The 70,856-nt window shown below is 46.0% G+C and overlaps 2 protein-coding genes across 10 annotated transcripts in view; both read left to right on the plus strand.

The window, feature by feature from the left end:
- Positions 1 to 472: 472 nt before the first annotated feature.
- BEND7 (BEN domain containing 7) lies at positions 473 to 47,674 on the plus strand. Of its 8 annotated transcripts, XM_086480952.1 has the most exons (9): positions 473 to 562; positions 4,399 to 4,482; positions 14,167 to 14,466; positions 20,484 to 20,606; positions 23,027 to 23,292; positions 27,474 to 27,699; positions 32,947 to 33,066; positions 40,907 to 40,957; positions 45,706 to 47,674. In XM_086480952.1, exons 1-9 carry the CDS (start codon positions 502 to 504, stop codon positions 45,765 to 45,767), a joined length of 1,293 nt encoding a protein of 430 aa, XP_086337078.1. In that variant the 5' UTR covers positions 473 to 501; the 3' UTR covers positions 45,768 to 47,674. The 8 variants fall into 8 exon arrangements, 6 of the variants coding, with proteins under 6 accessions (XP_086337078.1, XP_086337042.1, XP_086337047.1 ...); XR_015184135.1 differs by lacking the exons at positions 40,907 to 40,957; positions 45,706 to 47,674 and adding an exon at positions 32,422 to 32,633 and having other exon boundaries at positions 476 to 562; positions 32,947 to 32,986; XR_015184134.1 differs by lacking the exons at positions 40,907 to 40,957; positions 45,706 to 47,674 and adding an exon at positions 32,510 to 32,633 and having other exon boundaries at positions 476 to 562; positions 32,947 to 32,986.
- A 22,592-nt stretch (positions 47,675 to 70,266) lies between these two features.
- Positions 70,267 to 70,856, plus strand: part of SEPHS1 (selenophosphate synthetase 1) — a 22,745-nt gene continuing 22,155 nt past the window's right edge. For both annotated transcript variants that reach the window (XM_009949084.2, XM_009949085.2), the window contains exon 1: positions 70,267 to 70,459. In XM_009949084.2, the coding sequence (XP_009947386.1) occupies positions 70,267 to 70,459 (193 nt within the window). The remainder of the gene's footprint in view (positions 70,460 to 70,856) is intronic.

A 70,856-nucleotide genomic window follows, 5' to 3' on the forward strand; every position in this document is an offset into this window, starting at 1 on the left:
GCGGGGCCCGGCGGCACCGGCCGCCTTCCCCGGTGTGTCGCGTGGTGACGGGCCGGCCCCGGGGTGGCGGCTTAACGGCCGGGGCTGGCGGAACCGCCGCGGGGCGCGCCGGGCTGCGCGCCGCCTTCCCCCAGCAGGTGGCACCGGGGTCCCGGAGCCGGCGGCGAGCCATTGCGGGCCGCCCTTCGCCGCCGGGCCGCGGCCGCGCAGCCGGCGGGGCGGGGGGGGGGGGGGGGGGAAGGCGGCGGCGCTGCCCGGCATCGCCCCTGCGGGGCTCCCCCCGCCGCACCCCGCTTTCCCTCAAAGTTTGGGGCGGGAGGTACGGGGAGGGGGGGGGAAAGACCGGAGCCAACTTGTCCCGGATCCCTTTATTCACCGCCGGAGCCGCCGTCTCCCAACCCCCGCGTGTTTTGCTGATTAAAGAGACGGACCTTGGTCCTGCCACCACCGCCGCCGCCGCCGGGTGGCCGCCCGGCCGCCCCGCTCCTTCCTGCCCGCACCATGGAGTTCACCCAGAGGAAGAGAAGCAGGAAATCCCAAAGCTTTAAACTGATCAACGAAGGTAAGGCGGCGGCGGCGGGGGCGGCCCGGGCTTTGTTCCCTCGCCGGGGGCAGCCCAGACTTTTGCACCGGGGGGAAGCGGGGCGTTACGAAACGCCTGTGCCCCCCGCTCCCCCGGTCGCCTCTCCCTCCCCGTATCTCTCGTTTAACTCCGCAATCCTGCGCTTGAACTCCCCGACACCATTGCACGCCTTTTATTTTCTCTTCTTTTAAGCCCCCCTTTCCTCTCTTTTTTTTTTTTTTAATTATTTTTTCAATGTGTGTTACGTGTTGTTGCAAAAACAAAACCCTCTCAAAACCACCCCAGAAAGGTGGACGTGTTTTTTCTCTCTCCAGGCAGATCTTGCACAAAATAAAGTTGGATCGTGTTCCGTGGTAAATCCTGCTTGGGGGGGGAGAAAAGGTAAAATCGGGAAGCGAGCGAAAAAATAATGACACTTGGGCAGCAACGGACCTTCTTGGTATTCAACTCCTGTGGATTTATTGTGTTTTGGGTGGTTTTTTTCCTCCCCTCGACTGCGTACATCTGCGTATTTCAAAGAAAAGCCAAATAGAGGTTGCTTTATTAAAAATCCACGCAGATAATTAATTGTACGTGGGCAGGGGAGAGCCGCTGGCGTGTAACTTGTTCGCTCGGGGTGTGTTTGCTTTTGGAAAAGAGGGTATTTTGAAAGAGATCGCAGGGAGAAATATTTGGATTCATGTCGGGGAAGAAGCACAGCTCTGTGTTTCAGTCTTGTTGTTTTTTTTTTAAAAAAAAATAATAAATAATAAAAAGATACAGGCGCTGGTAGGCATTTTAACAGGTGGACTTCTGAGCCCTAGGGATTTATTTTGGTTGGGGCTTTATCCCTGCTCCAGCTGATGAGATCTTTTTGCCCTGGTGGATTTGACTTGAGATCTTTTTTCCTTTTGTGTTTCCAAGTATTGGATGAGAATATCTCCATGAAACGCTGTGTGTGTCCTGCATGCCAAGTTCAAGGCAGGTGGCTGCTTGGGTGTAATGTCACACTTGGGGAAAGGGGACACACACACAGGAGTGTCAAGACTTGCTGTCTGAAGAGCTGTGTCTTCGCGGGCGCTTGGCAAAATCATGTTCGATGTGAAGAAATTTAAAGATGGAAATAAACTCACTTGGTAGGAATAGTAAATAACAGCTGCTGTATCGTTGTAGGGGGGTCTGAAGCTCGCACATACTCCCCATTAAAAACCAGAGGGGCAGTGACCCGTCAGACTTGTCTGAAACGTATTGGAGGTCTGTGTGCATTAGCAAACCTATCGAGGGTTTGATTTCTATGGAGAACAGGTTTGGTTTGTGGGGTTTTGATAATGAACGTGCTCTCGACTCAGGCAGAGTTAGTGTAGGACTGGGCTGGAGGCTGGGGGGAGGGGGATGGTGAAAGTGAAAGGTGGAAAGCAAAACTGAAATTGAAGACACGGTTTTATTTCTGTCCTAATGGAGCTGTAAAAAAGAATATGTGCACTGTCGGAAATGGATGACTATTTTGCCAATTCTCAGTTGCCACTCGTTACAGGTTTAGATATGCCTCGGTGTATAAGACAATATATTTAACCTTGTTTTAATAGGTAGATTCAGTTATGATGGTACATTATTAGCAATTCTTGTTTTATCTGGGGTCTCTTTTTGGATGTGGAAGGTCAAACAGAAAGCTACACTAAAAACACATCCTAGAGAGAAAATTATGTCTTTGTACTCTGAGAACAGAGGAGATGAAAATCATATTTTGCATGTGAGTCTGCACTTGCATACTCTTTTTCTATCACAGTTGATTAGAAAGATAACTATGTATAAATAGTTGTCTCTTGTAATTGGCCTTTGCCTCTTGCAGGAGTCGTTCTGTAATGTCACAGTTTAGTGTTTACTGTTGTGAAATTGATATGGATTTCACAGCGCCTGGACTGTGACATCCGAGGCAGAAGGAAACCAAAGAGAAGAGGGTGTGCTGTGTCACTTTGTTGGTAACACACCATCTGTTAACGATGTGCGCCTGTACAGTGCTTGTGTCCTGTCCCCCCAAAAAAAAACCTTCAGAGCACCTTATCGAGATGATCAATAATGACCAGATCGAGAGGAAATCCATTGCTGCACTAAAACGCAGCTGCCTTGGGCATGAAATGTGGTGACTTTTAAGGCAGCGGCTGTAGATCAGAAGAGTATTGTGACCAGCTGGATGTATGGAGGGAAGTGCTAGAGAAGAAACCACTTGTAATCTGTATATCTGAGGACCATGAGCCTGTAAGTCATTTAATTCCTAGTTTCCACGTACTCACTCCCAGCAGATCTTGGCTGCCCTTGAGGGGATGAAAATGCAGACTGTGGTGGGTTGACCTTGGCTGACCACCAGGTGACTGCCGAGCTGCTCCATGGGTCCCCCTCCTCAACAGGACAGCTCATGATCACGGAAGGCAGGCAGCATAAATCCCATCATTTCAGCCTTATGAAAGGAGCCTTTACTTCCTCGATGTCGTATCTTCAAACTTCACCTTTACCCGTTTCACTCGCTGGCTGTGCTTGGTAGGCAGAGGAACCCTTTGTGTAGCACCTCGTCGCTGACCTCTTCAAGTCCCTGTTGTGTATTTTTTTCCCCTCATTTTCTTTCCAGGCCCTTTTCTTTCTTTTGCGTTGCTGCGTTAGGCTTGATTCTAGTTTACTTACTGGGTTGTTCCTCCTCTTGTGCCCTCGAGACAGTTGCACTGTACAAATAAACAGCACATAACAAAAAAGTTGGGCTTACAGGAGACCTTTCTGATCCAGTAGCTGTTTTGTCAGAGGTGCAGGTGTGCTGCTCGTGGGAGGAGCTGCTTATACCGCCCTCCGTTTCTGTTGTGCCTTTTAAGTGAATCTCCCAAAGTGCTCTTCCATGAGTTAATCTCTACCTTGCTTTTTGTGAGGCAGGTAAACATAAAAACCAGTTTATGGAGGGAGTCGCTGAGGGCGTTGGGAACTGGGAGGGCATTAAAGGAGTTAGGTGGGGAGGTGGCTGTTTCAAGACACTGAATTTATTGTTCAGTCTTGAGCGATTTGCCGAAAGACAAAGTGTGTGCCAGTAGCAGAGTCAGAAATAGCATCCAGGAGAGCTGCCTTTACACATTTTTTTTTCTCGGACTTACTATTCCCTCTGTACACACATGTAAACAAAGCTCTGGTCTTAGTGAACACCTGCCTGGGATTACAGCAGAGAACTTCACAGCAAAATACTCTTTTATTTGAAATAGAAATTCCGTGGTGAATTCATTTTGGTTTTAAATCCTGTAACATCTCTGAATATGAGATGCTAATGTTTATTCTTAAGGTTATCACAGACGTCAGTTTCTATAGGTGAATGTCCTGAGGTGTCCCGGATCCTCCTTTCTCCAGAGTTCAGAGGCCAGTGACACCAATATGAGTCAGTATAGCTGAACAATGCAGCCCTAAAGTACGTTGCTGATTTTCTGATTGAGGTGAAGTTTGAAAGTTTTCCCTGGTCTCTGAGAAGGTAAAGATTTCATTATAAATCTGCTTTCCATCTGTAAAGCAAGAAGCCAGATAATTGGCATCTGGTGGGATAATTTGCTGTGAAAATGAACACAGTAATTTAGGGCAGGCGTAGTTATTCCCTAAAATCTGTGAAATATTTGAGCTGAGTCTCTCCAGTGTGAGCAAAGTTTTTTTAGGAGGTGCTGATACAGAGCACATTTTCTGTGGTTAATTTGATGTACATGAAATAAACTGCAGATATATTGATAAATTATGTAGTAAAACTGTAGCAATGTGTTCAGCGTTCATTTTTTCCAGATCACTTGAGTTCTAATTTTTTTTATCGTTTTTCATTCCAGATTACCATCATGAGATATATAAGATCTCTGACTACAGCAATGATGTTAATGGGGAGACCAAAGAAACACAACCAGTTTTTTTAGGTATGTGCTTGTGTTGATTAATTTCCGAGCAACATAGCGTGGCCATTTGCAATTAGGGAGGGAAAAAATCTCTGTGCAAGCACAGGAAGCGCCTGCCATTGTTTAATCTGACGTTCTTTTCAAGACCCTTTTATCCTATGAATTGCCAATATATCCTTTATTAACACTGCTAAAAGTTGTAATTTCAGACATAAATGTTTATTAGTGTCTACACACAGTGCTAATTATCGCTCACTCAGAGAGCCAGATGCTGACTCTGCAGTTTTGCAGCTCTGTGCTCACCCCATTTACATTGCATATTCGCTGGCATGCTTCACTGGCAATAGTTTGTGTAATTGGGGTATTACATCTTTGACATCTGGATAACAGAAATTCAATTTCCAGGAAGCTGCTATTTGTTTGGTTTTGCTTCTGCCTTGGGTGGGATAGAGGATTAATGTGCTGTCTTAATGTAATGTCCTTTCACCTCTGTAGCTTGCCTGCTAATCCTGCCATGGCAAAATTAAATTAAATCAACAGTTAAAAATGTGTAAAGAAAACAGAGAAGTAATATAGAGTCTGCAGCATGATATATACTACAGCATGATAGGACTGGTTATCAGCAAACCTTTATCTTTCTTGTCTGTGTGCTTTTTGTCCTGTATAACTCCTCAGCTGCAGAGTGCTGCTTCCTTTCCTGCTTCCATCCCCCTCCTGTTGCATCTAGGATCTCACCTGGGTAAAGCACCTCTTGGCAAAAAAATTGGCAGGTCAAATCCAAAGGAGTAAGGGCTGGATTTTTGAGCTACTGTAATGATTCTTGCTGTATAAAGCAAGCTGTTGGACACCTGACTCAGGCTTTGGAGAAAGCAGGTGCCTCAGAAAGAAATTTGCCAGTGGCTGCCTCTCCTTTACTGCACCAGGAGCCTAAATATTTTTGTAGTAGGATTTAAGGTTTCTGTAGTCTGTGCGTGTTGCCCCCTGGAGTCAGCAAGAAGCATTGGTCCCAAATGTGTGAATCAGCACCTGGAGTCAGTCTACATGCAAAATGCCTTTGTCTCCTTAATTCATAGTGCCACATCCTCTTCTAGAGGTCAGCAGCAAAGGGGAGAGAACAGGAGGACATCTTGGGCAGTGTGGAGTCTTCTGATGGTTGGAATATTAATACAGGGGTGAGAGCTGTGTTAAATTGCCTTCTCAGCTTCTCGCAGTTAGGATGTCGAGCAAATATTTCTTCCCTGCACCCATTTCCAGGGAGAAGTGAAGGTGGCTGCTGCGCTTTGTGTTTGGATTTTGTGTTCCGTAAGCACTTTCAGTTAAGTCTGATAAACCTGATGGAGTGAGCTCCACCAGAGCTTTGCTTTGAATGCTTTTCTCTTCCAACCCTAAATCATGATAAAGCTTTGACAGGAGTTATAGATCTCGTTGCTTAAGCCAAGATGCTTCTAAAAATGTGCAGGAGTCTGTGCTTTGACATCTGTGCCACGAGTCAGATCGATTGATTTTGCTTTTGGTGTGGCCGTGTTGTGCTTGTTTTGGGGGTTTTTAGTGAGTACGCCCAGCTTTTCACTGTGACTGAATGTGCTCTGGCATTTAAGTGCCTAAAGTTCACCTATTGCAAGAGCCAGTCAGAATTCAACGTTCAAGAATGCGAGTCCTATCAAGGGTCTTCCTTATCAGGGACTGAAGCACAGAGTTGCAGTCCTGGGAGCCCACCTTCAGTTGCTATGGAAAGAAAAAGGCGCTATTTCCTGACCATGTCCCGAGTGTCCGACTTTCAGATTTCCTCAAAGCGTGCTGGTTTTGACAAGACTGAATGACGTATGACCACGCAAGATTTGTAGACAAGGCTTTTTTTTTCCTTTTTCCTTGGGGACTGCGTTCAGTTCAGTAAGTTACTCAGAGCTCACGTAACCTTCTCTGCTTTATTTTCAGTAGGTTACTTTGGTGTCCACTTCTATCCAGATTCCTAGTGGCAAAGGCACTGATCTGAGATGTAGGGAAAGCAGTGTCAGGGACTGAACTTCACTGAAAGCACTTGAAATCGGAGCTCCCACTGTTCCGCAGGGATCTGGGATGAGTGACATTTGGCACTCCAGCTTTCCTTTAAAAAATTTCACATTGCATTAGAGTAATTTTTCCTTGTGCTTCAGGGGTGGTGAAGTCACAACCCTTTCCCCAGCTTGGCGTCCTGTCCACTAAGAAGTGGTATACTCGCAGCTTCACTTGATTTTATGCCAAAATTCATCCCAGAAAGATGTTCACTCCAACTTGTTGGTTTAGAGTCAAGTTTGTTCTCCAATTTAACTGATCCATGAGATCAGCTGCTGAAACCTCAACATGAGGCAGCCTTTAGTATGTTAATGGATGCTGAGACACATCATTGAAACCATTATCTTTAGAAAAGGTGAAGTGTTAACGCCAGTGTATAAACGAGGGCAGCTTTATCAGGAATGGGATGTGCATATGTTTTGGTTGCACAGTCGAGAACGATGAAATCAAACTGAAGAGATGCACTGTCAAGAAAAAGGGAGCTTCTAACGTGTATGAGTAAATCAGAAGAATCCACTTTGTTTAACATGCAGATAAATTAAGGATCAAGTGTCCGGAAAGACCTGTTGAACTTAGATGGTCTTTTTGACACCAGCACAGATGGGCAAAACATGGCTTTGTGTAAATGTAGTCTGGAAAATCGGAGGAAGCTTCAGCGCAGTTAGAGGAACGTGGTACTGGACGTGACCTCTGATGGTTGCCATGGTGTAAAGTCCAACTGCTTTTTGAATGGAGCTCGGTAAGCTTGGGAAGTCTGCTCATGTGATGTGTTGGAGTGGGAGATGTGGTGGCTTGTCCTCTCCTCCGATCCTTTGTTCTGGTAAGGTGATAAACGAGAAGTCACCTCTTTCTAGATGAAGGACATACTAAACACAGCCTTTACAACATTTGAGGGGGTAGAAGGGGGAAATACCGCTACTGTATTTTGCAGACAAGGACTGGCATCTCTGTGGTTTTGAAGGGAAGGGCTTAGTTTTCTGATACCAGGAGAGACTCCTCGACCTGAAAAGAAGGAGGCAGCCCAGAGTGAAGTGCTTAAACCTCGAATACGGACACGATTTAAGACAGACCTGGCTTCAGCTTTTACCAGTTATCAGCGTAAACCTTCTGTCACAGGGCTGCTAGCCCAGACTTGGAAATACAATCCCGTGAGGGGACTGTACACCCGTGTTGTGTGGACAATGCTGGTTAAACCTAGCTTGTCTATACAAAAAAAACCCCCCACCTTTTGCATACACCACATTGGGTTTTTTTCGGTCTTAATATTTTATTATCATCACAAAAAAGCGGAAACATAATATACCTCCAGACTGGGTGCTTTTACAATGCTTTCAACTTGAAATTCAGGCTCTATGTTTGAAAGGTTAATGTAGAAAACTAATTATATTATCCTGGTAATCAAATGTGTGATGAGACATTTGTCTGTGTAATTAACAGTGAAGAACTTTTATAGTTTCATAAAATCGAACGCTACACACAGTGTGCTTGGAGCATTTGTTTTGAAGAGATGTCCAAACCAGAAATGTTTATGGCTGGTATAAAGTGGAACTGAAATGTACTGTAATGCAGGTGTCTGTGCATTTTACAGCATTTCACATTGTTGAAATGGAAGGCAGCAGATTAATAACTTTGCTATGTCGTGGTAAAAATAAATAATGTGTTCTTGGAGCAAGGGAGTAAGGCATAAGTTACTCACTAATTTCAAGAATTTATTCTGTCCCAGGAATAATATCCTTTGCAATTTATTCACAGAGAAAAAGTTAACACAAGTCTGTGAAGTTACTTGTTAGTTTTAATAGAAGTACGTCCCAAGTCTGCTTGTTGCAATAAGTAGCTTCTGTAATTAAGACTGCATAAAACTTTATTTTATGTATCTGTCTTCTCCAATGATCTAACTTTGTAAAGCATTTCCCTTTGGGGCTGAAGCGTGATCTTGACCTGGGATGTTTCCAAGAACTGGGGGAAGTTGTGGCATATCCATTATTATTTTTTTAATTGTATGACACTGTTAATATATACATTTATTGAATAGTTGCTCGCTTTCCTTTCCTGAGTGTTCTAGCTGCTGCAGCGTGGCATGAAAGTGTGTAACGTAACTTACACTTCTGTATCTGCTCCTTTTGGGTGTTTTTTACCAAGCTCTTTGAAAGAGTTATTTGGTGGTCGTGGTGGCCGGGCCGCCTAGGCTGATCCAGCTTCCAGAGAAATAACCCCCCAAATCCTGAATGGTCCCAGGGTCTGATCCTGGCTTTGATTCTGGAAATGGCTGTGCTTACATTAGTGTGTGTGGTGCCCATGAACTGTCTGTGTCTTGCTGTAGGCAGGGGCGTCAATGAAGCCAGGTATTTCCATGCTTGGTTTGGGAGCAGGGGGTCTAATCTGAGCATGGTGCAGTTTTCCTACAGATATAATCTTAGTCCTTTGTGTGGTGACATGAAGATAGTTAAGTGCTCTTAAATGATGTTATAGAGCACTGCTCAGATGCCGCTACTAAGACAGCATAAACGTCCCTATATGTTAGCTTAGGGCAGTCAAAGTCCCAGGCTCATAACTCATGTTGCTTGTGCGAGCCTGTGATGTTGTTCGTGACCACTGCTCTCCCTGCTGACTTGGGGTTTAGGTTTTTAATTTGCAAAACGTGTTGTTGCCTGTGTTACTTGTTCAATATAGGTTCTTCTATGCCAGCAAAGACTCGGGATCACTTATTTGGGAAATGCATGCTTTCACCATCAATTTAGCTACACAGATGCCCAATTCAAATTATCCACAGAGCAGTCACAACAGCTTTCCATGTGATTTAGGAACCCTTTGATCCGGTAAGGAATCATGCACATGGCTACTCTTATTTTCCCCATGCTGACTTTCACAATTTTCTATTTCAGGACCACTTGTGGTACAAGATGACAGTGGCAAAAATATCTTGAGTTTCGAAAGTTACAGTTTGATGTGGGTATAGTTTTTGCTGAGAAGGTTTGCCTTCTGGATTAACTGTCTTTGAAGGAAGTGCTTGAATATCGTGTAACATTCAAAAAAGGTGTTTTGGTGAGTTTAACCTGGCTGTGCAGTGGAGGAGACCTGTGCCCTGCATGCATCTGCCTCCCCAGTCCTTGAGCTGCTCTGAGTTAGCCCTTCCAAAATCTTCAGGCGCGGCAGCTGAGTTTTGCTGGCCCTCTTCCAGGAAGGGCAGCATTCAAGTGGTGTCTAATAAACTGGCGGTTAATATGTTTGATTATATAACCCCTTGCAATTATTCATTATTTTTTATTGAGCTTTCAAGCCATACGCGTCGACTTCCGCTTTTTCTCGCCTCTGAAGCCTTGTTTCCTTACAAACCAGGCTAATGTTGTCGGCTCACATGTGCTTGGCTGGCTGGCTGTCGCTGCTGTTCTTACCCTCCTGATAGCTTCTGAACTCATCCACCAATTCCAGCCTACTTTGACACAAAGGTGGAAATCTGTGAGATGCAAAGTATCTTCAGCAGGCAGCCTGATGGAGGAGGAAAAAGCGCTGTTTGTATAGTTGAGAAAGGAAAAGCTGCTGTAGGAGTTTCATCTGCCAAAACACAACACAACATAAAATTAGACACTAACTCATAGAAAATCAAACTGTATTAGTAAAGTCAACTACTCATGAATATTTCCCAGAACGTATGAGAAACATAAATGTAAAAATTAAATTAATTGCAAAATATTGGGCCGTGAGAACATTATGATTATTTGTGTATATATATGTGTATATATATATATATATATAAAATATATCTACTATATAAGTCAAAAGGAGAAAACATCAAATACTGATGATTGTCCAACCTTAACTCTATTCACTCATTTATATGCTTTAAAATATGCTTTAAAACACATATGTTAATTACAGATGTGGTTACCACTTCTCTAATACTGGAATAAAATTAATATTTTAATGTATGGGTATCGTTGCATATCCTTTTTATAATTCTTCGTAGCACTATGATAATATTTGTCAGATTATTTGGGAAAAGTATAGCAGCTTGTTTGTAGGCAGTGTACTATATTTATATTAAATCTGAATTAGGAGTAGTATTTTGTTAACTGGAGTTGTTTACAGGTCTGTTGCTTCAGATAGGTGCGTGTTTAGCATGTGGATGCTGCTTCATCCCTGGATAGTTCTGTTTTACATTTGTGCATTTGTAATTTTTAACATTTTTACAACTTTCAAAGCAGGAAGTTTTTATGCTGTGCACACTTTCGGTAAGGCAAGAGATTGAAATGAATTTTGGGGAAATTACTTTTTGTGGCTATTGAATGTATTATTTATGAAAGGGCTTTGGTTTGCTTTTTTTTTGTTTTATAAGATTACAGTCAGGCCATGTCGAAAAAATGGGTTGTATATAAAGGACGTCATAGAAACCACTATAATAGTGATTTTAAAAAATCATTAGTATGTTTGTTATGACTGTTATCATCTTTACATGTAAGTTGCTAAACAGGGCTGTAATTTGCCATATTTATCTATTTTGAGTAGTATTTTATAAGTATTTTAGTGTTTTGCAAGTAACATAGTTGGTTTCCGATAAACCCAGAGCATTTACGTGGGGAATCAAAATGGCAAAACCTGTAGCCTGCCCTTTGGAGGCATCCCCATCTCCTCGGGAGTGGTGAGGAGGCTGAAACATGCACCACTCCTCTCAGGCCTCAACACCTATCTCAGGAGGCTTTTCAGAGATAGGTAATGCAGAGTTTTAGGTAATAAACTGGTGTTTTTCAGTGCTTGATTATCTCATTCAGCGTTTAAAAAGGAAGGCTGGCTCTTCCGTAGGACGTAGTAGCTTGAGCTGTTTGGTTTTCTCTGTGCCACATCTTCCTCTTTTTTTTTTTTTCCTTCATTTTTAAATTACATGGTTATTATCTGTGAAAATCATCAGCAGTGGAATAGCTGATAACAAAATGATATCATTGGGCTCTAGAGCTAATAGCCAAATGAGATAACCAGGGAGCAAGAAGCTAAATCTCACTGGTCTTGCACCTGCCTGCAGGTTCAGAGGGTGTAATACCAGCTACCCTCCGCTCATGTGGGGAAGGATGCTGCTGGCGCTGGCCAGTTACAAGTTAAAAGCTGTAAAAAGCCTTCATTGGGGGTGGGGGGATGTAAACCTGCACTGAAGACTAAGTCAAGCTTATAGCCTGTATGTTTTTAATGCCCTTCCTTACAAAGCAGAAGACATATTTAAATAACAAAACAACCCTCCCAAAAACCAACCAAACAGAAAACCAACGATAACAAACCACTCAAACAGAAAAATCCCTGAAAACACCACTCCCCCCAACAAACAAGTTCACAAAGGGGGAATCTCCCTGTTTTCAGTAGGGAGCCACCTAAACACAAAGACATGCTTACATGGGGTGCAAGTGCAGGGGTTGTTGTAGCATGAACGTAGGGGTTTTCTGTTTGGAGGTAAGCATGATCGCGTCACTGTATAGGAAAGCTTCTGTATGAAGGAACAAGGGACTGGAATCAAGGCTGAATAAGCTCAATTAACATTAATATTTTATGTAATTGGGTAAGGGAAATCTAATCTTTCCAACAACATGTCACCCGACCAGCCATGTAGCACACAGTCACTACACGTGCCAAGAGGAGGTGGCTGGGGAGCTTTTTGGATATTCAGATACGTTTTGCCATTGAGTACACATCTGAATTGCCAACATAAAACTCGTGAGAGTTCGGTGTACTGCTAAATGGTACGGAGGGATTGCTTCATGCTCGGGTGTGGTGGGAGCATTTGGAGCTTGGATACAGGCAGATACAGCCACGTGCAGGAGAAAAGCAGCGTTCAGTGTATGGGTCTGAGTATCTCGATAATCGGAGTCCGGTGGTACTGTGCGGCGTCTCGAGGTTGGGAACTGCCAACAGTCAGCCCCTGGTTGCGTTGGGGCCAAAAAGTGTCATTTTAAAGGACTTGGTGCTGTGATTTGTTAATGAAACCACACTCACACACGTAGATCTTGAGACAAACCAACAAAATAAATATAATGCAGAACTTTCTTGCAAAGGGTTTTTTTTCATCGCTTTAGCTGGAGTGGAAACGGTGCTAGAGCATCGCTGTATGGGGTCATCAAATATTTTTCTAAGTTTGGACTAGAAGCTTTCTTGCAAACCGCCCACTCTCCTCGCTGGATCGGGGTGGGCTGGAGCCAGCTGGCGCTGGCCCAGGGATGCGGCGCGCCAGGTCAAGCGGGAGATGCTCTGATTCAGCAGAGGCTGGAGCGGATCGTGCGGCTTGTCTCCCCTTCTGCTTATTCGCCTCCTAAAGCAAAAATGCCCTCTTTCAGGTGTGGTGCGTGCCTGGGTGTGCCAGGCGGGCAGCGTGTCCCAGCCCAGTTGAGCGTGGCCTGTGTGGCGGAGGGGGTTGATGCTCTTTAGCTGTCTAGTTTAGCCAGCTGCCTCAGCGGGCGCCTAGGTTTAGGCAACTGAAGAGTGCTGTTGAGTTGATAAAATGGTTCACAAGCCTGGCATTAGCACAGTATCAAATACCTTGTTGAACCGGAGATGATGCACGTTGCATCTTGGGTTTTGGAGGGTTGGTTGTTTGTTTGTTTTTCTGAAGTTTCCTTTGTGCTATCGCTTTGCCAAAAACAGGTTTATTTTGAGAAGCACGAATGTAAAATGAATAGAGTATACCACGTATTGCTGTAGTAAGTTTGCTGTAAAGGAAGGTTGATTCATCGATTTCTTGATCTTTGTTATTCCACTTGCTTGGAATGTTTGATTTTTCTATTACCAGTAAAGAAAAATAGAAGCTTTGTTTCAGAAGAGCCTACGAAGACTTCCTTATTACTAGTGAAATGTAATGTATGCTTTAACGAGCAAAATAGCTGCTATCTGCCCAAAACACATATATTCATTGTGCAATCAGCAGTTTCAAATGTAAAATTAATACTTAAATGGTGCCAGGAGTATTAAAGTATGTAATTGTTATTATTTAAATGCCCTGAATTTATTTGGAACAGTCACATTTTTCTTGCATATATTTTCATTTTGTTTTCATAATCTACATTTTTAAGACATCCAGCAGTTGCTCTGTATATGGTTGTACATGTATTAGGTGCTTTTTCATTTATTCATGTATAATCTAGTATTATTAAATTCTGTGAACTAAGGAGCTGATCCTGTTCATTAAAATCAATAGATGCAGTGTTGCTCTGTGTGTATGTGGTGTGGTGCTTTTTGTGGTTTATTTTTTTCTTTGAAGGAGCTATCCTTCAGCATATATCAAACTGATATATAAAGGGTCTGATCCTTTAGGCTTTTCTTGAGGAAAATATCCACTGATGTCAATGCCTGAATAGGATCAGTCTCTTAAAAGGATAATTTATTTGAAACTGCTGTAGCTATTATTATTTCCTTCTGGAGAAAAATAATCTTACTCATCAAAGCTTTAGAAACAGCATCAAGACAGCCAAGTTCAGCAGGTCTCTCAACCATGAGAGGTGTCAGCCATCACTGTGTTAAAGCGTAGCCTGGTACATACCAACCACTGCTCAACCATCTCTTTTCTTTCTCGTCTTTATTTATTTCTGTACTCCAACTCTTATTGGCATCTAAAATCACTAATCTCTACCCATTACCGTTTTTGCTAATTTACAGTGATAACTGTGGCTCTGTTTTCATTAGGAGATGAAAGCCGGGAAATTAAAAAACAAATTACAGGGATGAGAAGATTACTGAATGACAGCACTGGAAGAATCTATCAACGAGTTGGCAAAGAAGGAGAAAAACTGAAGGAGGAACCCCAAGATTTAGACTTAGCCTGGGCCCAGCGCCTGAATCCCCCTGCAGAGTCCCAGGCGAGCCTTCATCCTTCGCAGAGTGGTGCATGGAATGAATTATCACCCCAAGCCAGCCATTTTTCAGGGCAATATGGAACTCGATCCAAAACGTTCCAAAATCAAACGCGAACCGTGGCATCCAATGGTATGATCTGCATTAGATACTGACAATAGTACTTTTTTTTTCTCTCCTTGTACTGTACTGAATTTCTGCCTTTGTTGTGATGATTTATTGTACTGCTGCACTGAAAGCAGTTATAGTTCAGAGTCTACAAAATGAGCACATAGTTATCACTTTGAAAAGGTGCGAAAGTGGGCACGGTGCATTCTGCTACCATCTGTCTTATCTTTTAAAATGGATTCCTGGTGATAGGACAGAATTACTCAATGCTGTTACAGGCTTAATTTCTATACAGTACTTATTAAAACAGCTTTTGCTATTGTTATTAAATTCATAGCTAATTAAATGTCAACCTCTGCCACTCCTCTTTGCAATGAGTAATGTAGCGCAGTTGTGACACCACTTGTGGAGCAGGATTCTGCTGACTTTCGTAAGGGGATGGCAACAGCCTTATAACTGGCTGCTGAACTTCAGGTGCAAAATCCCATCACTACCTTAGGCTTTTATTCTGATGGGATCACTGAGGAGAAGAGATGATGAAGTCTACCTATGAACAGTGTGTACTGGAGTGTGGTCCATCTTGTACTGGCAGAGAATTCTGCCGAAAAGTAGATGGCAGTGTGCCCTTAAAATGCTTTTCTGTTGTTTTAAGTCCCAGAGAAGGGAGGTTTTACTGCCAGTTTCCTGAAGGACATCTTTAGTGATCTAAATTCAATTCAGGAAGTTTTAATCCTGATACTCAATCCTAAGTTGGCTGGGGTGGGTGAGTTTAAAGGGGTACCTCAGTTCTAAATTCTGGAAAACAAAAAATTGGGAGGTTGCATCTGAAAACATTATTGTTTTCCAGTTGATTCTGAAGGTTTCATACTTCCTCATAGGAGTATCTGCTATGTATTCTTCTCTAAAGGCATACAAGTTCTCATTGCTTGTAACAGTTAAAAAGAAAAATGCTGTTATTATTTTCATTACTGTCCTTTAGGAAGCAATGTCACTACTAAAAAACATACAGCCCTAGGTTTCACCAAATTGAATGTTTCTCTGTAGAGACAATGATTCACACAGAGGTACCAGTTGACCTGGAGAAAGATACTGCAATAAGTCAAGCTAGTTTTATTTATTTTATAATACAAAAAAATAGTTGCCTTTTTTTGAAAGGTGCAGATCCAGGGGAGTGGGGAAAACACTTGATGGGATTTAGCATCCAAGTCTAAAAGTGTGCTCTCAAAATCCCACCATAACAACCTTCTAACTGTGGAAGGGCCTGAAATTCATCACACATCTCCCTCGTTGCCCTGAAAGTCCCTGGGCACCGTCAGGGACAGTTCTCTGCATGCACAGAAATGCCCAAGCCTGCACAGGTTAGGTGCCTAGTTCCCGGATCCAGAAAGTAGGTGGAGCAGCACCTCTATCCCCTCAGGGGCCTGATTCAGCATGTGAGCTAAACCGTGTTGACAGAATTTGGCCCCATACGCAAGAAAATGTCAGCGCTTCAATTTTTCATACAAGCAGGAACGATTCAGCTGATTTATGATCTCTTAGAGGTTACAACAGTCAGTGAGACGGTAAAAGAGTTGGACTGAGTGACCTCCTGGGCTGGACGGGAGGAATGCCCAGGCTCCCAGCTCTTGGGGAAGTGCGCTGGGAGACACTTGCCACCCCTCCCTCTGCAACTGTCCTGCTGCAGAAAGGAATGCAATCTTTTAGGTTATTACATAAAGATGGGTGTGGGCCCTCTCCACTGGCCACCTTTGAAAAGATGATCTGCATAGCTCCTTGGTTAGAGGTGTCGTACCTCCAGTGGGGTCTGTCGGACAGTTTTGCTGCTTTGGCTCCAAAGCTTCGTCTCTTAAGAAATTTTGATGCATTTTTGATGCAACTTGTGATGCATTTCTGGGCTGTGAGCAAGCTCAGACTGCTCCTCACCCAGCATGCAGCTCTTCTGGGTAACCATTGTAACATGCCCGATTGCCCCCATCCCTTGCGCCGGGAGCCTGAGCATCTAACTCAGTGTTTTAGATGTTATTTGGAGGATGGCAAAGGTCCTTAGAAGCTGAATGTTGAAATGCTGAACAGTACCTCAAGGGGGACACTACTCCTTGGTACTTAGCGTGGTGTTTAAACTCATCAGAGCAAAACTGTTCAGGTAGGACATGAGCTTGTTACCTAGGGCTGTCAGGCCTAGGTCATCGCTGCGGAGATGTCCAGGCATCTATAGCAGGCAGTCTGAGTCCAGAAAGTGTTTCTGTCCATTGTGGATAGATATGGTATAGGAAGCCAAGATATATGTTGTAGGCTGTCTGAATTACTCAAATTTTAATGTAATAGGCGTGCTAAGTCCATCTAACTGGTATAGGTGCCTACTTGCATGGTAAAGGTGGCTCAAGGAGAGGGGGGAATGGGTGTTTTAACAGGTGCCATTATAGAAAGCAGTCATGAAAAAGGTGTCAGCAAAAATAGACAAAAAGAGACAAGAAGGAGTGGAGGGATCCTGGGCGTTGTTACAACAAAGGGAAGAGTAGGAACATTCTTGAAAAGCAAAGTGATTTATTCCAAACCAGATTTAAGGTGGCGGTTCCACAAGTCAGGAACGTTAGGTAGACATCTGTGACCCGCTGCCTTTAGCGGAAACCTCTTGAGCCTACAGACAGTGAGTAGCCTGTCTGCGCTATTAGAGACTGCAAACTCGTGGAGTCTGTCTAAAACACTTTAGTTTCCTTGTGTTCTGTAGCAAATCCGGCTGCGACGCAGGAGCTGAGTTGCTTTTTGGTTATGTCAAGATCGTTTTCAATGGATTGCACTTGTATGCTTTTCAAATATGACCTCGTGGTAGCAATGTTACACCAGGTGGATTCGCTTTCAGCAGCCCCAGCTGCAAGAACCGCTGTCCTGGGCTGCTTGCTGCTCACATGGAGGAAGCGACTAACGTGTTTGTGTCATCTCCTTCTCTCAATCATACAAGCTGGTATCAAATTTGCCTGCTGGCTAGCTTCCAAAAGAGAGGGAGATGGCTCTTTAAAGACTCCTTCATAAAAATAAAAAGTCTGTTCTCCTTTTAAAATTAAAAATTGATTTATAACAAGTTGAAAAGGGTTGCTTTTGTCCTCTAAAAATGATAAAGATAGTGCTTGGAACAATGACTGAGAACACTCTACAAGATGTTTCTTACAACACAGTAGCTGATCAGAGGAGGGAGGATAGAAAGAAAATAAAAAACCCTCATGAATATGTATGAAGTCAGTAGAACCCTGCTTTGATTTGAAATATTGGTGGTCTCTTTTCCCATTTCCAGTACCTATGGTAGATTTACATGGGTAATTTCTATCAATGCTAATGGGAATTATAATGTAAATCCCCCATGCCTCAATGGGAAAATAGACTCTTTGGTTTTTCATCAGGAGCCTGCGTGCTTTCATTAGGAACGTGTTATATTGCAACAGGAAAGATGTACAGGTATTTACTGATACAATTTGTCCAAGTTTTCACATGCAGTTCACCACAATGTAGAGTCTTTGTTAAGAAGGAAACAAAAGCCACCAGCCCTGTCTCTCACTGTTGTCTTTCAGATATTATTTCCAGAAGCCCACTAGAATATTAGATTCTGATAAAGAGAGAGGAAAGGCTTTATCCCAAGGAGATTATTAGTCTAAAACAACTGAGAAAGCACTGGAGGAAGGATGTTCTTGCTATGTATTTGTCTTCTAGTACTAAAACTCTCCTAATTTCCTGGGACTCAATTTCTAGGGTACCTGCTTGTCTTACTGAAAGGTACAGAGTTATGCTGATAACTATTAAATTATAAGTAGTCTTGAACCTTATCTACTTAAAAGTCTACCTTTAACAGATAGGTAAAGCATATTGGTTGAGCCAAGTTGAGGGATGTTGAGTAATCTGCTGCAAAGCTAACGATAACTTTTTTTTTTTTTTTCCCTCTGTACATGTAACAATGGGCTAAAAACTTTATGGATCATTCAAAAGATAAAATCCCATCGGTGCCCCAAGGAACTTTCAGTGAATAGACAACGTACAAAGGAAGGGTGAGATCAAACTAGGCAGAGTCCTGCTGAGTCAGTAACCTCTTTCTGTTTTAAGTTGACACTCTCGGCCTGTTTCACAGATGGCTTTTTACTTCTAAAAAGTTGTTTTATTTACAGCTGAAACCTTGGAGAGAAGAAGCCAGTGGAACTATTGCATTCATATTTGCTAGATTTGCAGAGATCCTTAAACTGCTCCATTTATCCTAATGCGGTATTAACAGCTTTTGTCCATGGATGATATTTTAAAATACTGACATTTGTAATTGCAGTAGTGTGGACAATCTAAAACTATCTGAGGAAAGGAGAGCGACACCCAGAAGATGTCAACAATCTTTAAGTGACGCATCAGTTTAGCTTCACAAGTAGCTCACTTTTGGGAGAATGACCACCAGTTTGCTCAAGTCTGATAGATGTTGCTTCAGAGCTGAAGGACTGAATGGAAGGAGGTAGAGAATGAGTGCTTGGGAAGGGAGATTTGAGGATGGAGGGACACACTCGAAGAACTATGAAAGGGTGGGAGTGATTTAGCGGCGGCCAGATTTTCGGCCATTTAAAATGAGGATTGAAGTCAGGGGATCTGTGTGGGTCTGACATCAGGGAGCTCTGATGAAAGAACACAAGCCAAACGTAAAAAGTTATTAATAAACTGGTTTGGCTTCAGAGGAGAGCAAAAGTAATAACGAAACATGGGAGGATTTATGAGCGAAGATTAAATGAGTTGCTTATGTTCACTTTAGCTAGGTAATGATTAAAGGGCCCCTGATAACTGTCAGGCTGTGGAAGAAAAAGGGAAATATGCTCTCTGAAGTCCACCACCTGTGACACCAAGCAAGATGATTTTTGTTAGATCCGTTTGTACCTATCTTCATAAAATGATCATCCCTCCTCTTGCATGCTTTGATGAGCAGTAAAATAGCCATCAATTTAAATGACTGTAAGCACATTTTGAAATGAAGGCGGTTGCATCCCATCTCGCCTCAGGTTCAAGCAGATACCGCTAGGTCTTTTGTTGAATTTTGAAATTTTTATTTGCAGAGTTAAAGCTAGGGATACAGCCAATGTAAACTAAGGTGCAGGATGCAACTATTCAGGTAAAGCTTGAAATCTCCCAGCTGTTGCAGCCTGGATCTATAATGCAAAACTTCTGGAGAGCAAGGCAGCAATAAAAGCACTGCTATGGGCTAGAACTGGAAGTGTATAAATTTGGTTAAACACTAGTAAGAATTGCTAGAGAAGAAGAATCTGTTGAACTACTGTATTAATTCTCAAAGGGAAGCTACAGAAAGCCCATCTTGTAGGTCACAGCACTGGAAAACATTAAATTTTATTAAATTATTATTAAACATGCTGTAGAAAACAATCCCACCCTAGCAAACAGAAGAGCAGGTATGAAAGTTTTCCTTGCTGGTAGTTCTTTTCCATCCTGTTGGGGAATTTTTTTTGTTTGGGTTTTTTTTTGTCTCTGAATAGGGTATTTTATTTTCATTCTCAATTCTTCACATGGTATAGAGTCACATGCAACATTCAAACAGTTTAAAAATTCTTAGGCCCTCATTTAATGTACAGGATAAACCTTTGTTACACAGGCTGTCTTCGTTCTTTGTAAGACTGTTCCAGGAGATGGGCTTTTTTTGTGTGTGTGTGTGACAAAGTGAGTATGTTTATAATGAGGTTTGGTGCTATTGTTATTCAAGATGAACTAGCCTGACAATAGAGAGCCCTGCTGTGAAGAGTGTATTGTATTCCACGCTCTGAGCAGTCTTCTCCAGCCCGTGTAACGTTGCATCCCCTACCATATGTAATTGCACAGACTAGTAATTGGGTAAAAACTAGTGGCCCCCTTCTTAAAAGGGACCGTGTTGAAAATTACTTGCTTTCTTGCTTTAGATGTAATTTCATGATCAGGTATATTGATAGTAGCTTCAAATGCCTGCTGGTAATCATTGTTTGGGTGTTTTTGTGTGGGTTACATTCATCTCTCCCCTGTTTCATTCCTCTCTCTTTCAGGAGAAATCCCAATAGTGAATTCATCAGTTGGACCAAACTGCTGTACGTGTAATTGTCAGTCCACCCTACAGGCTATTCTTCAAGAGCTCAAGACCATGCGAAAATTGATGCAGATTCAAGCAGGTACAATGCATATCCGTGACAAGCATCTAGTTGAAGATGGCCCTGCTCATTGCAGGGGGTTGGACTAGATGATCTTTGGAGGTCTGTTCCAACCCAAACTATTCTATGATCTTCTTGTTAGGAGGAATGGTCTAGTAAAGACAGAAAGCTACATGGAGACTTAGAAAAACCTGCTCTCTTGACATGTTCAAAGTCAAGTTTTCACAGGCTTCTTGGACATGTAATTTTTAATTCTCAGATCCTTACTTGTAACGTGGGATATTATCTTGTGGGAATCTTTGAAGGATAAATTTAAAAAAAATCTAATGCGATTAGGTACTCTAGCAATGGGAGCTGAGTGGGTAGGTCAATATGCCGTAAACACCCCCGGTTTGTTTTCACAGTGTATTCATCCAGGGGTGCAAAATGCTACTTTACCTGTTGCCTGCTTACCAGTGCACTAATCTTAGGGGTAAAAAAAAAAAATTGAAGGCCACTTAAAGTTATTATATAACACTGCATTCAAAGTTAGAGCTCCATGGTAGCCTCAGTTGAGCTAGCTGCTGCGTGCTGTGGCCTCCACCCTTCTTCAGGCTGGTTTACCAGTTCTTTCTACTGGCTGAACCAGCAATAATCTGTACATTGGGGAAAACTATTGAGTCTAGTTTTCTAATAGGTTGGGAGCTGAAACCCAACAGTGCAGAGCCAGAAGAGCACTAGAGCCAACAAGATAAAGAGACCTTGGCAGCTAGGAGTTGGGTAGGTCATCATAGCTTGCTGTGAAGCTGCAGCCTCTGTGCTTCCAAAAAATTAGTGTCGGTACTGATGAGGAGATTTTTTGTAGATTGAGTTGCCCATCCAGCGTGAGTGATGGAGAGTGGAGCCATGGAGGTTTTTCTCTTAGAGTGGCTGGATAAGACTTCTGTAAGAAAAGGGAGTGTTGAGTAATTAACTGAAATATGGGTGGAGTGAAGGGCTGACTAAACTCCTTGTCTCCACGGCATGTAATGCTTGAGTGAGCAATGGAAAGGATCAGACAGGTTTTGTAATATCAGTTGATACACATTAAAATGCTTTTCTAAAAGTCATCGATTTACAAAGAAAACATGAAGGCCTGATTTTACAATCTTTGCTGGGGCAGGGAGTTCTTTATGCAGTTGCACCAATTTCATTGAAATTACATGCATGATTAAAAATGACTTGTGGGTGAGAGGTACAGAACTGACGTTTACACCAGAAGAGCTGGCTTCTCAATAGCAGGAACATTTCATATTTATTATGTGTCTACGGTGTAAGTACCTTGTTAATTAGTGAATCTCTTGATTCACTGGGAATAGTTTGTATTTTCTGGTAGGCACGAAATGATGGTGTTGCAGAGAAAAAAAAAATCATTCTGCATTTTTGTTGCTAAAAGAAAAAGAAAACTAAAATGCAAACATATAAGTGAAAGTGTAATAGCTTATTTTAGCATTCAAACACCCTCTGTCTAAATGATAAACTCCAAATTACGGTTTTGTAAATCCTTGCTGGAAATGAAATATCCCAGAAATCTTTTAGTAAACAGTATTAAGAGGTTTGGTTTTTTCCTCAAGCTTTGTAGATGAGGACTATTTGTAGTTCACTTATAGCTCAAATGAGTTTGATTTGCATGTGTAGCACTTTTGGCTTTTTTTGTTTGGACCTTGATCTTACTGATTCATCCAGACATAATTGTATCTGCATAGCGTTCTGCTGGAGGACTCACTCACATTGACACAGGTTCAGGACTGGTGCCTTACTTTATACAAACGATTGTGGATACTGGAAAATGCAAAATACTGATAAATATAAAATATAGTGTCTTAGGTTTCGGAGGTAACACATGAACTATCAGTTCCCTTGTAGCAGCAAAACAAACTGATGCAACTTTGGGTTACTTTTTTTCCCCGAAATTACACTATTGAATACTGTTTTCACTCATTCTTGACATAATGGTACTTGAAATGTTCTTGCTGAGCTAATTAACTTGGTGACTACATTCATAAAAATAACCATAATTGCATTACCACTTGTATTATCTTACTTTATCAGGAAAAGTTGCTCAAAGACAATGAGATTCTCAGTCATTCAAGAGGGTGTACAAATTAATCATTGCTTAAGTCCCTCATGTCGCCAGCCATCCAGTGGCCTCTAGGAAAAAGAATCATGTATTCCTAATTTCCTAAAATGCTATTCATCAGTATGTCTTGAAAAACCTCGGTAGTGGAGCTCAGTGTCAGTATCCCCGTTGTACAGATTGGAAAATTATGCAAAGGTGATAAAACATAACTGTTTCACATCCAGGGACAACCCTGAAAACCATGCCACTTACCCAGACGATCAGTTCAGTATTGCAGGTGCGTCTGTGTGGTTATACATGTGCTTTGGCCTATACATTTAATTCATTACTTTCTTTCATTCAGTTGGGACTCAAAACAGACAGCAGCCTCCTGTTCCTCTGATTTGTGCACAAAAGTCAACAATATCAAGAAAGAGAAATAAAAAGAAAAAACTGCCCCTCAAAACTGTTGAACCAATTACCGTGAATAAGAAACCCAGCTCTGCAGAAAACGAAAAGAAGCTATCAGCAAACTTGGAACGATCAAGTCTGCAAGCAGTTGAACCCCCCCTAAAACCAGAAACCCCTATTTCAGGATTTGGAATTATCCTTGAATCGGCTTCATCAGATGTAAGTTAATATTTGAATAGGTGGGATCGTAGGATTTAAAAGCACTAACTCATTCAGGAGAGTTGGTTCTCAAGTCAGGTTGATGTGTGTTTTCCACTTCTTGTTAGACTAAACGAGCAAATCTTGAGTAGGGTTGAATGGAGACGGAGGGTTAGACGTGGGGAGTGCTGGTTACAAAGTTTTGGGTGGGTTTTTATTTCAACTTTCCTGAGTGTGTAGTTCTCCCTTGAGTTCAAGGCTGCCTGTGGTTTGAGCTTGAGTGGAAACTTGTTCTTCATCCCTTCTCTTGCCAAGAGCCACCATGAGATCAGGAGCTGTGAAAAGTGCTGCCTGCATAAACCATTCACTACCCTGTCATTTGCTGAGGAGCACACGTAGTCCACACGTATGCCCTTATCTTGCCATGGTGTATTTATGTGCTGTGTTTCATGCCTGGTTGGTCTCACTGGCTTCAGGGGACTCCTCTCCTCTCTGAAGTTCATACCTCCGTCTTTGCTGAATCGGGTCATTTGGTCTTCATCGCTGTGGTTGCTGGATGAGGCCCTTGATGCTGTTGACAATGTCAGTGTGACTAAAGGGATCAAAATTTCCCACTATAAAAATACGTACTTTTCACATGTAAAATTGCAATGAGCATATTTTCTTGATTCATGTGACATGTACACAACCATAGAATTTTCATGTATCTAGTGGCTGGTTGCTTTTGTTTAATGCCCAGATAGATGTCATCTGAACCAGTTCAATGATAAGTAAACTGATCATTAATTTCTCTAATACATTTTTAATTTTAAGCAGGCAGTTTCCAATTTCCTAAGTACTGTGAGCTAGAAAAACGTAATTAAATTCAGTATCAATAAGCATAAATGAAACAATGCAGCAGATAATATTCCACCTTTCTGGAAGTGGGAACTAGTAATAAAGAGCAGTCATGATAATTCAGTTGTAGAGATGCAAGCCACACCACTAATTAGGTTGCAGTCTCATGCCACAGAGTCGGAGTAGTGATGCAGAGTAACTAGTTTGATGCTTATTCGGAGGTTTTCCTTTTGTACTATTATGCTCAGTTCTGTTTGAGGGAATGGTTTGGGGAGGGACTGGTAATTTATCTCCAGTACACAATTTGTGCTTATAATTTTTCTTTGCTTGTAGCACTGTTTTCAGCTTGAAACACGGTTTTGAAAACAGTTTTCTACTTGCAATGGAATTTAATTTGGCTTTATGAATGTGTTCCATCGCTGGACACAATTCTTTGTAGGTGCCAATTTGACCTAAGGAAAAAAAAGAATAGAAAATGTGTGGCTCATAAATCAGGTCCTCATCTGCCCTCCCATGCTTTGGCCCCTGCTTGCCACAATAGTTGTTTGACTAAATTTACGAAGCCAGAACACGGAGACAAACAAATTGATTTTGTTTTGTCTTTGGAAAGAAAACAGTTGAGTTCTGAAAATAGATATATTTAACAGTGAAAATAAAATGTGACCTTAAACATTTTGAGAAGGCAAAAGAAAGTTACTTATTTCAGAATGAATGGTGGCATTATCTTTTTCTGTTTATTCATGAACATCTCTAGTGTGCTGAGGACCAGCGTGTCCGAGTGGCTGAAAAAAGTGAAAGACATTTTACGCAGCACCATAAATAAATGTTCCCTTGAGAATATTGCACGGGTTGTCTGTAGTGTGTGCTGTGCCATACGCCAGGACTGTCGCCGCTGTTATTTTGCCAACATTTATCGAACTTTAAGAAAAATCTCCGTTTAACATGTATAAAATTGGGGCTATGGAAACCAGTGCAATTAGTTCAGATTTGCTGAGATGAAATACTGCTACTTATGGAGGTGGGGAAAGTCTTTGTGGGGACAGCTCTTAATCCGGCCTGTGAATCAGAGAACCTGCTCTTTAAATGTAGTGATCTGTTACTCTTAGTTAAACTTTCTTGTGTTTGTTTTACTGTTGCAATATTTCATTTATAACCTAATCATTTCTAATCTACATAGTACAATGTACTAAAATGTCTAGGATTAAATCTAATTCACTGCCTGTTAATTTTAGCACAGCAAAAGCCTCTGGCATTTAGGTCTTATTTATTTTATTGTACACGAATAGTTTACCCACCAGTTCCTTATGCCATGATCATTATCTACTAACGAATGCTTTTCCTTTTGAGAAATCACATTCAAAGTGATCATAAAGTTCAATTAGGTACTGATTGTCTTTGATTGAAAAATAGTTTACTACTAAAGGAAAGCAAGAATAAATCAGTGTTTTGCCTTCAGATTATTTTGCTGATAGACAAGTTGATTCTTATCACAAGAATAAAATAGTCAAAACTAAAATAATATTGACTTCTCCACGCTGGTGCACAGGTAAGGTTTGAAATGCATTTTACAGCTGTGTAAGTGAAGGTGAGTTGTCTGCTCTAGGCATCTCCTATCATCGAGGTCGTCTTAGATTGCTATCATAAGACCCAAGACCCAAGTAACAGAATAGGATAGGATGCCTTCATCACCGTGACAACTGCTTTCTGGGTTTTGATTAACATGAAGTAGAATTTTTCCCAAGTTGTAAACTTGGCCCACATTTAGTTACTCTTGAAAATATTTTCTGTCGCCAGAAAGTTTAGAAGTAACATATTAAAACCCCACCTACACCAGAAGATTGCCACATGTCAAATAGTGTAACTCTGTTTTGCTAGATCCAGCATTTTGAAAGTTCTCAAGGTAAAAAACAACTTTTCATCCAGAAAAAGCCGAGAAACTTAGGTGCTTTTTAAAATTTTTTTATTATTATTATTACTGTCTGCATATTTTAAGATTCTTCATCCTGGCTTCCCAAAGCATTGTAATCTTCACTTTTATAGCACAATACAGATGCATAGCCAATGATAGTATATGCTTTGAAAATACTCTGCTTGCTGTAACTCTCTTGATACTGATTTTTAAAAATCCATGGGAAAAGTTACACAGCCAAATCCTTCTGAGATTGGCAGCCCTTTCTTCTGTCTAGACTCAAGACGTTTGCAGGTGATTGATGGGAGATGGCATTTGCTCTTGCTCTGTAAACATCTTTGAAAACACACCATCACTGGTGGATATATTTTCAGGTAGGGGAAAAAAAGAGCAAGTTATTAGGAGCAAGGCTGTAATGTTAGCTCATGTTCTCACATCGTGACCAGTGATTTTTTTTCCCCTGTTGCCAAATTCCAGATAATATCTTAAAAATATTAGTTTATTTGTGATAGATGTTGATTCTAGATAGATAATTATTCCATACAGGTTTCTTGTGTAAGCACTGTATGGTAGTCGCAGAAGAAAATACTGCAAATATCGTTCATGTAATTTCTGATATGTACAGACAGGGGCAGCAAAAAGACTTAGCAAGGGGATTTCCTTGAAGGCCTTTGTCTGCTTTGGCCCACAATGTACTTGAGACAAGACTCTTGTGAAATGCAGGATGATTTTGTTTCCTCTTCTTCCCCTCCATCTCACTTTCTAGCAGTTACCTAAATCCCAGTGATTTACCACTGAGGTTTTTTTGCGCTGAAATAAGTTGTCTATCTGACATCATCCTCTTCTAAAGATGCATTTTGGGAATATGAAAAGGAGGGAGAAATGGATGATCAGCAAGTGCTGGCTCCAAGGGCAACCTCAAACTCATCATCAGCTTCTGCTCATATGGGCTGTATTCTATGCTGGAAGCACTTTTGGGAAACCATGTGGAACGGGCCGGTAGCCCTGCATTTGTGCCTCTTGGAAATGCCTGGCTGCCCCTCAGCACTCTTATTCACATCATTTGGTAGTGAAACAAGTCCATAAAATGGTTAGATAAATGTCCAAAAAGCATTGCGTAGGAGAATTGCTCTGGGATGATCCTCTGGTTTGTCATTATTATCTGATATTGAAAGGTATCTCTTTTCTTTTTGTTAGCCATACGCCTAGAAATAATGTCGGTAATTGTTAACTATTACAGTGGCTAGACATGAGTATGATTATTTGATTTGCCTTTTAAGGTACTTATTCACTGATGAGGTTTGATTTCAATGAAGTAGGCTGCTGTGGTACTGAATAGCTGGGAAAAGATTCGTAGTTCGGTTGAGTGATTGTAAAGTCTCACCAGATGCATGATTGAAATAGAATAATGTCTTTGAATGCTCATTTAATTAAAACATTTGTATTCTTTTGGTAGCCAGAAGTGCAACTTGCAGAAGGCTTTGACGTCTTCATGCCTAAATCTCAACTGGACTCTATATTATCAAACTATACTCGCTCAGGAAGTCTGCTCTTTAGGAAGCTGGTCTGTGCATTTTTTGATGACAAGACTTTGGCGAACTCTTTACCAAATGGCAAAAGGAAAAGAGGGCTCAATGACAACCGGAAAGGACTAGACCAAAATATTGTGGGTGCAATAAAAGGTACGTTTTTTGCTTTCTCTCATATGTGTAATTAGAACATATTCTCAGCTAAGGAGAGTGTAAGGGGATTAGAATTTCTGACGTGTGTTAGGTCTATTAAAATATGCAGTCTTATTTTTATTCCCTTTCATTCACTTGTTAAAAATAGCTTCTACGGGGACAGCTTGTGTTAATTTTAAGCCAATGATCCCAGTTTCTGAAGTCAGGCTCTAAGGTTAGAAACTCAATGTTCATATAAGATTTTTTTTCCGGATATCAGAGACGCAAAGAAATCTTGAAAACATAATGACAGTATAACTGATCCGCTTCAATCAAAATTCTGAGGCTTGTACTGCTTCTGACTGTGTCTGCTCTCTAAATAGTTTAGTAGTTGGTGGGTGGATTGGGGAGAGATGGAGGAAGATAATACTGGGGCTGAGGTGAGTTTGAGGCTCCTAAGTACGGTGGTGGTGCTTGTGGGAGCAAATTTCTTAGTTGTGTGAGGATCCTGTGCTGGGTGTTTTTTCTTAGCGATCACAGCTTTCTGTCTTCCAGAAGAACACGTGTACCTTCAAACACTGTGATCGCAACATGTAAAGAGCTGATACTAGGCCAGAGATTCTGAACCAGATTCTGTTATTTTGAAATCTGATCTAGTAGGGGAAATACCCAAGTTACTGAAAAACAGGCTGCATTGCAAAGTAGAGCTTATGTTAGAGGCTGTGATTTGTCCTGAGGTACAGATTGCTAACCTAGGAGACATAAGGCAATGAGAAGACCTTCTAGAAGTCCGTTGGCAGCAAAAGGAGGCAGAGGAACCTTTTCAGCCACCTCTTTGTCCACTTTTACCCCCTTTTCCCATGTGAGAAAGACATTGACATACTGGTGTGAGTCCAGTGGAGAGCCACCAAGACTTATGGTACTGAATCAGGTAAGCGGTGAAGTATGTATGTGGAGTGACGTATGAGGAGGGGCTGAGAGAACTGCAGAGAAGATGATCCGAGAGAAACCTTACTGCTGTCTGCAGCTACCTGATGGGATGGCGTAGGGAAGATGGAGTCAGGCTCTTCTCAGAGGCACAAGAGGCATCGGACATGGAAAATTTCGACGTGATGTAAGGAAAAGCTTTTTCAGCATAAGAGCGATTGAACAGTGGAATAGGGACTCAGAGGGGCTGCAGGATCTCCATCCCTGGAAATACTCAAAACTTGACCGGTCACAGTCCAGAGCATCATAATCTAGTTGGACATGCTTTGAGCACCAGGCTGGACATGGAGACCTCCAGAGGACCCTTTCAACCTGTGCAATTCTGTGATAAAGTATATGTTGTGGCTACGTCATACTCCTAACACATGTTACAGAGTTGCTGGCAGACTTTCTTACAGTTGTGCTTATGATTAGGTTTCAAACACAAACACTTTTTTGTATCTTCCTTTCTTGAGCTCAGTAATCTGCAGAAATCTGAAGTTGATTCACTCTTATCTCTTTCTCATTCTTCCTTAAAAGCTTTAATAAATAGCTTCCTAATAATAAGAAAAAGGAGTTCAAAATTACTTTTTTAAAAAAACCCTCTAATTTGAGCAGCTCTGTGATAAAAGTAATGTTTTTCGGTAGATGCAGCAGCACTATTAAAATAGCAGTCGTTACAGTGAACAGTGTTTCTCAGTAGCTAAGCTCGTATTGCTGGAGCAAATTCTGAGGCTTGGTTTAACTTTTACCCTCGAGTTTGCGAGAAGAAAGGGGGGAGTTGTAGTTCCGACAGATAAATTTAATCTGTGATGGTACTACTAGGTACCACTGTAATAACAGTCATCTTTATTGGCATTTACAGTATTGCCCAAATGCCTAGTGCCTGATCCCTGGTAGGGGAGCCCGTCCCTAAAAGCTGTGATGGAATAAGATGCCAAGGGCTGACGTCCGGTGGATCTTTACTCAGCCTGGCTCCAATAGCACCCTTCTTCCCTCCAGCGAGCTGGCCTATCGGACACTGTGGTTTCATTTATTCCAAGAAATAACTGAGCCAGTATGAAATCTTCGCAAGAACAACATCATGTTGTTTGCATTATTATCGTTAGGACATGCCTGTACCACGTGCCCAGATACCCTTTAGTGGCACTTTTAGTCCTTTTCCATGACAGCGATGCAGAAGTGGATAAAAGGCTACATTCATGACAAAAACGTGCAGAGAACTTAAAAGGAGGGACTGTTTGCTTGAAAATCACTCTTCGTGCCTGAAAACATTTTTAACTGCTGTCCTTACGAGTAATTTAACGCTTCTGCAACAGGATGATTAGCTGGGGACAAATCCTTTCTTTTGACTTTGAGTATTCAGTGGCACTTGTTGAATCAGTTGCTGTGTTTCTCCTGGGCAATCAGTTTCTCCTGTGAGTCGCATAAATCTTTCACTCAGAATTGAGGGAAAAAGGATGGGGGAAAAAAAAAAAAAAAAGAAAAAAAGACCAGAAGTGGTTGTTTTTCACTTATGTCATTGACTAGAAATCCAGCCAGTGAAGTCCTTCCCTGCAGAAATCGATGAGCTGCATTCAGATGTAAGTGTGATGTGTCCCTCAGGGATCCGTACTGGGATAATATCTTCATCAATGACATAGAATCACAGAATGGTTTCGGTTGGAAGGGGTCTCAAAGATCGTCTAGTTCCAACCCCCCTTCCATGGCAGGAGCACCTCCCACTAGACCAGGCTGCTCAAGGCTCCATCCGACCTGGTCATAGGCAGCAAGTTTGCAGGTGGCACCAAGCTGAGTGATGCAGTTGGTTTGCTAGAGGGAAGAGATGCCATCCAGAGGGACCTTGGCAGGCTTGAGGAGTGGGCCCATGTGAACCTCATGAGGTTCAGCAAGGCCAAGTGCAAGGTCCTGCAACTGGGTGGACAATCCCCAGTATCAGTGCAGACTGGTGAATAAGTGGATTAAGAGCAGCCCTGCCAAGAAGAACTTGGGGATACTGGTGGACAAAAAATTAGATATGAGCCGGCAATGTGCACTTGCAACCTAGAAAGCCAACCATATCCTGGGCTGCATCACAAAAAACGTGGCCAGCAGGTCGAGGGAGGTGGTTCTCCCACTCTACTCCAGTCTGGTGAGACCTCACCTGGAGTACTGCATCCAGCTCTGGGACCCCCCAACATAAGAAGGGCATGGACCTGTTGGAGCAGATCCAGGGGAGGATCACAAAATTGATCAGAGGGCTGGAACACCTCTCCTGTGAGGAAAGGCTGGGAGGGTTGGGGTTGTTCAGCCTGGAGAAGAGAAGGCTCCAGGGAGACATTATTGCAGCCTTCTGGTACTTAAAGGTGGCTTATCAGAAAGACAGAGGCACATTTTACCAGAGCCTGTAGTGACAGGACAAGGAGCAGCAGTTTTAAACTGAGAGAGTGTGGGTTCAGATTGGACATTAGGAAGACCTTTTTTTTTTTTTTTTTATGATGAGGGTGATGAGATACTGGAGCAGATTTCCCAGAGAAGTTGTGGCTGCCCCATCCTTGGAAGTGTTCAAGGTCAGCTTGGACCTTGTTCAAGGCTTTGAGCAACCTGATGTACCTGGTGTAGTGCAAGATGGTCCCTGCTCATGGCAGGGGGGTTGGACTAGATGATCTTTAAAAACCCCTTTCAACTCAAACCAGTTTATGATTCTACAATAGGGGGGTTGCTTGCACCATACAGCTCAGTTGGACTAGAAAGGGAAGATCCCACTTCTCCTGCCTCCTTCCTATTGCATTCCTATTCTTTCTTGTCTGTGTTGGTGTTTCACTAACACACGTTGAGCAATCAAAGCTATTTTGACTTTCGTCCAAGAGAAGAACAAGCAAGTTAGAGAAGCAAGTTAATATATTGGCTCTCCAAGGCTGCAGGACTCTGACTTTCTGTGCAGGCAACGGCGGGCAGTACTCGTAATTCCCACAGTAGGCACCTGCAGTGGGTGGCCTGGGTACAGCCTGGTGTCATAGATTGTCCCCAGGCCCTGGTCACAAGCGGGAGCTGCAGTTGTGTGTTTGAAGTAAGTACGAGTCTTAAGCCATGGATCAGGTTCCCTTTGTGTCAGGTACCGTATAGATTCAGAAGTGGAAGATTATTTCTGCCTTCAGAGAGACCGTAATTGTTGCAAATCGGACACTGGCAATGTGTGGGGCTGTACTGACTTCTCTGGGAAGCCCTCAGAGTTGATCTGGTGTCCCTGCTGATCAGACTACAAAGTACTGCTAATAACTTTCATGCAGTGGTTTTGTGAAGTTGTTAACATGGATAGAGTTTGGAGGGTCCCCTTATACTTACCAGCTAGTGATGTTTCAAAAGCATGTGTATAAAAATACTGAAATTGTAATTCTGTGTGGCGTGCTTCCCCGTCCCATTTGTGTGACATTTATTCTCAAGGATTACAAATTCCTTGAGCTGGGACCAGTTTTCTCTCTTTGTTTGCCAGTCATAATTGGACATTGGGCTCTGAGACCTCTGACCAAGACTACAATAGCAATACTGACAGTAATAATATTTTTTCCATTTCTGCTCTTGTTTATTTTTTGCACACCTCTCGGTTGTGTGATGAAAATCAATTGCATCAGTTTCAGTCCATTTATAATTTTGTATTTTTTGTATGACATTGCTACGTTTGCAGTAAATATGGAATTAAAGATAATGCTGACCCTCTATGTGCCAGTTGTACAAAATACAAAATTGGGCCTGTAGGATACTGCTTTTTTCTCAGTAATGGATTTTTTTTTTTTTCAGTAGCTTTATAAAAATTCTATTCCGTCTGGTTTGGCAGTAGGAGAACTGTAGAGATTTCCACAGTGACAGGACTTCTGTCTTTCATCAGTTTGGCTGCAGCCTTAGGAACCTGACCAAGATGCCACCAAATGACCAGATCTTCAGCTCTCTGCTTGTACCATATGGAAGGCAGCATTTAGAAGTGCCTGCCGCATCTGGAGGCTCAGTTCAAAGTACACTATTTTTTCTGTGATGTTTTTGTGTGAAATTCATGAATGGAAGATGTCGGATGTAGACCATTGCTCTGGAATAAGCTTTTATAAGTAATAACTATGGTATTACAGTGATATTTATACACACAAATGACTTCCAAATGATAAACTTGTGCAACGCTGAGTTGTACTCTGTTCTCACAGTCCTAGATTTGGCCATTTAAATGCTTTTTGATAAGTAGATAATTTGATATATTTAGTTTATAATCCTCTCCAGTCTCCTTTTCTCCATTCTGGTGGCACATTTCAAAAAGATGGTATCTTTTTATTTCAGTCTTTACAGAAAAATACTGCACTGCTAACCACGTGGATAAACTTCCTGGTCCTAGGGACTGGGTCCAGATTCTTCAGGATCAAATTAAACTTGCAAGAAGACGATTAAAAAGAGGCTCAGGTATGTGTAAAAATATAAGGAACAAAATGTGACTGTAAGTTTAAACACTTAAACACAGCCTTTGTATCCACAGAAGTTTTTCTTGGTGACTGTAAGGCTGTACACTCTATGAAAATTAGACCTGTAAGATTTTAACAGGTTTCTGTGTAAAGTACAGTGTTTCTTTATGTTTTCTATGGTATCAAGTTTAGGAGCTGTCTTTGCAGCCAAGTAAACTTTGAGTCTTTATCAAATGTTGTCTCTAACCCCTTTCTATTAGCACCCAAACTCTTCTTCCCAGTGTTTGATGAAATCTGAGTCCTCAAATAGCCGATCTATCCAGGGTTGCAGGTAGAAGTTTTTTAATTCTGTGTTATTTGCTCTGACAAGCCACTCACTGAACTGTTAAGACATAACCCAAGTGACCTTTCCCTCTAAACTGTATGTGTCTGGCAGGACAGATGAGTTTTCTCACATTCCTTGTGAAAGAATTGACATCACTGTAGCAAAAAAAAAAAACCAAAACCCAAAACCAACAAAAAAACCCCCACCCACCCTGGTTGGGCCAGAAAGGTTCAGCAATACGTGGGAGGGAGCTTGCCAGCAGTGGGTAGCAGGTGATGTAGGTAGGGTTTTGCACAAAGCTGCTCAACGTGGGCTGGGATAACCTTCATGCTTGGGGCTGGGACTAGCCTGCGGTGAAGGCTCAGCGTAAGCTTTCGCCCCGACAGCAGACAGCTGGTAAGCTCTGAGCTCCAGCGCCAAACAGCAACGTGCAGTCTCGGAATCCCCGGTGGAATTCATGGGAAAGCAATATCACTGATTAAGAGACGTGTAATTACTTTACAAACCTTAACTAGTCTCCTTCCCATCTTCACACCTCCTATCCTACAAGGGCTTTCTTGATACAAGGCTTCACTTACTCTTCCTCATCCTGCTGTTTTCTCAAAGCTCTCTCGTGGTTGTGTTTCTTGCCTGTCTCTCCCTCGGAGCATCTGACACCGCTGTCTGAGGCACATCACTTGTGCCAGTGTCCTTAAACACGGTCCTTCACTGTTACTGTATTTAGCTGCCTGCCTTTTCCCCTCTTCCCTTCTGCCCGTCACCACAAATAAGTGCCTGTTAGCGTCAGTGGGTTGACGGGATGGGAAACCTGATGGCTCCGCAGGGGATGCTGATGGTCCCTGTGGCTACAGGGTGGGTAAGCGAGACCACAGGAAATGTCCTTTTCAGCTCCCTGCCTCACAGAGCCAACGTTTTCTGTCCAAAGCTGTGTCTCTGAAGCACACACTTAGACTGGCATCTGAAATCATTCTCCACAATGTTGTTAATGCCAGGAGGGAAGAGCGTAAGACTGAGGAAAATGAGAAACACCCAGAGACAGAAATAACACAGGGGGAGGAGAAGAGTGCAGATTATTCAGTAGCATAAGCTTCCCTGAGTAGAGAAGCAAACCAGCACTAGCCTTGAAAAGGGTTTCTTGTGCGTGTTGGGGGAGGGAGAAGAGAGGGATACGAGATAATCTTGTTAAAGGCAGTGTCAGATTACTGGTGTTGTACAACAGGACTGCTTCCTGCCCCTTCCAGGGCTGCCTGTGCCCCCCCAGGACAGGATGGTGGAAGTGGGATGCCAGGCTTCGATGCGGTGAAGAGTGCAGTGCGGGATGTGGGGAGCAGAGGGTCCTTGGGCTGTCTGCAGAAGGTCCCTCGGGAAAGAGGATTGACCTAATTTTGTTTTGATTTTTATTTTCTTCCATCCTTTTTTATTTGCTTTTCTTCATGCCTCTGCAGGATATTAATTAAAATGACAATGACATTCAGCTTTTGCCTGTCAAACGGGGCCACCTCCATCTCTGGTTCTTTCTCAGGATGGGAGAGTCTAAGCAGAGGATATTGTCTCTGAGCTAGCAAGACTATGAAGGAAAATAAGCGAAGCTGAGTGTAGCGTGACTGAATAAGATAGGCTCCAATATCTGTCTCTGCCTGAAGAGGGAAGGCAACTCGTTAACCGGTACGTGGATGAGTTGTGAGGAGCAGTGTACCTAGCAGCCCCTCAGGTTTATTTGCTGAAAAAAAGCACATGGTACCTAGATGGGTAGAAGAGCTCTTTATTGATTGTTTAGTTTACTGGCCGTTCCCTGAAGTGCACTGGTTTGTCTCTGACGTGAGGCCACAGGCAGACATGCTTTTTTTGATCTAGCAGGAGTGATTGAGCACACCAGTGTGGCCATCTGTACCTTACTGTCCACTATCATCTCCACTGGTGGCTTAAGCTAACCCAACCTGACCTTGCACTGAAGCAAGTAAGAAGTTTCCACAGCGTTTGTGACAGCAAAGCAGTAGATAACAGCAGAGAGGCAGGAGCAGACAGCTGGTTGCAGTAACGTCTTCATCTTGTTGAAATCAGATTTGTTAGTGCTTCTGTGTTGCTACCGTGAGCTTCTGATATGAGGGATGTAGGGCTGATCAGGCAGCAGATCCATCTAGTCCCATAGTTTGTTCCCAACAATGGCTGTTAGCAGATGCCTGGGGAGGCCTGTAGGACCAAGGGAAGGATGTTGTGGTGTTTGGTAGCATAGCCTCACAGCCCTCAGCAGCTTTAGCCTGATATAAAATTGGTTGTGTGGGAACTGTGCACATTTTAACTATTCGTTGTGAAACCATACCAAAATTGTTGAAGCTGTGTGTAACTTAATGGAGACCAAAACAGGAAGGGAGGGCAGGCACGGAGGGAGGTTTGATCTGCTACGGGGAGAAGGTGTCCCAGGGCTCCCTATTGCAAAACTTAGCTTTTAAGAATCTGAAAACTATGGGAATCGCAGCCACTGAGTTGTGGGACTCATCACTCTTCCAGCTGAGCTCTTGAGCTCCTCCAGTCTGCGTGTGGCTGGTGGAGCAGAGGCTGAGGCCAAGTAAGCGAGTGTGCTCCTGTCCATACTCCCAGGTCATTCTCCTTTTAGTTTTGCCTCCACTTGCTCACTGAAACATTCTGGCTGAATTTCTGGGTATAGACTAAGGGGACCAAAGAGCAAAGCTGAGCCAGCATTAAGCTAAATTCACCCAAGACTTTCTGAGCCAGTGTGTCTCCCTGCTGCCTGATCGCACTGAATTATCAGTTTCTGGTTTGTCATAATGCACAGGCTTTATATGGAGAAAGCTTAAACGATCCGTTTGTTTTACAGAAGCCACAAGGCAACTTTTTAGTCACCACTGAGTTGGGCTAAATTTTAACAGCAGAAGTATTTAAGAGAGGAGGGGCAGGCTTTCCATCCTGCTTGCCTTCCCCTGAGCTATTTAGTACATCCTCTGATTTGTTTTTCATTTCAGACCAGGCAGTAAGATACTGAATTTGTGAGCAGCCCTCTCCGCTTTATCCTGTGAAACATTATTTCAGTCTGATAACATAAATCCTGCTCTAGCTTTCAGTGATATTAATAATTTCAGAGAATTCTAGCAAATGAGTGGGGTGGATCTGCTTTTCATACCTCTTTCTGTAGGGCATACTCTCCTCAGTGTTTCCAAATTAAATGAAATCATGATCGCTGGATCATAGGTGCTGCCCAGCTTCAACCTTATTTATCATGTTTGGCTCATCTCCTAGAATGAGGGGCAGAAAACCTCCCTGCTTAGAAGGCTAATCAAAAAAACACTTAAAAATTCCGCTTTCTAGAAAATAGTTCCCCTGTGTAGATTTTGAAAGGTTGTTATCCTAAGCCAAATAAAAATTCATTTACATTCTGAATCAGTGACAATATTTTTCATAGCTGAAAATATTCTTTTTTTAAAATCTATTTATTTTGCTTTGGCTTTTTCTTAGTTCTTTTAGATTATTGCCTGAGATCTGAGACTTGGGTAGGTTTTTTTTGTTTGTTAGATCTGAGAATAAAGCTGTCACCGCCATTAAATTTTTATTGGCCTTGTTCAGTCTTTTCAAAATTTCACAAGTTGGCTGTCACAAAGGGGAGAAGAGACTGTGAGGTTAATGTTACAAACAGATGTTAGGATTAAAATTAAGGAGTATGATAATATTCTTCAGCCTTGACTACTGGTCCTATTTCATGCCAACAGCACATGTACTGGGGCACAGCTTCATAGTGCCAGATCTGTCTTCTTCCAGCAGAGAAGCTGAACCTTTTTGGCTGCTGGAATGGGATGCAAAGTGGCCCTGGAAGGGAAGAAGTCAAAGGAAAAGGCATGTGCATAGCTTTCCTCTCTTAAAGCAACGTGAGTTACGATGCAAATTGCCTTGTAATTTACAGCGGCGGGTTTTCAGCCTGCAAAAGAGAATACGGGTAGGTGGCTGGTGGCCTTGCCAGTGGCAGCACAGGAGGAGACAGTCGACCATTAGCTTAGAGAGCTTAAAACTGGTAAAATCAGAAGGAACTGACTCGCTGTTCATGTCACCTCTGTGCCAGACATAGCATCCAAGCCTTTTGATTGCTAAACTCTCCATCCATTAATAAGCAGTAGGTCAGGGGCCACACATCTCTCGCAGTAAGTTCTTCCTCCCTTTTTATGTTTTGAAGAGCCTCTAAGCCATTATTCTGTAGCAGCTGTCCATTGCATAGATAGGAAAGCTGATACCGGATGAGTAATACTCCCGAAGTACACAGGGTAAGAGCTGTTCATGCAAAGTGATTACCTTGTGCGTAACCTGGAAGCTTTTGATTGCCCTACTCCATAAAGGAAAATGTGGCAATGTTAGAAAACACGTTGAAATTTTTCAGGCAGGATTAATTTAAATAAATTACATGACATGACTCTTCATCCTTGAATTGTTTAAAATTAACGTTACCTTGTTGCAGTGTAAAATAGTGGGAACGAAGGAAGAAAAAACGCTTACCTTTTTTCTGGAAATGCGCCTTTTCTCCCACGTCCTTGTTCAGACTGCTGCTTCCGTTGTTTCGTATGAGGGGTTTTTTGCTTTCTGTTTCTCACCATCCTTCTGATTTCCCTGGTCTGTGTTTTTGATACAGTATCTACATCTTGCCAGAGATCAGGTTGATTTTTTGCTTAGCAATACACGCAGGGCCAGAAGGGATGTAGGACGCAAGTCCAACATGTGGCGCAGTGCTTTTGTGGCCAGTAGATAAAGATGGCAATATTAAAGTGAGTCACTGCTGAATTCATCTTCCCAGCCCTGAGCATACATGTACATCTGCCCAAGGAGCAAACCAGCAGGTGTACATTTAATAGACAAACATGTACATCAGAAGCTAAAGAATTTTTTTGGGGGGAAAAAAAGAAATTCTAAGGAAATTACTACCAGCTCTTGTTTTGCAAGAGCTACTGAGGTGTATCTAAGCAAAGGACAGAAAAGAGGCTCCGAATTCCCACAGTAGGATCTATTCCTGCTTGCCTTGTCTTGCAGGCTGGCTCAAGACAAGTGAAGTTTGGCTGGCAGTCTCTGGGTGCGGTTGTCGAAGGCAAACCTTCTTTCCTGCTTGGAATGACATGTGAGAAGCTGGTGGTTTACATCCATGTTCGGAGGTCGAGGTGTTTGTCATGCCTTTGTGTCATACTTCACCTGGAGCTGTGGTTATGCATCCAGTTTCATAAAACAAATTCAGGCAGCTACTGAGAAGAGTGAGTAGGCTCTCCGGGCATCTGCCATGCTCCCACTCCCTTTCTGGCGCTGGCACAAGCATTCATGTGGAGATGCTGTCAGTTTGTAGCTAGATCTGATCTTGGTGACCATACAAACGTTTGTGCTGGCATGAGGAACGGGACTGGAACAATTGGTGGAGAGCTGTACCTCATCTGTCAGTCTTGTGCCAGATTGAAATGGCCAGGTAGCTTTGTTATCCACAGAGCTGGTTCTGCGAAGTTGGAGACTCAAGTCCTTGTCTTCGGATAAAGTGAAGTAATTCCTAGCTTCCATTGGTTTCTTTCTGTATCACTGCCTTCCTCTGAGTTCCGTTGTAGCCAGGTGTAAGAAGAGCAGTTAGCCAGAAAGGGAACTGCATCTCTAGGGCTACTTCAAGAGTCGCTGCTGAGATTTCGAGAAAACCCGTCACTTGAGTGGACAGCCTAGTTGGCACCAGCTCTGGTATTGATAGAGGGAACACTTTTCCAGCCCCTTGCCACCACTCAGATCTGGCTTCCCCCATTTTCATAGCTTGGGTCCCTTCAACCCAAGGGGACAGTTACAGCTTTGTCTCTTGTATGCTGAGTAGCTGCGCCACAGAATCGCTTCGTGCAGGTAGTTCTTTATAACATAGGCAGAAATTGGCCTCAGACTGGCACTCCAGATTTTTTAAGCTGTATATATCCCCTTGGCTGTTTCTCAGCTGCTGGTTTCACTGTACTGTCTCCTCCTTTGCACATCCAGTCCTTCCATCACTGGGAGTCCCGTCCAGATTCAAACCAGCCTAGGTAACCTTTTCTCATTTATTGAGCCACCTGGTCCTTCCGAAAGTCAAGGTTTTTGCAGTAAGCTGTACCAAGCACTTAATTGTTCCTGCCCAGTGTGCCACAGAGTCATTTGCAGGTCTGTGCCATGTACTTGTCAGGGCTGTCCATTTAAACCCTCTGTGGGAGGAAAGCTGCTCAGTACTAGGGGTTTTAGTTTGTTTCTGTTTTCTTTAGTTCAGTTAATTTTGCAGAACTGAGTAGAGAACTTATAGCTAGAAACCAAACTGATACTCCCATGCACGTGGGAGAGAGAGCAGCCTCTTGGTCCAGGGATGGGGAGCCAAGGGTGGATGGGTCTGTATTAGGAAACTAATGGATTAGTTCTTCTTACAATATCATCATAAAGGCAACAACTCAACATCCTCATGTGTGGAGCCGTGATAGAGATGACCAGGACAGTTACCTTAGTTTCAAGTGGGAGCTGAACTAAGTTGCTCAGTGCACCTGTAGCCTTGGTCAGATTTGGTCCCTGTGGATATCATGGAATGGATGGATGTGGGTAGATGTATATCCACCTCTCTGACTGTGTACAACATCACAGGGCTGGTCCTTTATGACCGCACCTAGTCTGCTGAAGTGCTGTCAAAGGTCTTATTATGCTTTAAAGGCCTTAAATATGCTGGAGTGCCAAAAGACAAAGGTAGCAGGATTTTGAATAGAGCTTGAGTAGGTTAGGCACGCCTGTAACTTACCTGGGGTTCACGTGCACACTCCAGGGCACTACAGTCTGACAAGTCGCTGCACATCTGCTGAGCCCCATTAGCTATCGTTATGCATACCCTTGGCCTGTGGCAAGTACGAGATGAACAAATTAGGCTTTTAGCCTTCCTTCACCGTGGGCTAAGTTAAATCAAATGATCTTGCATAAGCTGTGGGTTGAAAGCGCGTGCGTAGGCATACACAGCAGTTGCCTGTGTACCTGCATGGTTACGTGCTTTTTTAATTACGCTGGGTGCCCACCTCCGTCTTTGAAGACGTTTTGCCCTAGTAAATCTGTCCCCTGCAAAATGAGCTTGCCTGTGGTCACGGGAAGTTTGGGTGCAGAAATGGGGCTATTCACCCTTTCCCTGGAGGCGTCAGGTGATGGCAGCTGGCTGAGGGTGGAGCACCAGCCTGAGAGGCTCTTTCTCCAAGGACCGCAGGGGACTTCCCCTACATGGTTTTATCAAAGGATCGCAACTCCTTTTATCATCTGGAAACCTTAAAGAGAGCAAGTGTTACTCCATTGCTGGCACAACTGCATCTTAATACCCAACTCCCTCTTCTAAGTTTGCATTTTTATTATATGACCTTTTCCTCCAAGCAGTGAGTTTTTAACTGAGCAATAGTAAATTGCAGCCGAGGAAAGTAGATAGAAAATGCAAAATCACTCTACACGATGTAGCTTTTTAATCGCATTCCCATATTCAGTAAAAGTAATGAGATTTCTTGTTTATATTTGTAATCAGCAGAGGCAACTGACTGTGATGAGAAGCCGGACATTTCTCTACTACAAACAGGTAAAATGCATTAAAATTTTTATCAGCTTCCAATGTGTGTGTTTGTTTATTTATGGCACAGAAGCAGTTTTCAATAATCCTGGCATGCCATATACAGTCGGGTAATTACACACAGGACCCAGCTATCTTAAGTTTTGAATGGCCTGTATTAAAAACCAAATGCATCAGGATCTTACAATTTCCCCCACTATTTCATATTCATAAAACCTCGAGGTTCATGGTAGCAGCTAAGCTAATAAGGCCAGTAAGTTACCCTTCTTATGCCAGATAGGGACTTGTGCTCATCCCTGGTATTTCTGGGATTTTTTTTGAATTCTTAACAGAGTTATTGGTAGGGACAAACACAATAATTTGTACTGCAGCATCTGTTTAGTTGTCCAAGGTATTAGCAGTAGTATCTCGGGTTCACAGAAGGATTGCAATGATATTTATATGCTAGTTAAGTGTTGGTTTACTTTTTCTTGAAGGGCAGCCACCCTGCCTTAAAAGCTTGACAGCTGCTGAACAGCAGCTTAGCTATGCAGCTGTGCGGACTAGAAAATAAGGTTTTTGCACGCTGCTGCACATGGTGTTGATATCTAAAAGGCTGAGACTGAAACGTGAAGCACCCTCTCGTTAAGAGTCAGTCCATCGATAGGTGCCCTCATGCGAGCTGAGCTGCCATCCACTGAAAATCCAGTGGGGCCAGGGTCTGGGGAGGTGGTCATTTCCCTGCGTTGTAGAGTCATTTCCCTGTAATTTGACCAAGATGCTGCCTGTTATCCCCAAAGCCAAGTTAAAAAGGAGGGAAGATCTTGAACAGGCAAATAGGGTCATGGATTATGGTGCCTTTTTATCGTATTTCTAAGGTGTAATAACACAGGGTGGTTGGAGATCAGTGCTGCTGTTGCTGTGAAGAACAGGACAGGGCTGATACTGGGTTGCTGAGCGCGTGGCACGGTACCTGGAGGCTTTGGAGTGGCCGAGAGAGTACGAGTACCATTGCAGCATCTGTCTCCTGTGCTTCCTCATCTCTCTTGCATAAGGGCTGGAGAAGGAGCTTGCACACACCGCTGCTGCGTGCCGGCGCAGCAGCTGCCAGCCGCGCAGCGCTGTCGGTTGAAATCCCGCTGTCAGAGCACGTGCAGTTACTAAGGAATAGGCCCAGCGCAGCAGTGGGGAGGACAAGCAGCTATAGTCTTGTTCTGGCATGGACCCAGCGGGGGCTGGGAGCACGCGCTGACTGTGAGCCACCGGGCTGCTTTCTTGGCCAGCCGCTGCGTGGTGTTGCAGGGTACGATAGATGCAGGAAGCTCGGGTTTGAAAGGTCTCTTCCAAGTGACATCCTGTTCGCTTCTTTTCCCGGGGAGGGAAGCAATTCCGTTGGCAGAGGACCCTAATAAAGGTTGCTAGTGTGACCTACTGTTATCTTTTCATTGCTCTCGTAATCATCTTCAGGAGCAGAATTATTGGATTGCTGTGCTTTTCTTCGAGCGCAGTTTCTGTCGTTACTACTTGCGTTGTACGTCATCGGTGGAAACGAGCGTGCTGCGATGGTTGTGGCAGAGAAGACGACTCCCTTTCCACCCCGTAGCTTGCTCACGCACCTTTGAGCATCCAGGCATGCAGTTTTTGAGCTGGAAATGCCGTTTGCAGTGTATACGTCTCCGTATCTGTGGAAGGGTGCCTAAATAAACCACACTGCAATTTGCATTGGTGGGGGAGGTGATGCTCACAGGCTGTAAGCCAAGCGTTTGACTCACACCCGTTATTATATGTGTGCAAGTGCCTCTTTGTAGTACGTATCCGTGTAATATCATACTGTTCTTGGAAACAAATTATTTAAAGTGATACACAGACAGTATAATGACAGTAATTATGATAGCCAAAATACAGATGCTTTCTATCAAGGAGTGTAGCAAAAGAAGTGGAATATAACTTTTGCAGAGGTCTTTCTGTGTCTTAGTACAGCTGTTTTAGTAAAGGGGTGTTACTGACAGGTCCTTTAAAGAGAGCCTTCATGTGATTTATTCAGCTGTCTTCTCTGTTTAGCTTGAAAAATCTTTGGGGAAGAGTCTCTCTATGTGTTTATACAGTGCCTGGTGCAATGGGCCTCAGTTGCAGATGACAGCTAATATCAGATAAATCATGGCCTCAAGTTGTGCCAGGGGAGGTTTAAATTGGACGTTAGGAAAAATTTCCTCACTGAAAAGGTTGTCAAGCACTGGAACAGGCTGCCCAGGGAAGTGGTGGAGTCACCATCCCTGGAGGTGTTTGAAAGGCATGTAGATGTGGCACTTTGGGACGTGGTTTAGTGGTGGACTTGGCCATATTAGGTTAATGGTTAGACTCAATGATTAAAGGTGTTTTCCAACCCAAATGATTCTGTGGTTCTATTGTCGGTGGTTAACCTGGTGTGTTGGTAGAATAAAACGAGACTGAATTAGACTGCTTGACGGGGCGTCTTGCAGGAGACTGGATGGGGAGAAAGGGTGAGTTACAGAAGCTATCTGTGACAGACACCAATGGTTGCTCTGTTGGTCTGCAAGAATTGGACGAACTTGTGAAGCAAAAGCACCCAGAGTGAAGGGTTTGAATCAATAGTGAGTGTTGGTGCCAAAAAAAAAGGAAAAACTCAGATGCCTTTAATCTGCCCTTCTTGCTCAGTCAGTCCTGCCTGTGCCACCAGCAACGTTATGATCACGATCAGGGTATGTGTGGACTAGCGATACGGAAATGCCTCAATCTACGCGTTTTTGGATCACAGCCTGTGGCTGACACTTCATTTGAGACACCTCAGTCAGAGGTGTGGTTGCTCTCAGCTCTCTTCACCGTTGGTGGGAAGAGGGCTGCCTCCAGAGAGAAGGTCAGATGAGCTAAGGTCGTGTTTGGAGGTGTCTCTCCTTTGGTGCTGGCAGGACTGGGCTCTGAGTGCGGTTAACTGGTGCCTACAGCCGGGTTTGAACCTGCTCCCTCTGTGCCCACAACTAGCAAAGTCCAGTACTTTGAGGAGAGCTGGGGGGGTTGTTTTCAAAACCCTCTTTCGGAACACAAAAGCCTTGTGAAAAAATGGAGCTGGTACATCCTCATAAAACTAAGGAAGATATTTTTGCCCAATTATATTTTAGCGCTTCTGAGCAGAAATCGTGGTCCCATTTTAAAATCACCCTGAACGCTCAGAGGGCCTCTGCTTTAAAAGCTGTTGCTTGAAGCACGTTTAAAGTAAATTGGAAGAATTGCAGCAGTTGAACTTGCTGGGAACTTTGGTGCATTGACAGATAAATCTCAAGAAAATACTAGAAGAATTGTCTCTTAACAAATGTTATCAAAGCTCACGTCTTCCACAGTTCCAGCTTTTGCTCCTACAAAAAGCTGAAGGCTGTGTCCAGACCTGGGCTGAGACAGATCAGACAGCTCTGGGAGTAATTACTGTGGACTAAGTGGAAAGACTGATTAGTTTCTCCGTGATACAGGAACCTGGAAGGTGTGAGATAGGTCTTTGTCAGAATGAAGATGTGGCAGCTTTTAGAGTCTTTCTGTGTAAGTTAGTATTGCGAAAAGGCTCATCTACAATTTACATGAAGCATCTGGATTTTGTGTTTTCAAACAAAAAACAAAAGGAAGGCAGAACCCGTAAGTTTTGCACGTGGAAACAGATGTAAGCCAGCTGCAATGCCCTTTCCTTGAATCCTCATCTTGAAAATTGGGCTTGAAAGCTATATGCAGCGTAGGACCATGAGAGAGTGCTCCTTACCCACGTGCTTTGGACCACAGCTGTGCTGAGAGTTTGTATAGTTTCTCCACACTGGGGTTAATTTCAAGATGAGAAAGAATTTTGATATCCCTAAAAGAAGCTGAGACACTAACATCCCAGTCCTCGGGTCCAGGGGTGATACAGCTTTGTGAAAAGATGAGAACAATCTCTTGGTAAAGAAACAGATGATAAGAAAACAGGAATGATTCAATTCTATATAGGTTGTCTCCTTTTCTCTTGAAATACAATATCAAGAAAACGAAACTTAAAAAAAAAAAAACCCTTTTGGAAACCTTAAATATAAATCCTTTATTGTAATATAAATCTTTATCCTTTCAGCGCGTGATTGTATGAGTCTTCCCTTTTCATTGGGTTGTATTTTCCTCTCAGGCTGATTGATGTCTGTCTCCTGTTTGCCTCATGTTCTTAGCGCTCTCGTTGTAATTCTTCTGTCCATCTTTCATTGTTCTGTTTAGAAAAAGCACATTCTTAAAGTGCTTTAAAAAAGATGGGATATAATCATACCGTGCACTTTTTATACATACATATATATATATATATATATTCACCCATATGCATTTAGACTGCTGTGGAGTGGTGGGGGTTTTTTCCAAAGTACATGCTGTAGGTTTAAAATTTCATGTGGTGCTTTTTTCACTTCTTCAGAACTGTAACTTCAAAGTGGTGAGCATTGCTGTGCAGTTTGTGCCGAAGTCTAGTGCAGCACTTTACGTCTGAAGTGGGATGCGCTATATATGTTGTGTGAAAAACTTTGCTGGCAAATTCTGTGTTCAAAAAACTCTATTTAATTTTCTTTTCTTTAGCTGATTGATTTTACTCTAAACGGAATTCAGCAGCCACTGCCTGCCTGCACACCAGCAGTTCAGCCCTGTCACAAATTAAACTCTGAACTCAAATATGTAATTTCCGTAGTTTTAATTTTTTTTTTCAAATCGCTAATTTCTTAGATTTTTATGTTTTTTAACTGATTTCTTCAAACTCCTTCTTCCTTCAGGTAGCCTTTTCGACACCACAACAGATCATCTGATAGACACAGCTCCAGATTTTTCAGCTTGAATTTCACATCTGGCATCAGTGTTCTTAGCAGATAGAAACATCCTCTCCTTTGAACACTGGTCCCACAAGATCGGCGTGAGGACTTCAGCGTACCGCAAGACGTGGACACCCATACCGTTTTCCCTTCAAGTCTGTGTCTTTTCATGCATTTTCCGTGCAACTTCAAATAACAGAACCGCCAGATTGCTTCGCTGTTCTTCATCTTAATTAAAGATGATTTCCCTCCGTATCCAATGCATTATTTAATTAGCGGGGTATCCACTCTGAAGACATTCTTTTGCCTTTGTTTTTCCTCCATGATTGTATTTTTCCACGTGATTGTATGCTTGCCAGCAGTGTTTCATCTTACGCCACGCAGAGGTGGATACACACAGCCGGGTGACTCTTCCCGTCCCCGAAGACCAAGGTGGCATCTCTCTCCATCATGAACCCCTGGGGGCTTAATGAGCATTTGCCTCCTCGAAGCTCTTTGCTTCTGCAGACCCACTTTTCCTTCCCTGGCTGCTGTGGTACCAACGACCAGTTGTAAGCAGCTGTGATTAGAAAGTCCTCGCTGGATTTAGCAGGAAATAAAGCAGGATTCCTCCCAGCAGTGCCCGGTTTCCTAATTGTAGCAAGAAGCTTTTCCTCAATTTCCCCTACATGGTCTTAGTGGGATAGCTCTTGAGCATCTTTGTAGTGTGGATTGCTGGAGGTGGTCATTCTCCCCTCATTTCCTCCCCCCGCCAGCTTGCTCTACCACCTCAATCTCAAAACATACTAGTTTGCCGATTGCCAGGAAGAGGGTCTGCACGCTGTGATTTTTCATCCACTGCCCTTAGCAATGATATTCACTATTTAAAAGAAAAAAAAATCACTTTTCAACTGGCACTCTGTTGATATCTCAGCAGTTAAGATGAGTGAATCGATCAAGAAATTGCACTACCCTCTTAGACTCTGAAAGGGTCAGTCCTTTCAGGTCAGGGCTAAGGTGAAATCGTACGAGGGCCTCCATGCAAACCTTTGCTTCTGCACCTTTCATCAGCACTAAATTCACTTTAAAAATGTTGGGAAAAAGTCTAGAAGGTCCTACCTGCAACGTCTATCCGTCACCAGGTAGCTGGAGCGTGTTTCCTGCAATTCGAGGGAGAGCTTGCGAGATCCTTTACCATTGCGTTTCCTTTCCCTGTGTATATTTTAGATGCTTTTTTTTTTTTTTTTTTTGGAAACTATTTGGCCTTTTGAGTGTCTCAACAGAAGTGCTATTACAGAGTGGGATGGTTTTCAAAATATTTAGTCTCTTCTTTTAACAATCCTGAAGCCTGTTTCTCAGATGTCACCAAATGCCCACAAACAACACCGAAGCCAATGGGAGTGGTTTGTTCTCTCAGCACCTGAGAAACCAGGCTGCCGGCCCTTCCCCACCCGCCTACTGTGGACTTTTAGGAATGACCGTGTTCTCTCTGAAACTGTGGAATAGATGGAATATGCACTGCAAACCTTAAAATTTGAGTCTTTCCTTCCTTAGTGGCTTGGAGTTGCCTGCATTGGGCAGGGGGCACTGGTCCGTCGTGTCCGTATCGTAACCCTTCAGCAACAGAATCAGCGTTTTGTAAATTTGGAAGATTGCATCTGTGTTTACTTACTGTGACTACTGTTCAGACTTTCTTCAGATATCTTTTTATAGGGTTTATTAGAGAGAAGAAAAAAAAAATCATTCCATATTTAGGTAAAAATGTCTCAATCTTCTGTATATATGTTTTATTAATATGTAAATATTTAGATATTTTTAAATGACTATGTTCTTAATAAAGCGACAAGGGACTAGTTGTGAAATGGTGTATAACATTGTGTCGTGTTACCGATCTCTGGGAAACCCTCTTTGTCAGTTCGGAAAAGAAAACCTACAATAAATAACTTTAATTGCATGCGCGTTCCTGTGTTCTGTGCTGGATTCCCCTATTGCAGGGGAATTATCTGGCAATTAGTGGACTACGTAAGGAAATGTATAGGAAAGCTCTGAAAGTTGCCACCACAATACTGTTTTCCCAGCTGGCTCAGGCAGAAACCATGCTGCCCGCCAATCACAACAACGTCTATATCCAATCACAGAGTAACTCTTTGAGTATTAAGTGCTGATATGCTTGAAGTGTAATTTTAATTGAACTAGGTGCCTTTATAATCTGCACTTAAAAGGTTAAGCTCTGCTTCTATGGAAACAACACATAGGAAGGACAAAGCAATGCTCATAATTTGGAGTAGCAAGATATATGCCTGGTAATTTATTATCACACCCTCATCAAATGTTGTTTAGCCTTTGAAAATATTTCCTGCAAAAACATGTTCCTGGTAATCTTCCATCAGTCACAAGGAGGCAGTGAAGTGAGAGAGCGGCTCGCCACACCTTTTCTGCTTTATATAAGGAGCGCTAGGGATAAATTGCTGGTAAAAAGTCTAGCGAGAGTTTCCTTTACACTTCGGTGGCTGCACGGAACAGCTGAAGCCTGGTGCACGTCCTGCATCCATGTGACATGGCGTGAGTCAGCACAGTCCCTCTCCATTGTGGAATATTGAAAGATCAACTAAACCATAGATCACAAGGGTTTGGGTTGGAAGGGACCTTTAAAGGTTATCTAGTTCCAAACCCCCTGCCATGGGCGGGGACACCTTCCACCAGACCAGGTTGCTCCAAGCCCCATCCAGCCTGGCCTTGAGCACTGCCAGGGAGGGGGCAGCCACAGCTTCTCTGGGCAACCTGTGCCAGGGCCTCACCACCCTCATTGTAAAACAGTTTTTCCTAATGTCCAACCTAAACCTACCCTCTTTCAGTTTAAAACTGTTGCCCCTTGTCCTGTCACTACAGACCCTGGTGAAAAGTATCTCTCAGTCTTTCTCATAAGCCCCCTTTCAGCACTGGAAGGCCGCTATAAGGTCTCCCCAGAGCCTTCTCTTCTCCAGGCTGAACAACCCCAACTCTCTCAGCCTGTCCTCACAGGGGAGCTGCTCCAGCCCCATGATCATTTTAATGACCCTCCTCTGGAACTGCTCCAACAGGTCCATGTCTGTCTTGTATTGGGGAACCCAGAGCTGGACACAAGCAAGGTCTCACAAGGGTAGAGCAGAGGGGCAGAGTCACCTCCCTCGACCTGCTGGCCACATTTCTTGCGATACAGCCCAAGATATGGTTGGCTTTCCGGGCTGCGAGTGCACGTTGCTGGCTCATGTCCAGTTTTTCACCCATCCGTCCGTCCATCCATCCCCAAGTCCTCGGCAGGGCTGCTCTCACTCCATTCATCCCCCAGCCTGTATTGATACCAGGCGTTGCCTGACCCAAGTGCAGGACCTTGCACTTGGCCTTGTTGAACCTCATGAGATTCCTCTGATCCCACCCCTTCAGCCTGACAAGGCCAACGGAGATTGCCATCACCCTCCAGGTGCCCACGAATTGACTTCAGACCTGAATGCAACTCATCACTCACACAGTTAGGGATCATCCACCTTGATGGAACAAATCCATCCCTCACTATACAATAAGTATTTTCATTGACGCGCTCTGTGCTGCAAGTCATCCCCAAAAGTGTGGCTTCATTTGGCTTGGCTTTTTTAAACAGGAGGCAGGTTGATACACCGTTATTTGTAACATTAATTGCAATGCCCGTTTTTAAGATGCAATTAGGAGCAAGAAATGTTGCTGTGTGCAGGGATCTGCAAGGCACTAGATCTCATCTGTGCTGCAAAGTCATCAGCAAGTACTGTGCAAGGCTGCAGTTTCACCTGTTGAAACAGCTTTTGGAGGGAGCAAACACTATTGCCAGCACTCACTCGTGGGCTCCAGCCGAGCTCCAGCTTCCTCGCTGGGCCGTCCAGCCTGTGCATCCCTCTGTCCTGTGTACAGGAGGCTAGAGATTAACACTTTGGGTGAAAAAGTCCTTCTGAAGCTTTAATTGGAAACAGGATATCCTCCTGGTAACATGAAAGGAAACTGGAGCCTGGGCTTCATAAAAAATGCATTAATTGCGAGACAAGAAGAAAGTCATCTCAAGTGCCTGTGACATGTTGGTTTAGAAATGGCTGGCTGAGTCTTTCAGGGGAAACACACATCGTCGCGTCAGAGTGGTGTGGGGATGGGGGGGTCCTAACACGGCCACCCCTCCTGGAGAGAAACCTTCTCCCGCAAAAACCTACCTTCTGCTGAGGTCGTGATGCCTCACTGGGAAGCGCAGCTCTCCTTTGCTGGGGAGGAGAGGGGGCATGGTCCTAGGAAAAATCTGTGGGGCCATGTCCTTCTAGAGAGACAGATGTAGCCAGGGTTTTGTAAGACTTTTCAAAAATAACCCCCCCGTGCATGTTCTCCCCCAAATGTAAAGTAGCAAAATGCCTTGTAGGAGGTGCTGAGACATCCCTTCTCCCTCCACTGGCTCTCCCACTGCTCAAGCATCCCCGCAGCTAGGCTGGGACGAACACCTTCACCCCTTCCTGCCACGCTGTCACCACGGAGAGGCACGAGAGGGGTTTGTACAATTAGGTCAGGTATGATTTCTCATCTGCCGAATGCTAATAAAAGCCACTGATGTGAAACCTATAACATTATGTGTATAAATAATTTAGCTCCGGTGTGTAAACATTGATTCTGGGCTTTAAAAAAAAAAAGAAATAATTCCATCAGCTTTTTCCCCTCCGCTCCATGCATGTGTTGTTACACCCAACTGCTAACAGGGGCAGAAAATAGCTAATACTTGGGGAATTCGGAAATCGGGGAGACACACCCCTTGTGTTTCTGCACTGGCTCCTTCCTCCACCCAGATCCTCAGAGGTATAGATGAATCAGGATGAGCGAGGCAGCTAATTAGGAATGAAGACATAATTCTGCCTTGTAATTGCAAGTAACTGTTGACCAGAAGGATGGTGGTGACAAAAGAGTCTGCATTTCGTGACCCACATTCTCCCCTTCACTCCTCTCACTCCCTCAGGTGGACACAGGCACCAGGCTTACCCTGCGTAGTCATGGAATCCCCATCTGACCGTTCCTGCAGCTGCCTTCAGATGAGCTGTTTTGCCCCAAAATTGCTCTCAGGAGGAGTCCCTGCAGGGTATCCAAGCCCACCTCGAGCTGACCTCGTGGCTCTCCAGCCCTTGAAGACCTGGCTGCAGCAGAGCAAGGAAGGCAACTGCCGAATAGCAATAGTGTCTGTCAGAGAGCAAATTCAACCATCGGGAGTGGCTGCAAGGGGCGAGTGAGGCCCAGTGGCTGGAAACATTGGGCCAAGGCCAAGAAGGAGACGCTTTGGCTCACACTTGCCCTGTGAGACCCTTTGGAGGGACCTTTGTCAAGGATTATGAACATGTGTGGCAGATAGCATGCCATTACCTGGACCCTGGGCCCAAAAGTTTCCAAACTGGTCCATAACCTTTCCTGAAGGACTGGATGGGTGAATGGTCCACTGACAGTTGCTCCCCCATGCAGCTTGTCCCAGCATAACTTTGCATTAAACACCGTGGTTGCCCCTGAAGCCACCAACTGGCATGGGGTGAAGACCTTCATCTACCTCTGCCCAGCAAGACCATCAAGGGTGGGAGGACCGTGGTAGCCTGTGGCTCCTGCTGGAGGCTGGCCTTGGGGCCAACTTGGGCTGGCAACCAACACCGTGGCCAGGGCTGTCCCCTGGTATTGTCCATCACCAGCACACTCAGGAGAAATGTTATCTTCAGGTGATGCCTGGACAGGTCAGGGTGGATGGAAAAGGCCAACCCACGTAGCTCTGCCATCTACTGACACTCAGGTGGCCTCGAGGACCTTCCTTGCCCTGGGATGGTTCAACAAACCATCATATGGACAGCATATGCATACTCTGGGAGGTGGTCCTGCACTCCAACAAAGGAAATCAGTCCAGGAGACTTCCAAAAAAACCCATTGGCAGCAACACTCCCACCCCAGAGCATCCCTTCTCCACTGTCACCCCACACCCAGCACTGCCCTGGAGGCACCAGGTAAAAGAGAGTGTGGACTGGAGGGGGACAAGGGGGATGTTAGTGTGTCAGGACACTGTGAGCCCGTGCCAGCTCCCTGACGAGTCACCACGAAGTTAGCTCAGAGGGATCTGGACTGGAACCAGCATGTGGCTATTGCCGTTACTGTGGCTTAGAGAAAGCAAAGATTAATGTAATCATTTAATCCCAAGAGATTTCAGGATTCACTGACTGTATCTCATGTCTCCATTCATTGTAGCACAGGGGATGTATGTAAACTGCTCTGCTCTTAGCTGGACCTCTGCTCCCTTCTGATTTCCCTTTCCTTGAGCTCCTGCACGTGCATTCAGACTCCAACTCTCCCCCCTGCCACATCTCTGCCTCCTGCCACTGCAGCGCAGCAGTGGCAGGTCCTGCCTGCAGCATCTGACCTGTTCTTTGACTAGTGAGAATGGTGATACCATCCACCCTTGGCTTTCTTGAACTTTTTTCCTCGTGATGACTTGGTGCCCAAAGCCTGCAGAGCTCCACCTCACTGGAGCGCATGTTGCCTTGCCTGATGTTGGCAGCACCAGTGGGGTATTTGCTTCCTACCTCTCCACCCAGCCTGCCCTTGCTGGGATGATGCTGTGGGGGGAGCCAAGGGCAGCCAGACTGGGCTGGACACTCCGCAGGGAATGGGGTTTGCCTCGGGGTTAGAAACACTCTTCGCCTGCATAAAATTTGCCCAACCACCATGGTCTGGCCGAGCAACAGGACAGCATCGGTGACACCTGCTGACTCGCAACCCATTCACCCTTTCTGTCCCTCTGGTCCAGGGTACCACATGTGATCCGACACCGTGGAGAGATGCCCTGCTTGGGGATGCTGCTGCCCTTCGCTCCTTCTCCCGGGGCTAAAACACAGGCAGAGGCTGGTGAGCAGTCCATGGCCGCCCCGAACACCCAGGTGCTGCCGGTCCCCAAGGAGCGAGGCCAGGACATAGCAGCGGATGTGCTGCATCCCACAGAGATGGAGTTTTGGGTGCTGCTGCAAGACCTCCTCCATTTGCTGGCTCCTCTGCTCATTAAGGCATCATCCTCCTGGCTTCACCACCTGGACAGCATGAAGTATGCCAAACCCCAGTGCGTTAACATAGATTTTGCATTTAACATTTATTACAGCCATGAGCTCCCGCATGGTTCCTTCGCTGCCCTTCACTGAGAGTGACGGATCATCCTCCATCTCTCATTTAATGTCCCCTTGGGGAAGCCTTAGAGCAGCAGAGACTCCTGCCTTGGCAACAGGTCACTCCTTTGTAGGCTTCCAGCACCCGTCCCAGATGGGTGGCATCCTTGAGGTCTCCCTCCAGCCCTGAGGGAGGCAATGAGGACCTCCTCCTTCCCCAGGCTGTCTCACCTCTGCCTTGGTTTTTATTTCCTTCTACTGCTCTGAGGCAATGTTCTCCCTTCCCCCATCACTCCCTGCAGCAGAGGGGATGCCCCTTTGGGATGCCAGGGAAAAGCTCAGGCTGAAGCTGTACCTGCAAGGGTGATGGGCCTGCGTCAAGGATGATGGACACCTTCTGCTTGCCCCATCCATGACACCCCTATCCTCCAGAGGAGCTGCAGGCAGCAATAGGAGTTGCTGCCAACCCAGGGAAGCCACAGCCACAGACCTCATCCCAGGCTGCCAGGCTTTCTGTACAAGCCAGCATTCACTTTAATGAAAGGAGGCGGATGCCTTCTCCAGAATAAAATCTCTTATAGCTGGGGATTGCTACTGGAGAGCTTCTGGTAACTCCACTTGTTGCTGTTTGGGTGGGAAGCCCAGGTTCACGGCCAAGGTTTATGCCTTCCCTGCTCTGAGTCAAACCATTGCACTTCTTTCTGTGCTAGGCGGAAAATCAAACAAGCTCATCCAAGGGAGCGTGAGGGCTTAGGCTGGGGAGGGGATCTCAGTGCATCCCACTCCTACCAGTCTGATGCCAGTGCCAGCAACAGATGCCCAGAGCCTGGAGAGGGATCCCAGGTCAGCAGCAGAGCACCTGAAGAGCGGCACAAAGAATTCCAGCCACTCCAGTAGGTAAGTCATCTTCAGACAAGAGGAGTCAGAGACGTGCACACACCTGCAGGGCGGAGACGTGGTGGGATGGCTCCTCTGACTGGAGTGTTGGAAGGGAAGGATACAGGCTCTTTAGGATGGAAAGGCAGGGGAGACGAGGAGGGGGGTCTGTGTCAATGACTAGATGGAGTGCAGGGAGCATTGCCTGGGGATGGATGAGCAGCCAACTGAGAACTTATGGGAGAGCATTAAAGGGAGGGCAGTGACAGGTGACATTATAGTGGGGGTCTGCTATAGGCCACTCAACCAGGAAGATGGAGCAGATGGGGCCCTCCATAGACAGGTAGGAGCAGCCTCACATTTACAAGCCCTGGACCTCCTGGGGGACTTCAGCCACCCCGGTATCTGTTGGAAGGACAACACAGAAGGGCATAAGCAATCCAGGAGGTTCCTGGAATGCGTTTGTGATAACTTCCTTCTCCAAGGAAAGGGGGGCCCAAGACATGTCCTGGTTTGGGCTAAATCAGAACTAATTCTGTTTTAGTGCTTTAACTTTTCAGTTAAGTCTCCTCTAACTACCATCACTTTCTGAAACAGCAGCATGTTTTTCCAGACAGTGACTGCTCCTAGCAGTGATAAGGCCTGGTGTTTACAGTTCGTACCAAGGAATGGTATGCAGAGAGGCCCTTGCTTATACTTGTTCTTATGGCGACCAAGGTCACTGCTAAATCTTGTACTCCATGTTGGGGTGCCAGGAGTGAAAAGAGTCGCACCTACAGGGAGGAGCGAACTGGACAGGTGACCCAAACCTGACCAACAGAGTATTCCATCCCATAGACGTCATATTCAGTATAAAGCTGAGAGATCACGAGGGTCTCGCCACCTTCGCTCTTCTTCGATGGCCGACATCTGAGGAGGACTGATCCGTGCATCCCTGAATCCAGTGCCTGAGTCCAGCTCCTGCATCCCGTCCCTGTCTGCTGCCGAGTCCAGCCTGGGACTGCCCCAGTGCCAGCCCTGCGGTGTGGTGGTGACATATTGTCATCAGGGTGGGGGGGAGTTGGGTTCGGTATTGGTTTTGTATATATTTGTACATACTGTATATATTTTTTTTTTCCTTATTCTTATTATTATCTTTTCTTTTATTGTTACTGTTCCATTAAAGCTGTTTTAGTTTTATTTTCCAAACCGTAAAGTCTCTCTCTCCCTTGTTCTCTCTCCTTTTCCCTTTTGGGAGGGGAGAGGAGTTAGTAGAGAGCGTTTGTCATTCGTTAGTGGCCGGCCCAGCCTCAAACCGTGACAAGACAGCTGGTCAGTATTCAAGGATCACCACCTCCAAGCGCAGGAGCAATGCATCCTGACAAAGAGGATGTCGGCCAGAAGTACCAGGAGGCCTGCATGGATGAACAAGGAGCTCCTGGACAAACTCAAACACAAAAAGCAAGCCTACAGAGGGCGGAAGGAAGGACAGGTAGCCTGGGAGGAATACAGAGAAACTGCCTGGCAGCCAGGGATCAGGTTAGGACAGCCAAAGTCCTGATAGAATTAAGTATGGCCAGGAACGTCAAGGGCAGCAAGAAAAGCTTCTACAGCTGTGTTGGTGATAAAAGGAAGTCTAAGGAAAATGTGGGCCCTCTCCAGAAAGAAAACGGGAGACCTGGTTACCCACAATACAGAGAAGGCTGAGGCAGTCAACAACTTTTTTGCCTCAGTCTTCACCGGCAAGTGCTCCAGCCACACCGCCCAAGACGAAGAGGGGAAAGGCAGGGACTGAGAGAATGAAGAACCGCCCAGTGTAGAAGATATGGTTCAAGACCATCTAAGGAAAGTCAAGGTGCACAAGTCCGTGGGACCCGATGAGATGCATCCATGGGTCCTGAGGGAACTGGCAGATGAAGTAGCTAAGCCACTATCCATCATATTTGAGAAGTCGTTGCAGTCCAGTGAAAGTCCCACCAACTGGAAAAGGGGAAGCATAACCCCCATATTTAAAAAGGAAAAAAAAGGAAGACCCAGGGAACTACAGGCCATTCAGTCTCACCTCTGTGCCTGGCAAGATCATGGAGCAGATCCTCCTGGAAACTATGCTAAGGCGTATGGAAAATGGAAAGGTGATTTGTGACAGCCAACATGGCTTCAGTAAGGGCAAATCATGGCTGACAAATTTGGTGGCTTTCTACAATGGGGTTAGATTGTTGGTGGATAAGGGAAGAGCAACTGATGTTATCTGCCTCGACTTGTGCAAAGCATTCAACATGTCCCACACAAAATCCCTGTGTCTGAATGGGAGAGGCATGGATTTGACAGATGGACAACTTGGCGGATAACAAACGTGCTGATGGTTGTACTTCAAGAGTTGTGTTCAACAGTTCAATGTCCGGGTGGAGACCAGTGACAAGAGGCATTCCTCAGGGGTCAGCATTGGGACCGGCGCTGTTTAACATCCTTGTGAGGGACATGGACAGTGGGATTGAGTGCACCTTCAGCAAGTCTGCAGATGACACCAAGCTGTGTGGCGTGGTCAACATGCTGGAGGGAAGGGATGCCATCCAGAGGGACCTTGACAAGCTGGAGAGGTGGGCCTGTGTAAACCTCATGAAGTTTAAGAAGGCCAAGTGATAGGATGAGGGGTAATGCTTTCAGACTGAAAGAGTGGAGATTTAGATTAGATGTTAGGAAGAAATTCTTCACTATGAACCTGGTGAGACACGGGAACGGGTTGCCCAGAGAAGCTGTGGCTGCCCCCTCCCTGGCAGCGCTCAAGGCCAGGTTGGATGGAGCTTTGAGCAACCCAGTCTAGTGGAAGGTGTCCTTGCCCATGGCAGGGGGTGTGGAGCTAGATGGTCTTTAAGGTCCCTTCCAACCAAAACCATTCTATGATTCTATGATATTAAATAGCACTGGTTCCAGTACAAATCCTTGAGGGACACTACTCATTACTGGTTTCCACTTGGATATTGAAATGTTGACTGCAACTCTTTGGACATGGGCATCCAGCCCATTCCTTATCCATCTAACAGCCCATCCATCAAACCCATATCTCTCCAATTTAGAGGCAAAAGTGTAGGCAGGTGACCGTATTGAAGGCCTTACAGAACCCCTGAACTCCATCACTGCAGTTTGTGGGTCACACAGGATCTAACATCGTTCGAAGAGTAATCAAGTAGCAGCCTGTCTTGCCCGGGGTCTTAGCCCTGTCACAGAGTCTGAGACGCTCCTATCCATCCTGTTGACTGCAACCCCCTCCATGTTGGGTCTAGGGGCTGAAACCTCTTCTGCTGACCCTGCAAATGAGGTGTTGGTAGCTGCACGCAGGATGCACACAGCGACGCACCCGGCTGCCACCCGCCCAAGAGGCTCAGACCCAGGAAAGCCCAACCTTTGCATCCATGGCCAGGACTCAGAGGCTCCATCTCTAGGCATGCAAACTGCCTGTGTTTCGCACTGCACGTATTGCTCTGTGAAATCGGGAGGCAGGACGCTGCTGGGCTGACCTTGAACAACTCTCACATCTTCTCTATCCTCCTCCATCCCTGTCTCCACGGGGGGAACATGGACCCATCCACCCCGTGCAAAAACTACTTTGCTTTCGCCCAGCGCAAACCCCTCTGCGAGTGCGAAGGTTAATGCACAGGCAGCGCGGTGCCCTTCCAGAGACAGCTTGCTGGCGAACCCCAGATCTCTTCCTCCAGAAACAAATTGCTCTTCAACTATTGCCATCTTGTGGCGCCTGTGACCCGTTACTTGTTCCTTTCATCTGCTAATGGTGTTGGTGAGAATCAGCAATGTACGTAGGCAATTTTAAAATGAAATGTAAATGAATCAGAAATGTCTACGGAGGATCCATTAGCATAAATCCAATCAAAGGGCTTTGTTTAACTTGTTAAAAATGACTAAATATTTAGTGAATGTGGGTGGCTGAGGTGATTCTTGCTCACACTCAGGAAGTTTTAGAAGCAAAACTAACACTGATATCTTAAATGGCTGAACTTAAAAGCAATTTTCTACCCCGAACTCTGCCTCCTCGATCTGTAACTCGCTGGAATATCCTTGCGTTTTCAAGGAGATCACCTCTAAAATATTATCTTTGTTTCTAATAGCAGTCGACTCACTCAACAAGGATATTTGGACTTTACGTTGTGAGCATTGCAGGGGTCTCCTGGCAGTGGGGAGCCCCTTGGAGCAAACCCTGCCCATCCCAGTCATGCCAATGGTCCTCCCAGGCGGGATGCTGGGGGTGCAACGCGAGACGGCCCCAACAGCTGTGCAGGACCTGCCTATGTTATCCACCACCAAGATCACTTTGGGTATGATAGACTACATATAAGGAAGAAATTTTTTGCAATGAAGGTGGTGAAACACTGGCACAGGCTGCCCAGAGAGGTGGTAGATGCTCCATCCCTGGAAACATGCAAGGCCAGGTTGGACGGGACTCTGAGCAACCTGATGCAGCTAAAGATGTCCCTGCTCACTGCAGGGGGGTTGGACTGGGTAGCCTTTGGGGGTCCCTTCCAGCCCAAACTATTCTATGATTCGATAAGCAAGAGCCACTCCAGTGCCTACAGTTTTAGTCCAAACTGGTAAGGCTGGGTCAGGTTCACTGCTCTGTCCCTGGCACTAGCTGCTGTGCATCAGGAGGTGCACACGAGGCTGATGTTTGGTGGCATTTTAAGTGGCACAAGCAGACCTGCCAGCAGTCCCCTGTGTTTCTCTGCTGCATTCCACTCATCCCACGCCCACTTCTCACCCTCTGACATTCACAGCAGCTTTTGTAGAGCATCCAGATTAAATGAACCCAAAAAAAAGGGGCGGGAAACCCATTTTTTTGGAACCCATATCTATTCCCTGACCTATCAGTTACACCGTAGATACATGGATAGTGCTAAGAATATTAGTCATAGCAACATTTGGCTCTACAGCTTGGATTAAATCAGATAACTGTGTTAAAAACAACACTCAGACTTGGCTCTGCAGTGACTCCTTGGACTCCACAGGCATCACTCGAGCAAGCAGCGGATGGGGCTTGGGGCAATGTTTTGCATTTGGGAAAAATCGCTCTTTCCTGCTGGTTCACTCTTCAGCATGGAGTTGCATCAGGGCGGGTGCTAATTGCATTTCTGGAAATCAAAGCAGCCCGGGCACTGGGGCCATTTGCTGGTTTTCACTTTGCTGCTTTCCCCCAAGCACTGACTTTGCTTTCCCATCTGCATGGGAAAATACTTCACTCAGAAGGATGTTTCTCCCCAGGGACGCCCAAGCTGCCCCAAGCATTCACCACTTTCCACAGGCTTATCCCACTGCCTGGTTGTGAGGTCCTGAAAAGGCGGATGCCACTGTGGAGAGTTTACTTAATGCCAATCCTGGGAAACCACACTTGGAATTGGGTGCAGTTGGAGGAGGGGGGCAGTGGGATGCAGGGGATGGAAAAGAAATGGAGAAATGGGAAGTTTAACAGTGTGATCGTTGCTTTCCCTGTGTGTTTTGGGGTTTTTTTTTTCTTTTAAATGCTGGAAAAAAAGCCCTTCAGGAGGACACGGACCACCACATTACAGCACTTCGCACCACGGCTGGGCACTTTTGGGGGTGCAGAGGCTCCAGGTAGCCCCAACGCCCTCCTCCATCCACCCCCACATCCCAGCACGGTGGGAAGTCCAGCCCCACTGGAGGGGTCTCACCTCCTGGCAGCCCCACCAATTCTCCCCCTGAAACAGCCTTTGCGTCTCTCACTGGATTGAAATCAGGGGCTTTCCAGGAGTTTCCTGGGGGAATTGGTACCTGTGGGCTCGGCTCATCAAACCTCGCTTCCCACCAGCTAGCTGGACTGGATGCAAGAGAGATGTTTATGTTCCTCCTCTGCTGTGAGACTGTTATGGCAACACGCTCACATTCAGCCCCTCAAGGAGAGCAAGCCACTGAACCCCTGCTTAGGGGGTTGGGTTTGGTTTATTTTTGCTTTTCTGAGGGAAAAAAATATACCATTGCACAGTGGTAATCCCTGCGGAGACAAGCACCTCGCCTGCAGCCCTGAGAGGTCTTTGCTGATGTTACAACTGTTTCCCAACAGAGGAACTGGGTGTATAACCCACTTTTCCATATTTGCTAAAGTTTTGGGTGCCCAAATTTCATGATCCCAGGATGGGATTGAGCTCTGCTTCAGCAGCCCAGCATTCAGATATGTTTAATGGATCCTAATTAGACACTTATCTAATGGATACTGCTGGGGCAGAAGAAGAAGCAGAGGCAGGGACAGACCTGGAGGGCTGCATGTCGCGCTACAGAGTGGAAAGGGAAGCTGGGGGCAGCAGCACCCACCACCGCCCTGGTTTCCAGCAGGCAAAGCAGGTAGGGTTGATGAGGTCATTTTTCTCCTTGCAAAAGCCGCCCATTTGCCCTGGGAGTTGCTTGCTTCTTTGCTTGCGCATCCAACTAGCCTCAGTCTAGCATCAACAAGTGCCTGGCACCTCAAAAACCGAAGCACCCAGACCAAGAAGGAGTCCAAGCTGAGGCCATTCAGCCCATCAGTAGCAGAGGAGAGGAGCGCATCCCACCTCCATCCTGATGGGACTTGGGCAGACTCCTCTGGATGAAGTCCCAGCCCCTTTGCATCAATCCTTCTGGGAGGTCTGAGAGGTCTTTTAAGCTGAAAGAGCATCAACTTAGACTGGGCACAAGTGAGAGTGGTGAGACACTGGAACAGGTTGCCCAGAGAAGCCATGGATGTCCCCTCATTGGAAGTGTTCAAGTGCAAGTTGGACAGGGCTTTGAGCAATGTGGTCTAGTGAAAGATGTCCCTGCCCATGGCAGGGAGGTTGGACTAGATGAACTTTAAAGGTCCCTTCCAACCCAAACCAGTCTGTGATTCTATGATTATATGGTTTAAACAGCATGTTTGCCTTCTGCTGTGCTCTGGCAGCAGGACAGCATTTCCCCCACGGGTCCACCTAAAACTCCCACCCACCAGTACCAACCCCCCACAGCTACTGAGTAGGGCTGGCAGCAGTGGGAGGCAGAAAAATCCTGGATGGAGAGTAAGTAAGAATACTCCCTGCCAAAGAAATTATCTGAAGCAGGTGGTTCCAGCTCGGAGGAACTCAATTTATATTCCCAAATGACGCGCCGGGAGCTGCTCACAGCTCCATCAACAAGCACAACGCAGGCGAGGCAGATGTTTCGGCGACTGCCAGCAGCTGGAATAGGATGGTTGGCTCAGCTCGGCTGCACCCATCGCTCCAGATGGTAATTCGGGAAGTCAGTGTCTGAGGCTCATCGCAAGGGAGCCTGTATCGGGTGGCTGCAGGTCTGGCTGGCAGGATCGCACGGCCCTTTCTGAAACAAAGCAGGGTAGCAGCGCGCAAAGCCGGGCAGGAGGCGAGGCTCCTGGATTATTCATAGGCTCAAGCACTGGAAAGGATCTCAGTGCAGAAAAGCACAGGGTGTCTGGGTTGTGGGGGGGGTCAAAGCAGCCCCGTGATGGTGACAATGGTGTCATGCCAGTGCCAGCCACGTTGCAGGAGCAGCTCTCCCCAGGCCATGTCCCTGCCAAAGATTTTTGGGGGATGTCCAGGCTCAGCGTGGTGGGATGTGGCTTGGGGAAACGAAGGCCTATGAGAGGTGAAGGACACAAGGAGTGTGCTAGTGGGCAGTGGAAGGCACGAGGCTTGTCCACTGAAGTAGACATCATCGGCAGAGGAGAACTTTTGGGGCTGGAGAGGAAAGGAGGTGGCTCACGTGTAGGAATGTGGCAGAGCCTGCTGCATCGCCCAGCCCCATACGCTGGCTTTGTTTTCCATGTGGTGACCAAATGGCCAGTAACAAAGAGCAGCTCTGCAGTGTCTGCAGACCCAGCCTGGCAGAAGTTGGGGGGGGGGGTCGATGAAATGTTCCCCAGATGTGACACGGTGAGGATGTCAAACAGGTCGAGACAGCAAAGGCAGGGGTGGGAATACCGAATCTAATGCAATTCTGGAGAGATGTGGATAAGGCCAAGGCAGATTCAGCAGAAGCCACCCCGGGTGCTGCAAGCAGCTCTTGCCTGAGGCTGTGCGAGAGCGCGCACAGGCACGTCTCAGCCACAAAATGCCACCTTCCCAAATTGCCCACAAGGCTTCCCGGAGCCAGGCACGCTTCCACCCGAGTTGCAACTCAGCCTGTGCCCCCTGGGGAGAGCCCTCGCCAGCCCAGCCCAGGGCTGATGCCTGTTCATACGAGCCATGTAGATGCTCGGGCAAACAAATAGGTAGAAACTGGGAGGTGGACTTTCCCTTAGGGCTTTTGGGGCGGCTGAGTGCAGGAGCAAGGTATGAAACGCTGCAAAAAGGGTGAGGAAGAGGGGGGTGTTGTGAGGGTCCCTCTTCATAGGAAGGGCTAGAGCAGCTTTAAAGCGCAATGGCGTTCAACAGCTGGCGCCAAAGCAGCCAGCGGCACCTGGCTGGGCACACAGCAGGAGGAGAACAAGCACCGAGACCCCAGCAGCGTTGGTGTACACGCCGCCCTCCCCATCCCGCATCAGCAATCTTTGGAAAATGGGGTCCAGACGAGACTAGTTGGACTCCATCGACCGTTCGTCGGCAGCATCACCATGCGGTGCAGGTCGGTTAGGGGCCGGTGCTGGAGCAGCACCCAGGACTGCAGAGCTCTGGTTGGGACCCTTGGCCATGGGTGCTCTCTCCACAGTAGGTGCTTACCCGGGTGCAGGGGCAGGGGGAGTCAGCCCAGCCTGAGCCCACCGAGGCTGGGGAGGAGGCAGCCGGGTGAAGGGAGCACCGGATAAACGCAGCCCGAAAAAACATGGAGGAAACTGCACCTCCTTAAACTGCCGTAAAACACGATGGAAACATTTAATAAAAGCTGCCAGATGGGTATCATTTATTTGGCTTTTGCCAAGGCTTTTGATAAAATCTCACGTCAGAGACTATTAAAGCACCTTATCAAAGGTTAAAAGGGCAAAGTCCCCATTTGGTAACAGAAAACAAATCAGGGGACATCTGCTCCTTGAAGCAAGAAGGAGCAAACACCGAGGCTCAGCAGGGGCCACTACTGGCATCATTATTATTTAATACCGCTTGTGTATTAATGAGACACTGGAAGAAGAGAAAAATGAGGCGAGGAAAACCAACAACAGCACAAACTCACTTTGCTTTGTCAAAACAGAGAGAGGTGGGGGAAAAGCTGTGCTGTGAGAGGTATTTTACAACACGAGAAACTAAATTATCACACCAAAGTTAAAGTTTTCATGTCAAAAGCATATGACCAGCCCCACACGCCAGTGGAAGTAGTTTCAGTGCGTTAAACCTAGGGGCTGAACCAGCTGGTCCCATTTTAGCAGCCACTTCATTGCGAGTTCTGCAATGAGAAAAAACAAAACACTTTCGCTGTCACTTCTTGCCCTGGTTTTAATCAGCAATATTTTCTCAGGCTCTTGTGATGCCACGGTTTCTTGGTTACAAACATTGCAGGGGGAGGCTGCATTGTTTTATTTAAAAAAAAAATGTTTCTGCTGACATTTAAGAAACAGAACAGGCAGAGTTCAAATGCTGAGCGTTTTGTAAACGCCGAAGATGCAGAACCAAGTCAGAAGCCTACATGGATCAGAAACATTGCTTAGATTTAACCTGGACGTACACACAGCAAAGCACTTCGGCCACAGAAATCTGAGCTGCTAGTAATCCACGCTCCGAGTCATCCAAGGAAAAAAGACTGAAGAAATGCAGGCCCTGCACCTGTAAAGGTTAAGGACATGTGTCTCGTCCTCCTGTCGGCACAGGAGGCAGCCGGCTTTGATGTGACTGAGCGATCAGGCAGCACCCAGGGGCCGAAGCGCAGAGGGCTTTATCTTCTTTCCTTTTTTCCTTTTTCCACTTCCTAAGGTGTGCAGGGCAGGCTGTTCTCGTGGCACCGGACCAAATCGCTCCAGATCATGGAATTTCTGCTGGAGATTTTGCACGCAGACGGCGAAAAAGCCTTTGGGAAAAATAAAAAAAAAAATTTAAAAAAATCCATTTGATGTTTATTTTACCTCTAGAAAACTATTATTTAACTCTAAGAAAATGAAGCAGGTGGTTCCAGCAGTGTGGGCTCTCCCCGGGGCTGCTGGATCCATCACTACTCTTCCAGGGTTTTGCTTACGATCCCGCACCAAAAGGACATTCCCCTGGATGCACAGGACTCCCTTTCTGACCCCACACATCCTCCAGCTGCTCTTTCCACCGTGGAGCCCCGGCAGAAGCGCGGGGTACGCGTATGCAGGGTGCAGCAACAGCGACCCGGAGCTGCAGGGGAGGTGCGGCTCGCGGCTCCCTCTTGGCTTGTTTCGCTGGCAAAGCCGCTTCCCCTGCCCGCTGTTCGCCCACGCAAGCCCTCACCCCAGCGCAGGCAGGAGGGACCAGGGCACACGTCCGCTGGGACACGCGCAGATCCACCTGAGGATGCTCCACCACGGCCCACGCCAAGAAGCGTGCTTTTAATTAGGCACTGCAGCCAATTATGCGCAGTGCCCACCTCCGCACCCTGGTCCTGTGTAGTTTCAGCTCCAGAGGGTCACATCCATACCGGTACTAATGGGCTGCCTGGATACCCCTGTATGTGTTTTCCTGCCTGGAGACCCTTCCCCACATCTCTGTCTTCTGATGTGACCATCCCGCCCCCAGAAAACCATGGGAAGCCCTTGGCACGGCACCCGCGAGGCAGGTACCCCCTCCCACTCCTGCGTGTGACGCAGGACATGAGGCGGCATCACCTTGGCATGAATTTCCACGTATTCGGGTTTTCTTTCAGTCATGCTACCACCTGGAAACCTCAATTTATTATTTTTTCTCCCTGTGTTGAAAAGATGAGTCTAGCCCTCACGGATGTGGGAAAAAACCAAAAAGATTAAAACACCATTCAGTTCCCTCTCCCCTCCAAAAAAATCTGAAAGGAAAAAAAAAAAAAAGTAAGTCAGGGCTCAAAAATCAGCAACACTCATTTTTTTTCTTTTATCTCATGGTTTTCCTTATGTTTCATGATTTTTATTTTTTTTTAATGATGTGCTGGTGAAGGGGCGATGGCTAAAGGCTGCAGAAATGTTAGATCCGAGCATCTGATTACCACCGATACTTAAGTGGGGGTTTTTTTAGACTGAAATCACCAAGGAGCACGCAGGCATGATACGAAGCCAATGCTCAGCGAACTAGCTCAGATCCATGGCAATCAGAAGATCTCGAGATCTTCCATCCCCTCTCCCTCCGAGAGGAGCGCGAGGCACCGAAGAAGATTTTAAATTCCAGGTCGGGGCTGCGGGTGCCGCGTCCTCGATTCATCTCTACTGTCAAAACCATCAGGCAAACGCCCCGCGGCCGCTCACGGAGAAACAACTTCTGTGCGTCGAGCTTGAAACGCTCTAGGAGAGCAACACGGAGGAGCCTGAAAATCAATTAATTATACAAATAATATTAGTGACTTCATAAAGGTGCTCGGTGCCGGGAGCTCCCGTGCACCTCTGGTCCAGGGGCGTTATATTCGCTTGGAGATAAATAGAGTAATTAAAATCAGGCAAGAAAAGCAACATTTTAATTTCTTCTCTTTCCGCTTGTTTCTCGGCAGGACTTTTTCAAAGGCGGTTGCACAAAAAGCGGTCTTTGAATTAACAGGCAATTACTTAATTAGGTACTTAATTGCAAATTACAAGAAGCAAAGTGCCTTTTTTATCTATTTGGCAATGTAAAACTGGGCCCTGTGCTATCAGTAACACCGAAATCCCCTCCTTCCTGGGGAAAACTTGTCTCGCATGTAAAGCAAGACCAGTTTTAAGTGAGAACTATTTGATTTTTGGCTTTAATTGGCTGGGAAAAGGGTCTTTAGAAGTACACAAACCACTTTCAGGTAGAAAAATTAACGGAGAAGATGCTGGAAATCAGATTTATTAAAGATATGTCAGATTCCAGTGATTTATATATCAAAGGCATGAGAAAAAACGTGATGTTTTGCAAATCGGTGATGGAAAAGGGTTGACTCAGGCAAAGAATTTCAGACAAGATGGGATGTCCTGGCTCTACAGGTACTTAAACATGGCGCAGCTTCCTGGGGTTGTGCTGAACTCGTCACCACCTGCTTCAAAATAAGATTACGGTATTTTTCTGAAGCATCCTCCAACCCAGATTTTGGGTCACCAAAAAAAGTCACCAGCTGACGCACCCAGCCAGGCTGCAGCTTCCCTGCTGTGGTGACCGCAGCCCTCCACGGGCCCCGCACTGATGGAGACCCTTGGAGATGACACCTGAGGGCTCCTTCGGCTCCCTGGGGCCACGGTCTTGGCTCTGCACCCAGAAAAAAAATTAATATCGACCAAATTTTGCCCATCATCAAGTCCACCTGCCCTCCTCGGTTTCCTTCTTGCCCAGCTTTTGGGTGCAGCGTGGATCAAACGCGACTTTTTGGCCGGTTTCGGGGTACAACTCAGCACAGGCGGAGGACCCGGCTGGGAAGAGCGCGGGGTCGCCTCAACTCCGGCCGTTTCCCACCCGAAATGCTCCCGAACCCCACGTTTTCCTTGTTCCAGGGCACCCCCTCGGAATTCCACAGCTTGACAGGGGAAATGTCAAAATTCGGACAGCGATTGCCGCCGCCACCCCCCCCCCCTCCCCCCCGCACAAAGCGTCCCGCCGGGTGGGGTGCGGGAAGGACCCGAGGAAACGCCCCCCGCCCCCCCGATCGCTGTTGAACCCCGCTTGCACCCCCGCACCCCCCCACTGCGCCTCCTCCCGAGGGAGGACCCCCGCCCCCCTCCCCCTCCCCCCCCCCCCCCCCCCCGCGGGCAGGACGCGTGTCCCCCCACGCGTGCCCCGCCACGCGCTCGCAGAGCGGTGCCAACACCCCCCCCCCCCCCGCCCCCTCCCCCGCGCCCTTTGCAACGCAACCTGCCCCAGCGCGCGCCCGGCCACGGAGCGCGCGCGCGCGCCTGTGCGTGTGTGCCACAAGCCGCGCCGCAGCAGGGCGCGCGTCGCCGCCGCGCGCGCGCCCGCCCGCCCGCCCGCGGGAACGCGCGCGGGGGGGGTGGGGTGGGGGTGGGATGGGGGGCGGGGAGCGCGGCGCGCGCGCGCGAGGCGAGGCGCGCGGAGCGGGGAGGCGGGAGGGAAGGGGAGGGGAGGGGAAGGGAAGGGAGGGGAGGAGGGGGGCGCGGGGGGGGAAGGTTTAACCCCCCCGTGCCCGGCGGCGGCCGCGGCGGCAGCATTTCTATTCAGGCGGCGCTGAGGGAGCCCGGCGCGCCCGGTGCATTGTGGGACTGGGCTGGGAGTCCCGTTCGCGGGAGGAGGCGGAGGGCGAGGAGGCGAGCCGGTAAGAGGGAGACCTGAGGAGGGAGGGAGGGAGGGAGGAGGAGGAGGAGGAGGGGGGGGGTGGGTGGGGGTGCAAGGCGGGGAGATTTAAAGGGGAATTCGCCTCCGTCGTTGCGCCGGGCCGGGTGCGGGGGGTGGTGCGGCGGTGCCGGGACGCGGGCTGCCCGCCTGGCCCCGGGCCCCGCCGCCCTCCCTCAGCCCGGCCCCGGGGGAAGGGCGGGGGAAGGCACGGGGGGTGCGCCTCACTGCGCCGCCGCCGCCGCGGCCGCTTTAAAAAAAAACGGTGCCGGCAATGGACGGGTTAAATTTTTCGCCCGCCGACATTTCCCCCCCCCTCCTTTTTTTCCCTTCCCTCCCCCTCACGGAGCGGCGATGGCGGGGAGGGGGGGGGGGGGGGGCGCGCCCAACGAAACACCGGCGCGCTCCCCCCCCCCCAACCACCCCTCCGCCCCCCCCGCGCGCGCGCGCGCGCCCCGGGGCTCTGCCGGCTCGTGCCGCCTCCGCCTGCCAACGCTGCCTCCGCCATCAAGGGGTTAACCCCGCCCCGCGGACACCGTACCTGCGCGCACGTGCGCCCCGGGCCCGCGCGACGGCGGCGGCGGCGGCGGGGGGGGGGAGGCGGTCAGTGACCCGCGGCCAAGCCGCCCCCCCGCGGGGTTCGTCCCCTCCGGAGCCGGCGGCCGGCGCGCAGGAGCCCGGCTGCTCTTCCTCCCCCCTCGCCGCCGCCGCCGCCTCCGCCTCCTCTCCGGCCGCACAAAGAGCCCCGCGAAGGCCCCGGCTCGCCGTTAAAGGCAGCGGCTGGAAATTTAAGGTGTCCCGGAGCCATGTCCCTCCGCAGCGCTCCTCGCCGCGCTCCCGGGATCAATGGTCGTTGCGGTTCCGCGACGCGCAGGTCCCGGGCGGTTGGGTCGGCGTTCATCGCTCTGGGGTTTGTTTTGGGTAGGTACCGGGCTCTGGGTGGTTCCTCGCTCGCCCCTTTTGCTCCTGTGCTCTCCTCTCTCTGCTCTTTAGGGAGGCAAGGGTTAAGCTTTAGTTTTTAATATTTATTATGCCGCTCTTTTAAAGTAAGGAACATGTGGGCTGGGAGGTGTTTTCGCCCCGCTGCGGGGGGGATCCCTAGCGCTCCCTGGCACCGGCTGCCCCCGGCCCGTTTAGAAACTCGGTCGTGCGCGGAGGGCTGCTCCCGTGGCAGCCTGCGGAATACACAGTTGCCCGCAGCTTCGTTCGGGTCTTCGTTCGAAAGTTACTGTGTTCTTGCGCTGAGGATGTTTCCCATTAAATCAAACCCTCTCGCTTGTTTCAGTACTTGTTTCCAAACCGGGGAACGCCGTTTACTGTGTCTTTGCAGCTTTCAAGGGTGCCCAAAGTTCCTGGTAGAGGCTGTGGCCTCTGGACCCTTTCCTGTGTGAGTAGGTAGGGGGTGCTAAGCCTATTGCAATGACTGGTGAGACGAAGGAGAACGTTTCCCTTGCGGGGCAGGCTCAGGCTGCTTTTTATAAATTTCTGGAATTAATTAGAATGAAGTGTTAAAAAAGAATGAAGAGAGGGGAAGAAAAGCCATCCCCCTCCGTGGAAAGCTTTTGTCTCCCGTTTCTGTTGACAGGTTGTGTTCCAGACACTATCTGGGGTTTTTTGTTTGTTTGTTTATTTATTTTTCTTATTGCAAGCGCTTAGTGTCTCGCGTTGGAAGACAACAGCTACGAGCTGACTTCATTGCTCATCCAAGACACGTTCTTGTAACTAGAGTTTGGATTGCTGCCCGAGCCTGGGCTTTGGAAGATTTGCTTTAAGCAAGCGCCACGCCTCCCAGAGAAGGAGGGAAAGCGCTGTGCAGGGGAGTTGGGCTCCCCATCAGAAGTTCTCAGGGAGATTAAAACTTCGATTCCTACAAAGTGTTTTCAATAAATTAGCAGACCTAAAGGTTTATGTGACGGACGTACTCGTTAACAAGCGCTGTGGAGGGGAACAGCCTGTAGATTTGCTTCTTTCCTACATTGAGCGCCACAAACTTAGCGAACACCAGTCACATTCGTTTTTTTCAGCTTAACCTCGCAGCGACGTGATCATCAGTATCGGATTTTGTCAGCGGTGCTGCTGCGCTCCCTTCTTGTTGTTAGGCAGGATCCTTGCTTTCTAAGAAACTACCACAGACAGGTCCTTTTTAGTAATTCCTGAAAACTTCTCCGAGAAAGATGAATTGCATTTTATCGCAGCCGTTCCTGTTTAGAAGTCAGTGTCTTGGTTAGGCCTCTTGTTAGTTTTGGAGTGTGGTGTATGTGAGTCAGAGTGGAAAAACGTTCTAAAATTAGACGTGCATTGTTAAGAATTTTATTAAATGAGTTGCATCAGTGTCTTTTTACATTACCACTTTAATGGGCAATTCTCTGTGCTCTCAGTATCGTTAGCTGACTAAAAAAGGGCTCGAGAGGCAAGAAACTTTCGGTTTTGACATTTTTTGATGCCTGTGAACATACTAAAAGGTAAACTGGCATGTTTGTAGGGAAACCAGTCAGCTTAAATACGGCCTCTTTGTTCTTCTGTTACCTGTGCGAACAGAACACCGGGCTTGCGTTTTCCCCCAAGGAGAGCAGGTGTATTATGGCGTTTCAGCTTCTTGCATCAGAACTGAAGCAGAGCCATTATTTGAAAAGCATCTTTTTATTGAGAATAATATGCTAATGGCTAAAATTATGACCTGGGACCGAGCTGAGTACAAACAGATGTCTCCGCTGAGCGTGTTGCGGGATCAGGGCCCAGGTTGCCTTTTGGAAATTGGCCTCAGTGCTCTGGGAACTTTTATTTCTTTCATTACCTCTGTGTTAAATGAGGTCGGTAAGTGCGTTAGAGTCTTTTTTTAATGAAAAACTTATGCAGCATATCTGGAAAAGAAATCCATTCTCTGTTTTGCCTGGCATAGTTTTAACTGTTGGAAGGTAGGAAGAAGAGTCGTTCCTTTGTAGTCTTAGAGAAGTGAGTTGTGCGAGATGTGCCCACCTGTCTGAACAAGCCAACGGCGGCATCGAGTGCTTTCTCTTTCTTTTTAACTCGCTCCATGTGGAAAAGGTGTTGTCTTGCAGGTCCTAGGGATTTCTAATGGTCCAATTTTTTTTATTTTTTTTTTTTTTAATTAGACTGATCAGCAGAGAAACTGATACCGTTGCTCTGGGGTGGGAAAGGCCAACGGTCTGTGCGAGAGAACCATGTCTGTTCGGGAGTCGTTTAACCCAGAAAGTTACGAACTGGACAAGAGCTTCCGTCTGACCCGATTCACTGAACTGAAAGGCACGGGCTGCAAAGTGCCTCAGGATGTCTTGCAGAAACTGCTTGAATCCCTACAAGAAAACCATTTTCAGGAAGATGAACAGTTCCTGGGGGCAGTTATGCCCAGGCTGGGTAAGTAGTTGCTCCTCTAGATACGTGCGGTCCTTCTGTGTGGCCCGCTTAGTGCCGCCATCTCACCTGTGGTTTGTTTGATCTGTTTGAAAATGGTATGTTGTCTGATGCATGTGCAGCATCCAGAAGTCTGAAGAACGAATCTCGTGTTGTCATTTGTTGGCGTCTGGGTTACAAGACTGTTATTTTAGTTATTTAACATCTTGCAGTGTGCTCAACTACAAAGAAAAAGCGGTCAGGAATGGCCATCCTGATAGGCAGGTGCTTAGGTGTTAAGTCTCCTCCTCCCTTTCCCCAGCAGATGCTTTGCAAACCCGAGTCATATCAATTAACTTCTGGACTTTTAATACGTTGCCTTTGGAAATTGTGCAATGAATGCAATGGATTTTATGCAATT

Source organism: Leptosomus discolor, chromosome 1, assembly GCF_034619465.1.
Source record: "Leptosomus discolor isolate bLepDis1 chromosome 1, bLepDis1.hap2, whole genome shotgun sequence".
Taxonomy (NCBI): domain Eukaryota; kingdom Metazoa; phylum Chordata; class Aves; order Leptosomiformes; family Leptosomidae; genus Leptosomus; species Leptosomus discolor.

What these genes read in the sequence shown, in the direction of transcription:
- BEND7 (XM_086480952.1), top strand. Translation starts at nt 502, where the DNA reads ATGGAGTTCACCCAGAGGAAGAGAAGCAGGAAATCCCAAAGCTTTAAA. An exon ending in ATTGATGCAGATTCAAGCAG is followed by an intron (nt 20,607 to 23,026) that starts GTACAATGCATA and finishes TCTTTCATTCAG; the next exon opens with TTGGGACTCAAAACAGACAG. An exon ending in CATTTCTCTACTACAAACAG is followed by an intron (nt 40,958 to 45,705) that starts GTAAAATGCATT and finishes TTCTTCCTTCAG; the next exon opens with GTAGCCTTTTCGACACCACA.